At 40.3% G+C, this 72,089-nt stretch overlaps 1 protein-coding gene and 3 pseudogenes across 2 annotated transcripts; 3 read left to right on the top strand and 1 right to left on the bottom strand.

Moving 5' to 3' along the window:
* The window catches only part of LOC100469794, a 61,710-nt pseudogene extending 60,811 nt beyond the window's left edge, over window positions 1–899 (top strand).
* An 18,650-nt stretch (window positions 900–19,549) lies between these two features.
* LOC100470051 (calcium-binding mitochondrial carrier protein SCaMC-1) lies at window positions 19,550–68,889 on the top strand. 2 transcript variants are annotated; one of them, XM_011237265.3, is made up of 10 exons: window positions 19,550–19,924; window positions 34,824–34,950; window positions 38,484–38,571; window positions 51,273–51,384; window positions 53,524–53,682; window positions 56,203–56,355; window positions 60,194–60,301; window positions 61,760–61,927; window positions 65,727–65,877; window positions 68,369–68,889. In XM_011237265.3, the coding sequence occupies exons 1-10, from the start codon at window positions 19,742–19,744 to the stop codon at window positions 68,554–68,556; spliced, it is 1,437 nt and encodes a 478-aa protein (XP_011235567.2). In that variant the 5' UTR covers window positions 19,550–19,741; the 3' UTR covers window positions 68,557–68,889. The 2 variants fall into 2 exon arrangements, with proteins under 2 accessions (XP_011235567.2, XP_034509893.1); XM_034654002.1 differs by lacking the exons at window positions 19,550–19,924; window positions 34,824–34,950 and adding an exon at window positions 33,587–33,641.
* Window positions 42,050–43,035, bottom strand: LOC109491247 (annotated as a pseudogene).
* Window positions 42,638–47,531, top strand: LOC105242047 (annotated as a pseudogene).
* Window positions 68,890–72,089: the final 3,200 nt, after the last annotated feature.

The raw sequence follows: 72,089 nt of genomic DNA, 5'->3' as shown, positions 1-72,089 counted from the left end.
TACGTTTATTGAATTGAGTGAGCAGCGAACTTTATTCTACTTAGACTTGCATAGTGGTTAAAAGATATTTACTACTATTTTCTCTGCCAGCTGTTGAAGACCCTGGGATAATGATTTTGCTGGGATGTAGTACATTGCTCACACGTGTGCTCAGATAGCCACCTTCCCTCTGACCGTTATCAGAACTCGCATGCAGGTTCAAGGTGAGTTTTTTTTAATGAAGTAATAAATTAAAAAAGTGATTAAAAATAACTTGAATGAAGTATTAATAAAAATTAAGTTAAAAACAGTTTAGAGTAACTAGGTTGTTATTTAAAACAATTAGAGTAGAAATTAATGATTTTAAAAAACAGAAAAACTGGAGAATTGATAAATCAAAAGCAGACTCTGATTTTTAAGGCACACATCTTGAATTTATTGTGTAATTCTCATTAATCATTGGACTATCTTAACGTACAAAGATTAAATATTGAATTACACTGATTTTTTTTCAATTTATAGCATTGGAAGAAAAAGGAACAACAACTTCTATGGTTCATCTCATTCAAGAGATATATGACAATGAAGGAAAACGGGGCTTTTTCAGGGGTCTCACCCCAAACATCATAAAGGTGCTTCCCGCAGTATGCATCAGCTGTATAGTTTATGAAATAGTGGGGCAACATTTGGGATTAATTTAGAAGTGAAATAGCAAGTTGTTGTCATTACCAAAATCACTTAATTTAAGATAATACCTGGCTTGTAAAGAGAAATTTATCTTTTCCTAAAAGGCAAGATGTCTCAAATAATTGTTAAAACAATTTTTCTTTACCTGTTACAAAATTTATAAATTAAATAATCATTTTAGTAAAGTTCTTTAATAATTTAAGATCCTTAATATCCACAAAATTCCATTTATATTTCCCACTACTCTCCCTTGAATCTTAACTTGAAAATTCTTTTTATTGAGTTTGGATATACCATGGTGACATTATAAAACATTTGGTCAATTGTAGCCACTTGTGTTAACCTTTTTCTATTTAAATAATTTTTTTGAAAAGCTGAGCTTGACAATATTTTATACACTAAAACGAAAATCACTGCGTTTAAAAATCGATATTACAGCAAATGATCACAGTTTCTCTTTTTTAAGCAAAATGGAATGTTGGTTTCAGAATTTCTTCACAGTTCCTTCTATCAGATTGTGGGTGGAATAATGTTAGCATGATAACCTGTTTTTTTCTCTGGGTACTTTATTTGTAAATATAAACATTGTTGGTTCATTTTTATTCTTGATATTTTTGGCTGTTATAAGGAAGTAAGTATTGAGAACAGATCAGCACTGGACACATTTTTTTAAATCTTATTGAAAAACATTTGAGAGGAAGAATTTTAAAGATTAAATCCATTATTTCATACTTGTCAAAGCAATTCTTATTTCAGCTTATGAATTGATTGAGTTAGCCCTTGGAAATCCTAAATATTTCTCTGCACTTTTATGAAAAAATGAATCCTGTTCTCTGCTGGAATTAAATGAGAGTGTAGTAAGGTGATGATAATGGGCTGGGTTGGCCACAACAGGCTTCAAATGAAGAACTGCCTCGCTAAATTGACTCAAGTCCAGGCTTTGAGTCTATATTAGAGAGAGAGAACAGGCAGGGGGATAGGGAGAAGCAGACTCCCCCTGAACGGGGAGTCCTGATGTGGGGCTTGAAACCCAGAACCTTGGTATCATGACCTGAGCCAAAGGCAGATGCTTAACCGACCGAGCCACCCAGGTGCCCCATGAACGGTGATACAAATTAGTGAAATTCTGTCTCATGGTTCTGGAGGGTTAGCAGCATGTTACACAATATAACTAAGAGGTTTGGATAGGTTAAGGAGTGGGTTATAGAAAACGCTTAGTAAAATGAATTAAAAATAAAGAAGGACCATAAGAGAAGTGATGATCTGGAGACACTTTATCATTAATTGCCATTGAAATTTGGAAAGCCAGTTAATCTTTGAGTCTCAGTTTCCATATTTCTCAAGTGGGGACAATAATATCACCTTTTTTAAGCCTTATTGACCAGATTGTTTTCAGAACCAAATGAGATAAGGGATACAAAACTATTTCATAATATATGAACAGCCATTATAAGCCTTAGTTTATTAATCCATTCAGTATGGAGAGAATACATGTGGACTTTTGTAGGATATGCTTAAACTTCAAAAATTGGCAACTGGTTGGTTATGATCCGGATCACTTAAGTAACACGCAAAGGTGATCTCTGCCTGGTGTGCTATTGTTCTGCAAGGAAGGGGAGCCAACTGTTTCCAGGGAAGAATTGTACTGGAGTTGGAACACTTTGAGGGTCCCAGCTTCATAAGGACTACTCTGCAGGCAGAGTATTCAAGCCTGACCTTTTAGTCTTTCAGCTTCTGCAGGGTTCTTTCCACCTATGGTCTAAGTCATGGGCTTAGGGGCCCTGTGTCTCTCCTGTTTCTTCTCATGAATCAAAAGAGCAGTCAGTTTGGACAGAGAGGCTAAATTATTCCAGAGACTGAGGGAAATAAATTGTTAGTCTGAGTTCACTTATCACAAGTAAATAAGTTTTGACTCTAAATAGAGTAAACCTGTTTTTGTTTTGTTTTGTTTTGGTAATCTTTGCTTCTTTGTAAACTATAAGGTAATTGCAATTTATTGTAACCTCACTGGGTTTTTTACATATTTTGTCTCATTTAATTCTCTAAAAAATTCTAGAAAATAGGTCACCACTGTTTTACAAATCAGGCAGACTCAGAGAGATAAGTAATTTATCCAAGGTAACACAGTTAGTAATTCAAATTGAGTTCTGTTGATACAAAATGAATGCTCTTTCCACAATAGTATAATGATCTTACATAAATCCTGGGGTAATGTCTCAGTGTCTTAGAATAGTACTACATGACACAGAATGAGGTTAGGGAGATTATCATTTGTTCCAAGACAAATTTTTGTATATAGAAATTCCTCTGGAAGTCTATGTAGTTTGAAGAAAGTCTAGGAGTTTGAAGTTCAAATCTTGCCAAGTTAGCAGGGTTTGGATAAACTCCTTGGATTTCTGATCAAAACCCCAGAAGAGTTATGCCTTTAGAGTAAGTCTAGGACTTAGGAATAAGGGCTAAAATAAACCTGCCCTAACAAAACCTAAGTCTAACCCCATAGGATCAAGGTGATCTGCCAAAAATTTAAAAATCCTTATCAGAATCAAACTAAAAAAATTTTTTGTGGCTATAGAAAAATCCAGAATTGCATCAATGTATTATCAGTAATGACCAGTATACCAAAAAGCAAAACAAAACAAAAAAAACTGCAGGTGAAGAAGTAGGAAAGGATCACTCATAATTAAGAGAAAAACCTCTTTATAGAAACAGACTCACAGATAATCTAAATGTTGGAATTAGCGGAGAAGGACAGCTACTATAAATAGGTTAAAGGATTAAGGAAAAACTGGACAGGATGGGTCACAGATGGGGAATTTTGGCAGAAAAATGATAACTGTAAAAGAACTAAATGGAAATTATAGCCCTGAAAAATATCTGAAAAAAAAAAAATGAACTGGATGCAGTGAACAGCAAATCAGAGATGACTGAAGAAAGAGCTAATGAACTTAAAGAATGATCAATAGCTATGATCAACTTCGAAGAACAGAAAAAATATTGGGGGACAAATGAGCTTCAGTGATCTGTGACATGATATTGAAATATCTAACATGCATGAACTAAGAACCTAGAAGAAGAGGAGAGAGAGAAAATAGGATGTAAAAAATATTTGAAGGAATAATGGTCAAAAATATCCCCAACTTGGTGAAAGACAGAGGTAGAGTGAAGGTCAGTGAACACATAAAAGCAAAACCACCAAAAAACAAAGATAAAGAAATCTTGAAAGCATTCAGAAAACTCTTTATCGATTTAATACCACATTCAAATTAAAACTGCAAACTTGTTTAAAATTTTCTTTTGTTGCTTTCTTGAGTTATGTCATTCCCCACTTCTCATTTTCATGTTATCTAGTCATAACCTCCTATTGTTTGCTATCTCTTCCATTTTTCTATGTCTGTATTACATCTTCTTTCACAGTGCAATTGCTCCATTTTATTTTTTCTTTTTAAAAAATATATGTAGGAATATTAGCTTATAATTTTCATCTGCCTGCAGTAGGAATTTGTGTGTGCAGGGAGTTTTTATATATAGGAAGATTGGTACTCCCGTTTTTTCCTTATACTACCTTAGTCTAGATGCTGAGCATATTCATTTTTGTTAATCATAGTTGAATGAGATGGAAATTTCTGGATTAGAATTAGAAGTTCCAGCGGAGTTGGTTGGGAAGCCAGGATAGTTTTCCAAGCTCCATAGCTCAGGGAAACAATTTAAAATAGCTACCTTTGTATGGTCATATCTCCTGTAACCCTCAGAACCCAGTCTAATTTAGGGCCCCTGGACATCCACAGATTCTATCTAGGTTGCCATTACTAAGAAACAACAGTCACCTTCCAAGATGATGCACTTACTTTTAGAAGTTTGTGGGAACTTTGTGAAATCTGCCCCCTTCAGGGTTCTATCTTCCAGCATTTTCTGGGCATTTTCTTCTCTTTGCCTTTCTCCACTGGTGTCCTGTCAAACTTCAGTTTTACTCATAATGGTTTCTTTTCCGCATGGGGTCCTCTCCTTACAGAAGGCAACATCTGTGGAAATCTCTGAGATCTCCCACTACCGGGCCCTCTGCTCTTGTCTAAGACATGTATCACAAACTCCTATGCAGGTTTCTTAGTGCTCTTACCTTTGGTAGTGCTCATGCCCAATTTTGAGTTTTCAGATTTTCCCAGTCTCCTATTTTCACTGAAATGTAGTTTGAGGGAATCTTCTTTCCTTCTCCTGTTTGTCTGGTTTCTAGAAAAAGTAGCATGACTCAAACTTCAGTTTCTACCTCATTCCAATGGAACCCAAGTAAGACAAAATATATCCAACTGAATATTTAGATACTTGTCTTTGTAATTGAGATTTTGAAAGAGCTAAATAAGCATATCTGTATACACACATACACACACACACAATTACAACAGAGTGACAACAACAGATGCAGAATAACACAGGAGTGTTGGTTTGGCAGCTCAAATACCACCAAGCAGTGGTACCATCAGTGACATTATTTTCCAAAATGGTAAACATTTCTTGGTAGCATTCTGAGCAAAGGAAATGTAATTTCCCCTTGATTTGCATGAGACTTCTTGAAATATTTCATGAAAATTAAAACAATGCAAAATAGATAACAAACAGGTTTTACTTGCATACATGGTATTATGACAATCAATAGTGTCCCCACAAATCTGTAAGACTAAAGGCAAAAGGAACTGCACATGAGTACTATACTCTAGTTAGAAAAGTTGCTTCCCATAAGGGTACAGGTTAACAAATCTGAAACCACTATACATGTGTACTGGAATTTAACAAGAAACCCATATCTCTGGAGTTTATTATCAATATTACTATCATCAATATTATTAATATAATTAATATCATCATTTTTACAATTATGAATTAGGCAGCAAATCAAATTACCTAGTGAAAATATTTCACACAAACCCCATGGCAAGTGAAACAGTGTCCTTATTCTAAGTGCCTATTCCTAAAAAGTGTGTGCATTCCACCTTACCTTCAATTTTTCTAAGTGAGCAAAGAAGTAAGACATCAGAGCTTAAAGTATGGGACTAGCTCAGTTGGTTCTCAATGAGAATAGTACCATGTCCTAGGGAGCAATTTGGAAATTCGTGGGGGCATTTTTAAAACAATTTTTAAATAAAAAATTTAACTTTAGAATAATTTTAGACTTGAAGTAAAGTTAACTTTCAATAAAGGACATAACAACTAGGCAGAAGACCAAAAAGGAAATAAAACACTTGAACAACACCATACACGAACTAGACCTAATATACATAGAATACTCTACCTAACAAGAGGAGACTATACCTTCTTCTTAAGTGCACAGCCAACATTCTCCAGGATAGACATACACGGATCACAAAACAATCTCAATAAATTTAAAAGAAATAAAATCATACATAGTATGGTTCTCTGATCTAAGCGCAGTGAAACTCCGTCGTTAATATCCCAGACTATCCTGAATAATTTTGAAGAACAACGAAGTTTGAGGATTCATACTTCTTGATTTTAAGACTGATCTAAAGCTACAATAACAAGACAGGGTGGTATTGGCATAAGGATAGACACTGAGATTTATGAATTAAATTGAAGAGCCCAGGAATAGACCGATGTATATGTGGTCAATTGAATTTTGAAAGTGCCAAGGTAATCCAAAGGGGGAAAAGATAGTCTTTTCAACAAATGGCTGAGACAACTGGATATCCACATGGAACAATATGAACTTCAGTCTTCCTACCTGACACAGTACAGAAAAAGTTAGCCAAAATAGATCATACCTTTTTTTTTTTTAAGGTTTATTTATTTATTTGAGAGAATGAGAGAGAGAGCAAGTGAGCATGGGCCGGGGAGAGACAGAGGGAGAGAATCTTCAAGCAGACTCACCATTGAGCGTGATGCCCAACTTGGGGCTCGATCTCACCACCCTGTGATCATGACCTGAGCCGAAACCTGGCTTAACTGACTGAGCCACCCAGGGACCCCTGAAATAGATCATACCTTAATGTAAAAGTGGAAGCACTAGTATTCAAAGTATTGCATATTAAAGTAAGACGTCATCTTCACCTCTCATATTGAGAAAGTTTATAATATTCTAATAACCAGTACTTGCATTTTTTAATTAAGTAAAGCACTCTCATATACTACCTATGGAAGTGGGGATTAATCCAAACTTATGGGAAGGCAATTTGAAATTTAATACTTATTAAAAAAGATGTATCTACTGGAATGTTTATATTTTCCATTGTTTATTATAGCAAAGAATTGTAATCAATATGTTTAACACAAAATACTAGCTTAAATTTAACACAGTACAATATATTTTTTAAAAGATTTTATTTTTATTTATTTGAGAGAAAGAGAGAGTGAGAGAGACCCTGAGCAGGGGGGAGAGGGAAAAGCAGACCCCCTGCTGAGAGGGGACCCCCCCCCTCCCCCGCTGCCGACTTGTGGCTTGATCCCAGGACCTTCGGATCATGACCTGAGCCAAAGGCAGATGCTTAACCGACTGCACCACCCAGGTGCTCCTTAACACAGTACAATACTAAGCAGTTTTTTGAAATGTTGATGTTGATATAAGAGAATATTAACAACATGGGAAAATGTTTATACTAAATCAATTAGGAAAAGCAGTACTCAAAATATTATGTATAATTTGAGATTATTTTATTCAAGAAGAAATATGCAATGAGGCAGACATATAAAGAAGAGTTGGTGAGGTGGGAGAGAGAGAGGTTACTATATCTAAATTAAATTTCTGGACAATGAGCTCATGAGTATTTTGTTCTTTGTGATTTTCTGTTTTTCCTACAATAAATATGTATCAGTTTTGTAATCAGAAATGAAATTACAAAGATCATTTAAAAATAGTGGAAGAAATTATAAAGGAGAGAATTTTTTTTTAAAGATTTTATTTTTTTAAGTAATCTCTGCATCTAGTGTGAGGCTCAAACCTACAACCTTGAGGTCAAGAGTTGCACACTCCACCAACTGAGCCAGGCAGGTTCCCCTAAAGGTGAGAATTTTAAGGTGGCTGAAAAAATTCTAATGTAACACATTTGACTGATGATGCTCCCTTGTTTTTAAGATTAAATGCCTTAAACATCATTTAAATGTAATAAAAATGTAAGAAAAAAATAAGCATATTTCATTGATTGATTCATTTATTTATTATTTTAATTTTTTTTAGAGGGGGTAGGGCAGAAGGAGAGGGAGAGAGAATCTTAGGCAGGCTTCACACCCAGTAGAAAGCCTGATGCAGGGCTTGAGCTCATGACCCTGAGATCATGACCTGAGCTGAAATCCAGAGTTGGACACTTAACCAACTCAGCCACCCAGGTGCCCCTAATCCGTTTTTTCAAAACTTAGTAATTTTATAATAGTTGATTCTTAGTCATCATGTCTATCTTATAAACAACCTCTGTTCTCTGAAGAAGAGGATGGTAATAAGTCAAGGCAAGCTGAAGGGTTCATAATGTATATTTACTCGCTCTGTCAGGCTACAAAAGGCTACCAGGAAGCCTGTGCAGGATGTTGTGTGGGCAGCAGGAAGTTCTTCTGAGATTTAACAAATAAATTTGGCTACAGAAAATTCAAACAGGTGTACATCGTGGCCAGCCTGACTCCATTCATTCATGTGCACTCGGGATTACTGCAGCCAAGTCATACCTAGATTGGTAATGATTTGTATCATCCAAATACATGTTTTTAATTTAATGATAAAGTGAAAAAGAATGGTCTCCATTTTCTACTTTCAGTTTTTATTGGTTGTAGTGTTAGATTTTTAGACCAGTAAACTTATTTTTTAAGCAAGCATTTCTGGTTTGAATTTTTTTAGGGAAGACATAATGGCTTTTAGTGCTGTAGTATATCCCAAACAATTTATGATGATGATGTATGATCCCAAACAAAATATGATTGCCTCCAATATAATTCTTCTGTCTGCAGAAGTAGAGACAATAAGGCATTGCTCCTCTCCTCCAACAACAATATTTTGGAATTACTGAAGTGCTTTATAGTGTATTATCTCATGATTCTTCCACTACCCCTCGGAGAAAGGCAGAGCAGGTATTATTAATCCAGTCTTGTCGGCAAAGAAACTGGAGCTCAGAGATTTTAGGTAAGTTTGCTGGAAGTCAAAAATGTCTAAGAACATGGGAATTAAGGTGGTGTTTAGAAAGGACATGGTTCTTGGGGCCAGATATATATGAATATGAATCCTGACCGTCATTTGGGAAAGTTACTCAATCTTGCTGACAGTTTTCACATAAGTAAAAAAGGGGTATTAATCCCTGCTTTGGAGGATTGTTATGAGACTTAAATGAGAATAATATATGTAGATGATCTAGAATTTAGGACATTTCTCTAACAGCTGTCTCCATTCATTCCTCTTAAATATCTCTATATTCACTGACACCCTTGCAGCTGACTATTTTAAGTATGAAGCATAACTTATGGGATGGAATTACTAAGCCATTTTTAAACTGTGTTTCCCAGAGTCACTTTAACTTTATTTTGTGTGGGGCTGGTTCTTCCCATGCTCTAGATAAAATTTAGGGCAAGTTCCACAACTTTTCTGATGGCTTTCAGTTAACAAAATGTTCTTCAATAAGGTAATTAATATGTTTGGTGCAGTGTGGTTGTCACAACTTCAGTCCTGATTTTAAGGTAAATGACTTCTCCCTCTACCTTTGCTCAGGTGTGCTGTGATCAGAGGGCTGTGATGACCAGGCTGGGCCTGTTTGGTTTCTTCTCTCTGTTCCCCTTCTAGGATTCTTCTTTCTCTAGCTCCTGAGCCCCATCAGAGTCACCACAGAAGAGAAAGGAGAGGAAAGGGCCAGGAGGCGGGTTCTTCCGTGACTAACATACTGATAGGAGCTGCACTGAGTTCTCTGCCCTGATGTCTTTCTCTAAGGGGGAGACTCCCCACCCCACCCAGTCACTAGGAAACTCTCTTCTGCAGCTTCTTGTTGGGTGTCGTGCACTCTCCCTGGCTGGTCACTTCTGTTTCCTTCTTCCGTCTCTACACAACTGATGGTGCCTCCACCTTTCTTTCCTGCTGAAGTGCATCTCTGAATTCAGACGGCCCTTCGGCCCTTTTACACAGGACCCGAGACAACATGGACGTTTGCTGTGGCAGCGCCTTGTACAGCCCACATCTGGTACAGCAGAAACAGTCACGCATTCTTTGTTTCAACAGACTGTGTACTGGCCTAAGGCAGCAGCTTCTCTTTCACTTTATTGGTGAGAACATTTAGCAAACATTGTGTAACCACAATCAGGTACCCAGTCCACTGTGTCCAGCACAGTCCACCAGGCCTCAAAACGCAGACTTATGTCAAATTTCCAGGTAGTCCCCCTGAATCTCCTTGCTCTAAGCTGGAGGTGAGGGGTGCAGACCCCTTCCCCTAGGTGGAAGGTGGGGGTGGGTAGGGAAGATATCCTCTTCTAGGGGGCTTCAAGGTCACAAAACAGACTTTCCACCACCATTTCCTTGGAAAATTCTGCATTATGCTCTTGCATATCATTTTGGAATAGGTTATCTGCTGTCTTGATATCTTAATCTAAACTTTTATTTAACTGCCTGTTATTTCTGCATTATTTTATATAAAATTTGTGTTCCTTACACTGCTTATGAATTTAGTTTTTGTTAAGTGAATCTCATCTTGCCATTGACTTTGATAATAATTTCCGAGATGCTTTATTGTTTTTATCTGACTTTTCAAGTGGNTGGGGGTGGGTAGGGAGGGGGGCTCAGTGCTACAGCAGCTCTCTCTAGATATCCTCTTCTAGGGGGCTTCAAGGTCACAAAACAGACTTTCCACCACCATTTCCTTGGAAAATTCTGCATTATGCTCTTGCATATCATTTTGGAATAGGTTATCTGCTGTCTTGATATCTTAATCTAAACTTTTATTTAACTGCCTGTTATTTCTGCATTATTTTATATAAAATTTGTGTTCCTTACACTGCTTATGAATTTAGTTTTTGTTAAGTGAATCTCATCTTGCCATTGACTTTGATAATAATTTCCGAGATGCTTTATTGTTTTTATCTGACTTTTCAAGTGGCACTAACTTTTGGACATTTGTCAAATAATCTGATATACTGAAACCCAAGTTGAGTTTAATAAAGAAAATCTATCTGTACATCTATATCCTCTTCCAGAAAATGCCTTTCTCCCCTTTCCTTTTATCTGGACTCACTGGGAACTGCAGCGCATTCACAGAATCCTGGGCCCGTGGATTGTTCCAGTCATGAGCACCTAACCTCACGAGGAGTCCTTCATGAAGACTTGGAGAACTTAGTACCGGGAAGAGTGTTGAGAAAGGCTCTCTCTGGTGCCTGAGGTAGTATGACATAAAACTGAGAGCTTTCTACCACGCCTAGAAAACTGCGCTGCGGGAGAAGATGGAAGCAGGAGCACGGATGGGAGCAGAGATGTGAGAGACAGCCTTGAGGCTATTCTAGTTCATGGCTCTTGTTTCACCCGAGTTCCAGACGCAGTCCTTCTCTTTTTGCATAAGTTAAATCAAATTGGATTTCTGGCCTTTTGGCTCTTCAAACGCTATCTCCTGATAGCCCACTAAGACTTCTTTAAAATTTTTTTAAAACAAAATAAAAAAATTAAATTTTAATATGACTACAAATTTACTGCATGCACACACATGAATATAGTGCCTTATACAGAGTCAACGTCTAGAAGACGTTGAAGCTGTGTAGACATTTAAAGGGAGGGTTAACTAAAATCAACAACAGTAGCAAGAATCAGTATTATAACAACTTTAAAAAATGGCACACTTTGACAACAGAAGGTTTCAAGGGTTACAAAAAGAACTTTGGGGCGTCTGGGTGGCTCAGTCGGTTAAGCACCTGCCTTCGGCTCAGGTCATGATCTCAGGGTCGTAGGATGGAGCCCTGCATCTGGCTCCCTGCTCAGCGGGGAGCCTGCTTCTCCCTCTCCCTCTGCCTGCAGCTCTGCCTGCTTGTGTTCTCTCTCTCTCTCTTTCTCTCTCTGTGAAACAAATAAATAAAATCTTAAAAAAAAAAAAAGAGCTAACCATCTCATGGCCTTTTTTGGAGCACAAAGTTACATTATTTACTTCAGGGCTTAAATAGATGACTGAGTCACTGAGCAATCATTCACAGGGATTATAAAGTTCCTGATTCCAGAAGAAACTTTGATTCTGTTATTGATGGAAATGTGCTGATGCGATGCATTGTTTTTGCAATATATAAAATAACTTTCAAAGATAAATATATTACACTTCTTCTGTTGATTTACTTGAGTTTTGTTAGATTGCACCATGAATGAATATGGACAGAATATTTTTTTAAGTGGAAAAAAGTATGCTGTTATACCCCAGTTTTAAATAATATTTTAGTCTGTATCTTTTGTTTAGTGTAGTTTAGGGATCTGTAACTATATTGATGACTTAAAAATAAAGACCCACTTAGCATCTTTCTTTTGATCCCCTCCTGTCTGCACTCTTCTCCCGGCTTCTATTTGGCCCCAACCGCCCTTCATCTTTAGGTTACAGCACCCTCTAGTGAGTTGTTAGCAACATTATGTTGTGGTCGTTTCCCCAGTCGTGGCTGCTTTTCCTTCAGAAGAATAACACTTTGAAAATGTGCTGAAGAGATGAACTTTCTGCAAATTGAATTGCTCTCAAACTCTTTGGTACTTATTACAAAGATACAGGTACAGCGACATTACTACAAAGAAACAAGTGATGGTAAGTTTGAAGACATAAGTGGACAAACTTTAATGTAAAAGATATTCAAAATTTGAATATATGCAGCAAAAAGGCATGAAAGAAAAAAACAGCAAAAACTTCTGTTTTAAAAATGAGTGATTAACACAATAGCCAAACTGTAGAAAGTGCCGAGATGTCCATCAACAGACGAATGGATAAAGATGTGGTTCATATATACAATGGAATATTACTCAGCCATCAGAAAGGATGATTACCCACCATTTACATCAACATGGGTGGAACTGGAGGGGATTATGCTAAGTGAAATAAGTCAATCGGAGAAAGACAATTATATGGTTTCACTCATATGTGGAATATAAGAAACTGCACAGAGGATTATAGGGGAGGGAGGGAAAACTGAGTGGAAAGAAATCAGAGGGATAAAAACCGTGAGAGACTCTTAACTATAGGAAACAAACTGAGGGTTGCTGGAGGGGAGGGGAGTGGGAGGAGGGGGTAACTGGATGTTGGGCATTAAGGAGGGCATGTGATGTGATGAGCGCTGGGTGTTAAACGCAACTGATGAATTACTGAACTCTATGTCTGAAACTAATGATGTGTTATATGTTGGCTAATTGAATCTAAATTTAAAAAATGAGTGATGAACATCTTAAAATGGGAAAAATGTGCATTGTAAATTTCTCTCTGCACAACATAATTAAAAAATGAATGTTTTCTTGTTTTATACTTTCTTGTTTTTTTCTTGTTTTATAGATTCTTAATTTTATTGTTATTTTTACTTGTTTTATAGATTTTTTTTTAAAGATTTTATTTATTTATGTGACAGACAGCCAGCGAGAGAGGGAATACAGCAGGGGGAGTGGGAGAGGAAGAAGCAGGCTCCCAGCGGAGGAGCCCGATGTGGGACTCGATCCCGAAACGCCGGGATCACGCCCTGAGCCGAAGGCAGACGCTTAAGGACTGCGCTACCCAGGCGCCCGTTTTATAGATTCTTAATTTTATTGTTATTTATACAACCCGACCTTTTTCTAGCTATAGAACCCTGGAGGTATGATTCAGTTATTTTCTTGTTTTATAGATCCTTAATTTTATTGTTATTTATACAACCCAAACTTCTTCTAGCTACAGAACCCTGGAGGTATGATTAAGTTATTTTCTGTCTCCTTTGACTAAATTGTATGCTCCGTGAGAACAAAAACCCCTTTATATTTCTATATCCAAAAATATTTAAACCATGCATTCACACTGATACCACTAATTCAAATGCAACACTCTAGAGTTCTTTCTAGCTTTCCCCTTTGCATATTTGTAACTCATTTCTCTGACAGCAAGAAGCCTGGCTCTCTTTATCCTCACTATATTTATTTATATGCTCAAGCCCCGTGGATGTAACCAGCCTCCCAACCCATTAGACTGCTGCCCGCTCAGCCATTTTTTTTTCTCTGAGCTTTGACCCATGGTGGGCAGCTTTCCTCAAGACTGCCTAATGGCTTTTGACTGGAGATGAAGGAAGGAAGGGAGAATGGAAGGGAGAGAGGGGAGAGAGATGGATGTGAACTTTACAAGCAAAAATGTAAGTATAGACTATTGATTCAATTTTCATGATTATTGATTCTTCAATAAATGTGCAAACTTTTTTTCATTTTAAATCTATCAGCCTTCAGAAAAATTTATGTAAATTTTCACAAACAAGACATTTTTAAAAATTTTTTATTTATTTATTTTTTTAATGATTTTTTATTATATTATGTTAGTCACCATACAGTACATCCCTGGTTTCCGATGTAAAGTTCGATGATTCATTAGTTGCGTATAACACCCAGTGCACCATGCAATACGTGCCCTCCTTACCACCCATCACCGGTCTATCCCATTCCCCCACCCCCCTCCCCTCTGAGGCCCTCAGTTTGTTTCTCATAGTCCATAGTCTCTCATGTTTCATTCCCCCTTCTGATTACCCCCCCTTTCTTTATCCCTTTCTTCCCCTACCGATCATCCTAGTTCTTATGTTCCATAGATGAGAGAAATCATATGATAATTGTCTTTCTCTGCTTGACTTATTTCACTTAGCATTATCTCCTCCAGTGCCGTCCATGTTGCAGCAAATGTTGAGAATTCGTTCTTTCTGATAGCTGAGTAATATTCCATTGTATATATGGACCACAGCTTCTTAATCCAGTCATCTGTTGAAGGGCATCTCGGCTCCTTCCATGATTTGGCTATTGTGGACAATGCAGCTATGAACATTGGGGTGCATATGGCCCTTCTCTTTACTACGTCTGTATCTTTGGGGTAAACACCCAGTAGTGCAATGGCTGGGTCATAGGGTAGTTCAATTTTTAACTTTTTAAGGGACCTCCACACTGTTTTCCAGAGTGGCTGTACCAACTTGCATTCCCACCAACAATGTAGGAGGGATCCCCTTTCTCCACATCCTCTCCAACAATTGTTGTTTCTTGCCTTGTCTATCTTTGCCATTCTAACTGGCGTAAGGTGGTATCTCAGTGTGGTTTTGATTTGAATTTCCCTGATGGCTAATGATTTTGAACATTTTTTCATGTGTCTGTTAGCCATTTGTATGTCTTCATTGGAAAAGTGTCTGTTCATATCTTCTGCCCATTTTATGATTTGTTTATTTGTTTCTCGTGTATTGAGTTTGAGAAGTTCTTTGTAGATCTTGGATACCAGTCCTTTATCTGTGGTGTCCTTTGCAAATATATTCTCCCATTCCGTGGGCTGTCTCTTAGTTTTTTTGACTGTTTCCTTGGCTGTGCAGAAGCTCTTTATCCTGATAAAGTCCCATAAGTTCATTTTATCTTTTATTTCTCTTGCCTTTGGAGATGTGTCGTGAAAAAGGTTGCTCTGGCCGATGTCATAGAAGTTGTTGCCTATGTTCTCCTCTAGAATTTTGATGGATTCCTGTCTCACATTGAGGTCTTTCATCCATTTGGAGTTTATTTTTGTGTATGGTGTGAGAGAGTGGTCAAGTTTCATTCTTTTGCATGTAGCTGTCCAATTTTCCCAGCACCATTTATTGAAGAGACTGTCTTTTTTCCACCGGATGTTTTTTCCTGCTTTATCAAAGATTAGTTGCCCAAAGAGCCGAGGGTCCATTTCTGGGTTCTCTATTCTGTTCCATTGGTCGATGTGTCTGTTTTTGTGCCAGTACCATGCTGTCTTTGTGATCACAGCTTTGTAGTACAGCTCGAAATCCGGCATTGTGATGCCCCCAGCTTTGTTTTTCCTTTTCAACAGTTCCTTGGAGATTCGGGGCCTTTTCTGGTTCCATACAAATTTAAGGACTATTTGTTCCAGTTCTTTGAAAAATGTCCTCGGTATTTTGATCGGGATAGCATTGAAAGTGTAGATTGCTCTGGGTAGCATGGACATTTTAACTATGTTAATTCTTCCAATCCATGAGCATGGAATATTTTTCCATCTTTTTATGTCTTCCTCAATGTCTTTCAAGAGTGATTTATAGTTTCTAGAATATAGGTCCTTTATGCCTCTGGTTAAGTTAATCCAAGGTAACGTATGTTTTTTTTTTTTTTTTAAGATTTTATTTAGTTGAGCTCAAGAGAGAGAGCCTGAGCAGTGGGGAAGAGGCAGAGGGAGAGGGAGAAACAGACTCCCCGCTGAGCAGAGGCTCAATGCCAGGTCTCTGGGATCAAGACCAGAGCTGCAGGCAGACGCTGAACCGAACCGACTAAGCCACCCAGGTGCCCCAACTGAAGACATTTTAACACAGTCTTTGACATAATTATTTCCAAAGTGGTAAGGCATGTGGTTTTGAAGCATTTTGAACTTGACACAACTGTTTTGGGATGGGAAGTATTTACATGATTTAGTAATCATGACAAACTTTCAATAATTAAGTGACATAATTATGACTGAGTTGTCTGCACTTACTTTTTGGGGGGTTAAGGGTAGTGGATAGGCTGAGCAAGAGACAGAATTCACCTTGTTATCTGGGATTCTGTCTCCTAAATGACTTAGAAAATCTGGGGAGAATATTCACTTCACTTAATGTGATAGAATCAAAACTTAAAGTGATTATTGTCTTTCTAAAGACTACTAGGCTATTGAAGTTTAAAATTCATTGTATGATAAAACTATCTGGTGATGGTGATGGCTTTATATTGAGTCAATCAAATTCTCTTACATAGCCCCCTTTGTAACTGCTTTAAATTTGAGACAGCAGTGACCAGGATTTTGTCCTTGCAGAAAGGCTGAGACTTTGGTCTTCTTAGCACCACACAATAACTACATGGTCCAGTAGATTAAAAAAAAGGTAAACTTGTTTAGTAGCTAAAACTATGAATATCTAGAATGACTATTCAAGTGGATTCTTTCTAAGGACAAGGTATTCAAAATAGGTGCTGAAAGAGGTCTTAGAGGACCAAAACAGATGAAAGTGATAAAGTTTGAAGGTTGTCCCAATGGAAGACGGTAGTACTTAAAAGAGCTAGATGTTGGGAAAAATAGATGGAAGCTGAACTGGGCTGAACCCTCAACTTCTGTCCTGACCACAGAAATGAATTGGGTTAAGGAAATCTGAGTGAGTTCAGGGATTCTCCTCTTGACCTCTGCAGGAACCACTGGTCTTTGGGAATTATTAACATAGAAATGAGTAGGGATGCCCTCTCTCATGCAGATGTTTGTGTCTATATAAAGTTTTATTCTCTCATGAAGGTAAGTTTCTATTGTTGATTTTACTTTTATTCTGTATGGTAACAGTGTTTTCTTAATCCGTTGTGGACAGATACTATTGTAAAAATACAGTAAAAATGATTTACTGGAAAAGTGAAATTAAGAAGACAATCCATGAACTATTACTAGATTCAACAAACAAAAGTGCTCCATCAAAACTGCTATAAAGTTTCTAAATGCTTCTAAGAGGAAGCTAAAAGTAGTCCATCAAAACTGCTATAAAGTTTCTAAATGCTTCTAAATCTTTGATTTTTGCTTGTTGTGAACAGGTAACAGCTTGCAGTCTGGCACTAGTGGGCAAACCACAGTTCGAGGGTATTACTTTTTATTAGCAGAGCTCTCAAACTTTAATGTATGAAAGGATCACCTGGGGCTCTCGCAAAGGACAACCCTGGGGTGGTCCTGAGACCATTTCCTCAAAAGCTCCCAAGTAATATTGTTGCTGCTGGTCTGTACCTATAGTTTTATGTAACACCTCATAAACTGTTTTGATTTTCACAGTGATATTTTGAACTAAGAATTGTTATTCTATTTTATTCATGCTTAAGTCAGGTACTAATTAAAGTCAGACTTATTGAGGTATAATTTCCACAGAGTAAAATTAAACCTTTTTTAGTTTATGGTAGTATGCATTTTAACGAACTCATAGTTGTCTGACCACCACCATAATCAAAACCTAAACAGTCCCCATCACCCGCCAAAGCTCCCTTATGCTCTTACATAGTCAACACCTCCCACCCCGCAGCCCCTGGCAACCCCGGTCTGTTTTCTGTCCCTGTAGTTTTGCCTTTTCCAGAATGTCATGTAGTGTATTGTATAGTAGTTTATTCCTTTTTATCACTGAGTAGTGTTCCACTGTATGAATGCAACACAGATTGCTTATCCATTCGCCCATTTAAGGATGTTTTGCTTGTTCTTGGGTTTTGGTGATCATGAATAGAACTGCTATAATCTTTCTTGTACAAGTTTTTGTGTGAACATAAGTTTTCTCAGTCAAAATTTTGACTGATTACTACCAAAGAAACCCACACACACAAAAAAACCCATTCAAGTCTGGGATGATTATTTCAAGCAGCCTCTCCGAGTACAGAGTATCCACAGTGGAGGTTAAAAGAGGGTTTTAAGGACAGATATAAAATTTGATGACGTTGGAAGGCTTTTCCAAGGAGGAGGATTAATCTTAAAAGTGGAAATTGGAAGTAATATAAAGAAATAAATTGGTCTCACACTGTTTTAACGGAACAGTCCTCAATTTACAAACTCTAGATTCACATATGCCTTAAATATATAAATATAAACGGTATGAAGGGAAGTAAACTCTGGGTTTGAGTTTCTGGGTTTTGTTGGAAGAACTAGTGTTTGTTCAGTGATTCAGAGGATGTGAGGAGAGCCTTACAAGTACCCAGTTGTATCTCCTGTAGACAAAGGAATGCAACGACAGTTTCTATTAAGCAGCTGTGAATGAACAGAGAATTATTACAGTTAACGATATCTCATTTGATTGGCACTTGTGTTAAGACCTTTCACATACAATATACAACCCTGTTATGAAGCAGATATTCATACTCTCAATTCACTGATAAGAGGTTACTCAGGGAGGCTATGCCGCATTTCCAAGTTTACAGAGTGGGAGGATTAGGACCCTGGCATTTTCGACTTCCAATGACCCTGGTCTTATTCCATGTTATGAAGTAAGCCCTAAGCTTGTAACTGCATCTGTCCTGGGAGACAGGGGCCTGAGGTTTTGCTGCCAAGTGCTGTTGGCAGACGCTCCCTGTGATTTATCGGGGGCAGATCATACTAAGCTGTAAAGCAAAGTAGTCCCTCTTTACCACCTCCTACCTGGATGAACCTTGATCTTTTCTGCCAAAGAGCCTTGAGTTTCTCTTTCTTTTACCCCCGGTTTTACTGAGGTATAATTGACAGGTAATATTGTATTAGTTTTAGGTGTTCCTTTGTTTTTTAAATTGCTCTCAGATTTAAGGCCTCTGCTTCTTAAAGCAGAATTCCCAACCCAGGTGTGCAAGCACTCAACTTCCTCATTTTTGTCGATAGAAAGCAGGCCCAGAGATGTGTAGCATCCGTGGAGCCTCACGAAAAAGTCCGAGATCTGTGCCGCCGACACGTCCCAATTTCCGTGCCCAAGGGACTGACTACCTGTTGGCAGGCTGCAAAGACTCCAAGCTGTTCGGGAAGGGGGCTTGAAGTTGAGTGACCCGAGCTTCGAACTGCCCTTTCCCCCCTCCCCAACACTCATTCACCACTTGCAAAACCCCAAGGCCTCTGGGGGGCTTGCTCCTCGACCCTGCACCTCTGACAGCTCCACCGGGGACGAGCAGAGTTCATTCCCCGGGTCCCACCGCTCCTCCCGGGACCCACCCGCATCCCTTTCACTTCCTGCAGGTTCCAGGCCGCGCCAGGCCCGCCCCTCCACGCCTCTCGCGGAGGCCGGCGCCGGGCGAGCTCCTCCCCGAGCAGCAGCGCGAGCGGCCACTCCCTGCGCGCCACCCGGGCGGGATCGGGGTCTCTGCTCCCGCGCCCTGCACGCCGCGGGCCCCTCGAAGCCAGGCGGCGGCCGTCGCGCGGGTCCTCGTCGCGACCGGCAGTCCCCGTCCCCGTGACTCCCCTGGGCTGGGCCGCCCGGGGCCTCCGGGACCATGCTACGCTGGCTGCGGGGCTTCGTGCTGCCCGCGGCGGCCTGCCAGGACGCGGAGCCGCCGACGCGCTACGAGACCCTCTTCCAGAGGCTGGACCACAACAAGGACGGCGTGGTGGACATCCGCGAGCTGCAGGAGGGGCTCAAGAGCCTGGGCATCCCCCTGGGCCAGGACGCCGAGGAGGTGGGTCCTGCGGGGCGCGGCCGGAGGGGCCGGGAGGGCTGCGGAGATTCTGGGCGCGGGCGGCAGGAAGGCGGAACTGTGGCTTCCAGCCCGCGAATGGGTTCCGAAGCTCGGGAATGGGGCGCGGGGCCAGTTTCCGCGGGGCCGATGCGCGTCAACACCTGAAAGCCTACTGGTATTTTTCCGAATACCAGCGAACGCTGTGGCCCACTGTAACAATTTAAAACGCTGTTCCATAGTACTTCTGGTCTGAATGCATCCCGGGTTCTTCACCTGCCTTTTTGCAAAATTTGATCAAGATTTTTTTTTTTTTAGCTCTCAGCTTTACAAGCATTTAATCGAGGTTTTGTTTGGCTTCCCCCCCCCCGCAACGTTCTGTAAAAAGGCTCACATTTTGCATCTCTTAGAAGCTGCTTTGTTACACCAGCTAGTTTTGTCTAGTGTTTCAGAACTTTTGAAAACCAATCATGTTTCCTCCAACTTCCTGTTGAGGAGAGGCAACGTTCCATTGTTTAAGACCTTCTTAATGTCCTAAGTGCATAAATTGATCTAAAGGGTTGGCCGGTCGCTGAGCAGTTTCAACTTCTCTGAGTCATTTTAATTGTGTCTCTGAAGTTCAGCCCCTTTAGCAGGGTGGAGATACTTGGAACCTTGCCAACCACTCTGAAACATAAGAGGACACTGGCATTCTCTATCCCAAGAAGGAAGGTGATTAGACTCTAAGACCCAACAACTGTTTCACAGTTATATTTTAAGCTACTCGTTCAATGTCTTTAGTAGGTCCCTTTATTTTATTTACTATTTTTTATTCAGTCAGATTGAGTAAGTTACAATTTTTAAAAAACTGTCTATTTTCTCCAAGGTTCATAATATTCACTTACGATTTTTTAAAAGTTCTGACTATATGTGTAGTTATATGCTCTATTTCATTTCTGATATCGAGCTCCACCACCCACACTTCAATCTTGCCAAAGATTTGTCTATTTTACTTATACTTTGAAAGAACCAACTTTTGGTACTTTTTTGCTGATGGTCTCTTTTTAAAATTTTCTCATTAATTTCTGTGTATTTCCTTCTTTCTTTGGGCTTACTCATTTGCTCTTTTTCTAAGTTTTTTAGTTGAATGTTTGATTACTTAATTTTGAGCTACAATATCCCTTTAATCGCTTCTTTTTTTTTTTTTCCCTTTAAATTCAACTAGCCAACATATAGTACATCATTAGTTTTTGGTGTAGGCTTCAATGATTCAATAGTTGCATACAATGTCCAGTGCTTTTCACATCACGTGCCCCTTCTTTAATTCCCATCACTCAGTTACCCCATCCCCCACCTACCTCCCCCCTTTAATCACTTCTTTAGCTGCATCCCACAAGTTTGTGTTTTTGTTTAGTTCCAAGTATTTTCTAATTTCCAATGTGATTTCATCTTTGACCCATGAATTATTTAAATGTGTGCTTTAAATTTCCAAAAACATGATTTTTCAGTTGGTTCTTTGAAAATATGAATAAAATAGATAAGCCTCTGGCAAGGTTGATTAAGAAAATACGAACTCAAAATCAGGAATAAAAAATGTGTTTAATTTTCCAAAATTTCTATATGAACAAATTATAAAGTAAATTGTATGAAATCATGTGTATGCAAACATACAATAGTATGGCATGTATTTATCACTGTCATATATAGGTATTTTATACAGAAGCATAAAATGTATTTTATACATACAAATATACATATATAATGTCACTCCTTGTGCTTATGCTAGATATTAACTAATCCCAGCACTCTTTTTTGACTGGTATCTTCTTCAGTAAAAGGTTAGTAATGGTTATTTATGGATGGTAGGAGCTACTTTTTTACTTTTTTCTTCACAATTTTTGCATTTCAATTTTTAAAAATAATTGTATATTATTATGATTAGGGGGACAAAGAGGTTTTTTTTCATTTTTGTTTTGTTTTTATAAATATCACCTCCTCTGAGGCGAGTCGTTCCGGACCACCCTCTGTGAAAGAGTTGATCACACCCTACTATGTGTAGGTCCTTGGTCTCACATGTCACTACTATTATAATTTTCAAAAGTGTCATTTTTAGTTATTGACTGTGCCCTCTACTAGGACCAAGCATCTCAAAGATGAGGGTCATGTCTTAGTCATCTAAGCACAGTAATACAAAAAGATTTAGGGCTGTGATTTGAAACAGCCTAAATAAGCCAGTGGCTCGTTTGAGAGAATTACAGGAAAAAAAAAGAGAAAAAATTTAATTGTGAAGCAGTTGTTAGTGCTTCTATTTCCAGCATGTGTAAGACAAGATGACCAAAAATCCTCCTATTGCAAGATATGAAGAAATACTGGGTAAAATAAGATAAATATTTTTTTATGAAGACTTTTTTTTTCTTTAAGAGCAATTTTAAGTTTAGTTGAGAGGAAGGTACAGAGATTTCCTATGTACCACCTGCCCTTGCATATCACATGCACAGTCTCTCCCATTGTCAACATCACTCAACTGAATGGTACCTTTCTTTAACCGAGGGTGAACCTACATTGACATATCATTATCACCCAAAGCTCATAGTTCACCTGAGGATTCACTCGTGATGCTGCATATTCTCTGGGTTTGGACAAATGTGTAATGACATGTATCCATCATTATAGTATCATACAGAAGATTTTTCATCGCCCTAAAAATCCTGTGTTCTGCCTATTCATCCCTGCCCCCCACTGCTTATCTTTTTATTGGCTCCACAGTGTTGCCAGATAAACATCTTTTTATATGCATAATAAGAAAAAGCCAATCAAACTGCCTGGGTTTAAATCTTGGTTCTGCTACTCACTAGTTTACTTTGGACAATTTTTTTCCCCTCTTTCTTTTTTTAATTGAAGCATAGTTGTTGCATTACGTTAGTTTCAGGTGTACAACACAGTGATTCGATGACTCTAGGTTCTGCTGTGCTCCCCACAGGTGTGGCTCCCATCTGTCACCATACAACACGATTACAGTGCCATCGACTATACTCCCTATGCTGGGCCTTTTATCCCGGCGACTTAGTCCTTCCATAGCTGGAAGCCTGGACCCCCTCCTCCCCTTCTCCCTTTTTGCCCATCCCCCACCCCTGTCTGGACAAGTTTCTTAATCTCTTTAGCCCCAGTTTCCTCATCAGTGACAGAGGCAACACTAGTACCTACCTCAGAGGGTTATTGTGAAGAATAAATGAATTCAAATATGTAAAATATTTAGAAAAATGCCTGGAATCTAATAAACAGTCAATTAGCCATTAGCCTGCAAATTATTACTTATGTTACTACAGTCACTATGGAAAGAGGGACGTCAAAAACTTTATGATTGAGGATTTGCCAACTTTTGTTTATAATTCTGTTCTCCCTTTTATATTTAAAAATATATAAATACAGTGGACTATGCTGCTGGTGTATTCAAATTGAGCATTTTGGTACCCTCCTGGTGACATGATCCTTTTATCAGTAGACCTTCTTGCCTACCCTTCCAGCATGTTTTTCAAATTCCCAAATTTTTACCAGAGTGTTGCCCTCCAACAGTCATTTCCTAGGTCTCCACTGGGAAATTGTCAGCACTGGGCTCCCACTTTGTGCAAGACATTCTTCTTGCCCCATTGGTGAGTGAGCCAGTTTCCAGATCCCACGTTACCACCTCTTGTGTTGGACCACTCTTGGTACTGTCAGTCAGTTCTGAGGGGCACAAACCAAGATGGGATTGGGGTGCAAAAGATGTATTGGGAGAAATGCCTGTGAAGGGTAAGGGAGAGGAAAAAAGAAGTCAGTTGAAGTCTTAAGACTGTGACACAAATTTAACTTACCCTGTTAGAAGAGTTCAAGAAGGAATGATTTGGGAAGAACCTCAGACCAAAGCGTATTTCTTAGAAAGTGTCAGCTAAGCCAGTTAGTGGAGTCCTTTGTTGTTGGCTGCCCGGTGCTGGCTACCCTGGTGGCCAGGCGCTGTGAGTGCCGCAGGGCCTGTGCGAAGGTGTGGCAGGCAGGCTGTCATTCAGCTCTGCTCCCACTGGCAGGTTCTCTGAAAGGGCGATCTGAGCTAGCCACCAGAGCCCGCTGCACAGATCTGCTCTCCGTATCAGCTTGGGGAGCGCTTCCTCATTGTTCTCTGCCTCTCTTTCTCTGGGAGGTCAGAGGGACAAACTACAGTCTCCTCTGCTTCAGTTAGTCACCGCTGGTACTTGTAATTTCCCTTTTTGACTGTCGGCTTTAAATTCCACTCATACTCCGCTGTGATCTCTGCAGGTCCTCGTGACTCCTGGTGGTGTGCCCCACGCCTTCATTTGTGAGGGGTCTGCGCTTCTCAAGCTAGTGTGCTGCGTGTGCCTGTTCATAGCGATAATGGGTAGTGGAGTAGCAGGCAGTGTGTGGTGTCCCCATGGGTCATCCGAGTTCCCTATCTAGTCCTCTCTGCCTCCGTCGTGGGAAAGCAGCCCTATGTCTTGCTGACCAGGGTCGTGTATACCCCCTAAGACGCTGACTTCTTTTCTTGTCCGTCAGTCCCTGGACACAAGGGACCGAAGTGTCCAGGTGGCCGTTGTAGCTTGTAGTTCATTGGGACCCTTGCTGTATTCCCTGGCAAGACTATGCCCTGTTTGGGGCCCAGAGTTGTGGGAGTGGGAAGCAGAAAGTCTCCCAGTGGGTCAGTGGGAGCACTAGTGAGTGGGACCACTAGTGAGTGGGACCACTCCTGCTTTCACCTCTCGGTTCTTGGGCTCATGTATTCATCCTCTTGGCGGCCCGGAGCCCTACAGAGGTCTCTCGTTTAGTGCATATACTGCATCCTGAAGGCCGGCAACTCATTTTTGCCAAATATTGTCTCCTTGGAGGTGCTTCAGTTATGGTTTCTGTAGGCCATTCTAGCATCCTGGGAGGATGGCTGCTTCTGGATGGTGTGGTGTATGATATGGCCAATGGATCTCTTGGTCATGGGCCCAGATTCCCTGGATAGATGCTATGTCATGTGGGGATTTCATGCCTGTGGGTCAGGTGTTCTGTAAGCCCTTTGTGGCAGGAAAGGGAAACCCCTACCTGAAAGAGGTACCTGTTCCGGTGGGGATGAGCCAGTGCCCCTTTCTGAATAGGAGGCCTCAATATCACTGACTTTTCACCTAGTGACTTGTTGGACTTCTTTTTTTTGTTTTGTTTTTTGTTTTTTATATTTTTAATTGTAATAAAATACAACATACAATTTACTGTGTTAACGATTTTTTGAGTGTACCGTACAGGGTATTAAGTATGTTTATGTTGTGCAGCCCTCACCACCATCCATCTCCCAAACTTCTCATCTTGCAAAACGGAAACCCTCTACCATTAAGCAGTAACTCCCCATTCCCCCAGCGGCTGACAACCACCATTCTGCTTTCTGTCTTAAGTGGAATCATACAATGTTTATCTTTTTATGACTACTTACTTTTTTAATTTAGGAAATTTATTAAATGTTCTTATTTTAATTCTTTCTTTCTTTGTCTTGATTGTAAATTTAATTGCTTTTAATGTGTCTGAAATTGAGTTTTTGAATATTGTATGTTACCTTGATTTTTACTAGGTTTCTTTTTTTAAATTTTTTTAAATTTTTTTAAATTTTAATTTTTTTTTTATTATATTATGTTAGTCTTCTTGAAGAATAGTGTCATATCAGGGGCAGACAGGGGCCAGGTCATGAAAGACAATTTGGGCCTGATGAGTGGTTTGGATTTTATATGAGTAATGGGAGCCCTGGGAAGTTTTAAGTAAGAAAGAGACACAGGCTGACTTAAGTTTTAGGAAGAGCACTCTGGGGGGTGTGTGGGAAATGGATCGAAGAAGAGAGGGTGTTGAGGCAAGCCTGGGAAACAGTAGCCAACCGAATACTTGGAATGAGGATTACATGGTCATTCTTTATGGGGGAAGATATCAGAAGCGTAGGTCGAGGGTTTGCGTAACGCCAAGGATTGGGGAGATTATCTACTTGAGTATCTAGAAGTGAGAACTATGAGATGATTCTTCAAGGGAAGGCTTCAAGATAATAGTTTGCATCTAAGACAGATACCCAGCTTAAAGCGAAATCCTTCTAGATTTTCACCTGATTTTATCTCCTTTACACGTTTCCAAGCTTTTGTAATGAATTTAGCATTTAGAAGAGAGCAAATTTCCGTTTAAGTTCCTTTAGACCTTAAATGGAAAGAATAGGGAAAATAAAAGTAGAGTAGAAAATAGGCATAAGGGATACAATAGCTAGCTATTACTAAGTGTTCTAGGACTACCCAGGAAAGAGAAAAGACTTCAAAGCAAGTTCTGCTTTTCAGAGTATTTTCTATTTCGTATTCATCCTCCTCCTCCTTAAGGTTGGTTTTTTGTCAAAGGCCACATTAGAACATTCTCAAAGACAGTCCCAATGTTTGGACATCATTTGAGGTACTCTAAGGAATAGGTTTTAGAACATTAAAGAATAGAGGAAATAATCTGAATTTTAATTTACTCAAATGGAAATCGTGAGGAAAATAAACTGATGAAGAGTCAGCAGTTTTAGCCGGAAGTATGCTTATTTTGTTTCAGTTTAGGCTTGGAAGAATTTGGAACAGTGAAGGGCCAAAAAAACCAATAAAAACTCCCAAAACAAAAAATTTCCCAGATGTAGAATTAAGGCAGTAAAAAGAAAAAAGTGGATCTTGCTCAGTAGGATTTTACAGATATTTTTTCTTACTTCTCCAATCTTGGCATCATTTTTGTGGCACCTCTTTTATTATGTGGAGGAGAAAGGGGGACAGGTTTTGTAGATATCCTGTATCTGAGTTCAGAACTGGCTGATCTGACAAATGTGTTCAGTTAGCCTGGTAAATTACAGGCAGTATTAAAACTAAGTTGTTTGCTGTATCCTCATGTGCACAAAAACTGTAACTTTCTTAGGAGAGAGTTATCATCATAAGGGGCCTAGGACTCTTTTTTTTTTTTTTGAGGTTTTTTTTTGGTAAAGATTTTTTTATTAATTTGACAGAGACACAGCGAGAGAGGGAACAAGCAGAGGGAGAGGGAGAAGAAGGCCTCCTGCTGAGCAGGGAGCCCAACATGGGGCTTGATCCCAGGACCCTGAGATCATGACCTGAGCTGAAGGCAGATGCTTAATGACTAAGCCACCCAGGCGCCCCAGGGGCCTAGGACTCTTAAAACAGAGAGGATTGCTGAGAGTAAGAAGGAAAGCATCCTGGCCAATGTGTTCTATACTTGGTGTGACTATGTAGCTTTGGTCAAGTCATTCAACCTTTGGTTTACTTTCCTTATTCTCAATGCAGGTATCTTCCATGACTCCTGGACAGAGCTTTTATCAAGATCCTATGTGACTGGGTATAAAAGTTGATGTAAAAAAGCCTTTAAAATGTGATGTCACAGGCACTAGATGACAGGCTCATAGAAGACCCTCTGTCTCCACAGGTATTGAGTGTATGCTGAACGATTAGGCAGTGTCTGACAGGTGGTCGGACTGGACAGCCTGATTTAAGGGCTCTTCCCACTCTGGCATTCTACGATTGTTTTGATTCTCTGTCTTTAAATTTTCTATTGACAACTACAGATGGAACAGGGTCACATACAAAAACAGTAGCTTAGCAAATGTGTATTGCTTTGAATGGAATTTCTTTTCAGGGTTTCACTCCATAACATAATTCCTCTGTTAACAGGAGGGATTTATTTCATTGGCATTTTCATTGCTAGGAACTTTATTACTAAAGGAAATGTGATAGAGAAGTCAGAGAGGTACATTTTAAGGCATCACAGCAGGGAGATTATGGTACAAGAAAAACAATGAATTCCAGTTACATTTATGTCAAATGTTCTAAAATATATAACATCTGTACCCTTTGTGTTTTCTCCTTATATTCTAAAATCTGATGTTACCCTTCTCTGAGGCTCTTTATTTTGGAAAGAGTGAAAAAAATGGAAGAATTCTTTCGTAAGGCATAAAATACCCTTTTCACCTTGGTAGCAGTCTGTTAGTCTCCTTCCCAAATCCTAACATTCTGTTTCCCTGACCGTGGACATTTGTCTCTTTCTTTTCTTTTCTCTGCTTGGCATTGTTCTCGCTTCCTCTTTTCTGCCTGGCCAGTTATTACCCATTTGTTTAAAGCTTCAGCTCACCTGCATAATTTTACCCTAGCACAGTCAGACTTATTATGTTTTTTATCAATATTCCAGTTAAGATGTTTAGAAATAAGCTCCCACTAGGGAACATACTGTAACGGTGCTGCTTGACTCCTTTTGATCACTCTGAGTTAAAAGATACTATCTTTATAAGGGTCACATAGAGTACACTGAGAAGTCTATGTCGGACAGGATCTATGAAAGGAACAAGAGGATTTGTTGAGAAAGTTTGATGCCTCACTCTGAAATGTAGACCATTGTATGTACTTCATTCACTGGTGCGGTGTGTGCAGTGGTTATTATTATGAGCTGTGGACTCAGACCAGGGTTCAGATGTTTTCACCATTTGCTACACTTGCGACCTCGAGTGAGCTATGTCATGCTTGGAAACCTCAAATGTAAACTAGGAATGATAAGAGCTACACAGTAAGTAGTACAAATATTAAATTCATTCAGTTAATGTTTTTGAATAGTGCCAGAGACTGTATCACCAATGAACTGGGGATATAAGAGTGAACAAGACAGACAGCGTCCCTCAACTGTGTCCTGACAACTCTCTGTATAGGAGGACTGTTTGTGTTGGTGGGGGTAATTATAAGCAAATAAGGAACAGGATAATTTTTAAAAGTGGAAGGAATTGTTACATACAACAAAAATAGTTGCCCTTTTATTAGATGAGACTATCAACTCTGTTTTGCTCCCTCCTATCACTTGTGTAAAATTCTGTCAGTCTGTTTCCCTTATTACTTGGGCCATGACTTCGGTCTTTTGTCCTCGGACCCCTGGACTCATGGGTCTACCTGGATGTCTGTCTTCGATGACTCTGGCTCCGTGCCCTGTCTGCAGGGCACAGGGCCCCTGTGGATTGTACAATTCTCTTGTGTGGGAGAACTCATTCTTGATTGGGCCACAGCATGTCTTGTGAAACGGCATTAGATGTCTGCCACTGCTCAAACGCCCCGGGGGGGAAGCGTTCATTGCAAAGCCTACGGTGGTACTTAGAACTGACTGTGGTGCAACCTCCCTCTAAAGGCAGACCTGTGGGCATGTCACGGACGTGTGACAGGCCTCTGTATGTTGTCAGTGCTTGACAGGATGAGTGAGTAGAGCAAGAGCTAACGGATAATGGCCCGATTAAATTTTCTCTGTGAATTTTTTTTTTAAAGATTTTATTTATTTATTCGACAGAGATGGAGACAGCCAGCGAGAAAGGGAACACAAGCAGGGGGAGTGGGAGAGGAAGAAGCAGGCTCATAGCAGAGGAGCCTGATGTAGGGCTCGATCCCAAAATGCCGGGATCACGCCCTGAGCCGAAGGCAGACGCCCAACCGCTGTGCCACCCAGGCGCCCCTCTCTGTGAATTTTTAAAGAAGAATCTATTTTCTTGGAGCAGTTTTAGGTTCACAGCAAGAGGAAGAGGAAGTTATAGAGATTGCCAGAGACTCCCTGCGCCCACACATGAACAGCCTCCCCCATTGTCTACATCCCCCACCAGAGCTGTACATTTGTTACAGTTGATAAACCTACACTGACACATCATTATCACCCCAAGTCCATAGTTTACCCTAGGATTCACTTTTGGTGGTGTTCCCTGGGTTTGGACAAATGTATAATGACATGTATGCATCTTTATAGTATCCTACAGAGTATTTTCAGTGCCCTAAAAAAATCCCCTGTGCTCTGCCTATTCTCCCCCAACCCCTGGCAACCACTGATCTTTTTAATGTGTTCATAATTTTGCAGAATTTTCCAGAATGTCATGTGGCTAGAATCATATAGTATGTAGCCTTCTCAGATTAGCTTCTTTCACACTTAGTAATATGTAATATGCATTTAAGGTTCCTCTGTCTTTTCATGGCTTAATGCTTCGACTCTTTGTAGCACTGAATGATATTCCATTGTCTGGATGGACCACAGTTCACTTATCCATCACCTACTGAAGGCCATCTTGGTTGTTTCCAAGCTTTGGCAATTATGAATAAAGCTGCTCTGAACACCTGTTTGCAGGATTTTGTGTGGACCTAAGTTTTCAGCTCTTTTGGGTGGATGCCAAGGAGCATGGTTGCTGGATTATAAGGGAAGAGTGTATTTAGTTTCGTAAGAAGCTGCCAAACTGTCTCCCCAAGTGGCTGCACCATTATTGCATTCCCACGAGCAATGAGTGAGAGTTCCTGTTGTTCCACGTGAATTTTAGTATTCAGCTTTTTAAAGAGTACTCCATATTTAGGAAAATAAATTACAGAAAAAAGTGGATTTTTTACGGTGAAACTACACCTACACATTTTCAGTGGAGCTGGTGAGGGACCATCAGTACACGTATAGGGAGGCCGGAGCCCTCAGTGGCTCTGAAGAGTGGGATTAAGAAGCCGCAGACATTGTTGATGAACACCTCCTGACTTTTCTGCACGATCCCAGCTGACTTAACTTCTGCCCATTTTTGAGATTATCCTCCTGAGTGTGCTGCCAGCACCTGTACGGGGAGAGGTGGGAGCCTGGTGGTAAGAGTGGCCTTGCTGTAGAACCACTGCCCATGCTGGGTGAAGATAAGGAACTGGGGGTGGGAGTTGGGGGTGGGCAGAATCGCAGAAGGAAAGGCCCTAGCGGGCAGATTTTCATTAGGTCCCCAATTCCTAATCTCCACACAATTAAGTGCTTCAACCTTAGAAGAACGCTTCGAAGAAGGTATGAGGAAATAACTTTAAAAAATGTTGGACTTCACCGCCCGTCAATATGGCCCCACACCCCACGTCCCAACATCCTCCCACCCACTTTTCTCTAAAAAGAAGCTCTACCTTTAGAGACAGCCCTGTGCAGAGGTCTTCCCCGAAGTTCTGGGGGAAGAACATGAGTTATCCCTTCGAGGCTCCTCCTGGAGTGGGGTGAGAGCCTGGGCGTCTCATGCGCTGGGGCAGGAGCGCAGCAGCCCAAGGCCTCCGTGTCTGGGTCAGGCCCCCAGTCGTCATCGCAGCGGAGGCTCCGGCCAGTGCGGCCAGGTGCTCGGGCGCCCGGAGGCACCTCGCGCCTCTGCGCCGGAGCCGTTGCGATGGGCCTTCCCCTTCCTGCGCTTGATCTCGCGGAAGGAGCCTGGTGGGTGAGGGGGCACACTGCTATCGTAGGTCTCTAACTGGATGTGTGGTGGGCAGGATCGCCTTCCTCCCTCTCACCTCCCTCTGGGAGACTCCCGGGGGGCCACAGTGTGGACCGCCCCTGCGCTGGCGACATCCCAAATGGATGCCCTCTATGAAGAACTCTTTCGGTACCTGGACCGTAATGAAGGTGGGACCCTGGATATCCTTGAGCTTCAGGAAGGCCTGCGGATATAGGGGTCATTGAATTCCTGGAGGAAGGGCAGGTGGGCCTCAGTGGGGCTGTGGTCAGAGAGATGTGGGAGCTGGGAGCCCCAGAGATGCCTTGGGCGGGGAGAGGGGAAGCCAAATTGACACCTTACCCAGCTTCACCTGGGACCCACTATAGCTTTCATGTTAATTACCGTTTTACCGTTTTAAGACTGACAACACAGCTAACACTTTTCTCAAGCATTTTTCTTAATTCCCCTGGCTCTCATAAAACTTCCAAATTCAAATTGCTGTCAAGATGTTGGCTACCACCTTGTTGGGGGGGGGGAATCACCTTTTTCAGTGTACTCACCTGTTATTAGTAGCCTGGATGGGCATCTAGGCCAATGATGCTCCCTCCCCACTTTGGGGAATTGGGATAATCACTGTATGTGTGTTTGGGAGTGGGGTGGTAGTTGGAAGTGATCTAACATTACCTTTTGGTTTCTGTTCCTGGAAGGAGGGCTTTCAGTCTGTTGGCTTGTACCCTGAGGGTCTCGCCAGTTCTGACCTTTCCTCCTAGCATGCTATCATTAGCACCCTTTTAAAGACTGAGCTCAGGCATCATTTCCTCTGGGAATCCCTTGTTTTCCCAAGCGCCTAGACTACAGATTACATCTCAGCCTGTAATGCCTGATACATATGTCTATCACTCTATGTCCAAGTTATTTTCTGTTTGGAAATTATTATTGAATATAATTACTTTCCAATTATATTTGCTCTTTGGATGTTTACACCAGTAGACTGGGTGGGAGATTCGGGAGAGCGAGGACTGTTGAATTCATTTCAGATCATTGGTACTTTGTGCTCAGAAATCTCTTGACTGAGTTCTGTCAGGTTAAGAGCCCTGTGAGCTTGAGAGCCTTTACTTTCATCGTCGTTCAGTGATTTAACAGCTGTATTTGGGGCACATTCTATAGGCCAAGCATTGCAGCTCAGTTTTCTCATTTGTGGCATCAGAGGCCTAGACTGGGTATTGGCCGTGGACCAGGCCAATCCAAAATGTTATCTCTGTAAAGTTCACTTGGTTTTTGTAGTTCCTAAAATGAAAATGGACGGGTTTTTTTTTTTTTAATTTTTTGAAGTTTTTTCTTTTTAAAACTTAATATCCTTTATGCTTATTATTTATTAATTTTTAAAAAATATTTATTTGAGAGAGACAGAGAGAGTGAGCAGAGGGAGAGGGAGGCAAGCAGACTGCCCCACTGAGCAGGGAGCCCGATGTGGCGTTAGATCCTAGGACCCTGAGATCATGACCTGAGCTGAAAACAAGAGACGCTTAACTGACTGAGCGACCCAGGCGCCCCCCCCTTTATGCTTATTTAAATGTCCTTTATTCTTGTGCTTAGATTTCCAAGTGTGACTTGTATTTGTTTATTTGATACAAACTAAGCTTTTATAAGAAATTCTGGCTTATGCCATAAGCAACTTCAGTTCTTTGAAACACATTTCTTATCAGAACAATTTTTTGCAAATCTGTCTTTTGGTTTTTAAGATATGGTGTGAGCCATATCAAGGGTTTGTATACCCAGTGGTGACTGAGGGCTCACATATTAAAACCAAGGAAGAGTTAACTCATCAACCACACAGAACCTTGTATTTCAGGGGAATACTGATGTGGCTTTTCCTCAGGTGATGGTGACATCTTTAGAGGGTTCTGATGTGAGTTTTCTCCCACATGTCTCCAGCTTCCCTAATAGAAAATTCATTTATATAAATTAAGAATTCATCAGTTAAAAAAAAAAGAAATGGTACTTACATTATGTAATGATAAGAAAGAAAAGATACAACTTTTTTATTCTGATACTAGGTTTTTTTGAATGACGTTTTATTTGGCTTTTTACTGTGGAGGGTGAGAGACTGAATATACAAGTATGGGGAATGGTTTGCTCGTATTTATTTATTTATTTTTTATTTTTATTTTTTTTTTAAGATTTTATTTATTTATTTGACAGAGATAGAGACAGCCAGCGAGAGAGGGAACACAGGCAAGGGGAGTGGGAGAGGAAGAAGCAGGCTCCCAGGAGAGGAGCCTGATGTGGGGCTCGATCCCATAACGCTGGGATCACGCCCTGAGCCGAAGGCAGACACTTAACCGCTGTGCCACCCAGGCGCCCCTGCTCATATTTAAAATTGAACTTTGACCCACAACTTAGAGCAAACCGCTCAGGAAACCAACCCCTTTTCTGGTTGCCAAATGCCAAAAATGGAATTGGCATTTAAGAGTTTGGACAAAAATAATGATGGGGTGTCTTTATTTATAGCAGAGAACCAACTTGCTATAAATCAGACTTACAGGAGGCCAGATTGCTATCTCTAGAGACAGTCCAGGAAGCAAAATAACTTCTGTAATAATCAGCCCCAAATGGTCAGAGATTGTTTGATACCTGACAGCTGCCCTAATTTTTGTTCCCACTTCCAGCTCATTTGATTGGTCTTCATTTATTTCTACAGAGGAATACAAGAGAAAATTCAAAGGGGAAACCCTAGTCTTTCATATTATTGTAAGTTGGAGTCCTTATTTACCATAAGAAGGGTTAAAAAATCAAGCTGTTCAAAGATAGGGCCAGGGATGTCTTTTTAATTTAATTTAATTTAATTTAATTTAATTTAATTATTTGTCAGAGAGAAAGCCAGTACAAGCAGGGGGAGCAGCAGGCAGAGGGAGCAGCAGGGGGAGGGAGAAGCAGGCTTGCTGCTGAGTAAGGAGCCCAATGCTGAATAGGTCCCAGGACCCTGGGATCATGACCTGAGCCGAAGGCAGACGCTTAACCGACTGAGCCACCCAGGCGTCCCTCAGGGATGTCTTTTAACTTGTAGTGTCCAAAATGATAGTTGTTCCCTGATATTTCCATTGACCAAAATATAAACTTCTTAAATGAAACTTTAGTACATAAATGGGGCCCCAGAATGCTGTGCTGTGTTCTTTTGGATTATGCACATCTTGGTATATGCTGAGTAATCAGGATGTAATTTTCAGATGAACATGATCCTTGATGTAATTTGTAAAAGTAATTAAACAACAGTAATTATTTTTCAGTGACAATATAAATGTATTTGCTTTTTTTGAGAGAGAACGTGCGTGGGTGGGGGGAGGGGAGAGTAGCAGAGGGAGAGGCAGAGAGAATCTTGAATAGGCTCCCTGGCCATTGCTGAGCCCCATATGGGGCTTGATCTCATGGCCCTGTGATCATGACCTGAGCCGGAGTCAGGAGTCCCAGGCTTAACTGACTGAGCCACCCAGGCATCTCAGGAAAAATACTGTTTTAGACATCTAAGTCTCACACTAGGTGAAGTGTGTGTTTTTTATCTTGAGTTTATAAAATGCCTGTCTTATAGGAAAACAGCCAATCGGCTCGAAGTGTAAGTATGTCCAAATAATTGAGTAGTTTTAGCCTATTTAAAAAAATCTCTTTTCTTTTTTATAGAAAATCTTTACTACTGGTGATATCAACAAAGATGGGAAGCTGGATTTTGAAGAATTTATGAAGTACCTTAAAGACCATGAGAAAAAAATGAAATTGGCTTTTAAGAGTTTGGACAAAAATAATGATGGTGTGTATTTTGTGTTCATCACCAGCTATGAAGAAGCGCTTCTCATATCTCCCAAAGTGTAAAACAATGTGTGTTTAGTCTCTCTTTTTTGGAAAATAATTATTAGTAGTTTTAGTACTTGTTTTTTGTAGTACTGTGATTTTTCTGCAGAATTTATGTTTTTAGTGAAGAAAACTTATGCATAGCTTTGTCTACTGAATTAAAAACTGTGAATAGGGCTGTGTGTATATGTTCACTATAGAATATTGTGCTGATTTGACTTCAGGTTATAGGTTAAAAATAATAATTGGGTTTCCTTGATCTCTGGGCAAGAGATATTTATTTTTGTCCATGTATAGGCATAATGTTATATATTCTAAAATTTAAAAAACTTTCAGATTATCTTAGATTTAATAATCTTTTTGAAAGAACTACTTTAGGGCAACTACTCTCTGATCATGAAAATTGGGAGGAAAAAATAGCTATTTCAATATGTATCTTTTTTTTTTTTTTTTTTAGATTAAGTAAACTCTACCCCCAATGTGGGGCTTGAAGTTACCACCCTGAAATCAAGAGTCACATGCTCTACTAAGTGAGCCAGTCAGGCACCCCTAAATATGTATCTTCTGATTAGGATTATGGTTTCATTCTTTAGATTAATAGTTTAGAGTCCCAGTGTGTAGAGCAAAAAACAAGTGCCACAGTAGGAGAAAGGGAGCAGTCATGAAACCCTTATCACTAGAGGTAGCCTTTGATAGGAAGAGGGAATTTATTTTAAAAAATTATAATGCATACAAAAATGTAATTAAAAGATAAACTTTATAAAAAAACTAAAATGCATCCTCAAGCTCCTCCTTATATATGAATAGTCAGGGCCATTCCATTCGCAGTTGTAACTACTCATCTCTGGTATCATAGTGCAAAAGAAGCCATAAACAATATGTACTTGAATAAACACGGCCGTGTTCCAATAAAACTTTATTTACAAAAGCAGGCAACAGGCCTTATTTGGCTGATAGGTCATAATTTGTTGGCCCCTTGTTTATACTGAATATTAACTTTAGTTGGGTATAAAGCAAATTTCTTCACACAGCTAACCCCTTTGAATGGATTTGATGATGGTTCCAGTCTGTGACACTCATCCAGGAAGTTGAGTTTATAGTGGGAAGTAGTGCTATTTGAACATTTGTTACCTCCTAGAAGCCTTGCACTACATGCCTCCAAGTCTAGCCTTAGTCCCATCTTGTAGAAAAATGCAGTTCTTACAACCAGCTTTACTTCTCTGCAAACTTTCATCCCATCCTGCGCCCACTACAGTTCAGTCACATGGGTAGGACGGTCTGTGTAGCGTGAAGGCAGGCAGTAGCTGGGAGATAGAGCTAGGGTCATCTGCCAGCTAAGCAGGGGTGAATCATCCCGGTACCTAAGTTGTGCCCATATCAGTTGTCCATTTCAGAATACTTTATATGCACCAGAGGAAATAATTGAAGGTGAAATTTTGTGATACATTTATAGTAAATGAAAACAGTTTTTACTTAATTTATCTTGTTTGTAGATTTTCCAACAGTTTCGTTTCGTTTCTTTTCTCTTTTCTTTTCTTTTCTTTTCTTTTCTTTTCTTTTCTTTTCTTTTCTTTTCTTTTCTTTTCTTTTCTTTTCTTTTCTTAAAAGATTTTATTTATTTATTCGACAGAGATAGAGACAGCCAGCGAGAGAGGGAACACAAGCAGGGGGAGTGGGAGAGGAAGAAGCAGGCTCATAGTGGAGGAGCCTGATGTGGGGCTCGATCCCACAACGCCGGGATCATGCCCTGAGCCGAAGGCAGATGCTTAACCACTGTGCCACTCAGGCGCCCCCCAACAGTTTCTCATTATAAGTTTGTTTTTGTGTATCAGACTTCTTCAAGCAAAGCATAAACAGTCTCTCATTATTTGTGGATTGTGTATTTGAGAATTTGCCTACTTGCTAAAATTTAACCCCAAAAGTAACTCCAAAATCCGTGCTTGCGGCATTTTGGCCGTCCTTCGTGGACTTGACTTCATTTGCTTGGCAAGCACATTTCTCGCTGAGATAGAAGAAAACGATGCTCTGCTTTCTTGTTAGAGCTCTCATACTGTAATTAGGTGTCCTTCTGCAGTCTACTGAGTGCCATGTTTCTTGCATTTTTCTGCTTTTTGTTGGAGATTTTGCTGTTCTCCGTGGCTCCCAAGCATAGTGCTGAAGTGCCATCTGGCATTGCTAAATGCAAGAAGGTACACTTCATTCAGGCATGAGTTGTAATATTATTGGCCATGAGTTCAATGTTATAGAATCAACACTATAATATGGTATTATATAGTATATATACACACATATAACAACGTTTTATACCGACAAGGTTTTATATTGATTGGTCAATGAATATGTTGTGACCAGAGGCTCAAGGAACCTAACCCTGTATTCCGCATAAGAACAATGGTTCAATGATTCAGGGTTCCTAGTCACCTTGTAGAATATAGCTACCAAGAATGATGAGAATTGACTATATTTCTTTAAGAGTGCAGTTATAACGGAGAATATTTAGAATGGCATTTAAGGAATTTCATTGCCAACAAAGAGATCCCTCTAACTGTTTTTTACACTGTGCAGATTCTCATGTTTCTCTTTTCGTCTCCCCAGGAAAATTCTTTCCAAATCCTGGGATTTCTTCAGAGTCCTTCTCCTAAATGAAGTCTTTGCTTTCACCACTCACAGTTATCTTTGTCCTCCTCTTTTCCTGGAGAACTTCGCCATTAGTACTCTTTGGTATCAGACCCTCTCGTGCTTTGTTTGGTTTCCTCCTGTTTCATGCATTTTGGTCTTGGGGTCGAGAGTCTGTGAGCTGCTTGAGGGAAACGCAGTATTTATCGCTCCCGTTTATTGCTTCTATTTTCTCTTTCTTCCTCTCCTCTGATTCCTCTCATTCTATCTGCAAACACGGTCAAATTTCTCCAATAATAATAATCTGCCCTCTTCCATTGTCCTGCCATCCCCACTTTATTTTTACTGCCAGATTTCTCAAAAGAGTAGTCCCCACTCTTTGGCTTCTTTTAGTCATTTTCTACTTCCTTTTAACCCCATGCAACACATCTTTACAAGTATGAAAATTGCCTGGTCATTTATTAAAATGTAGAAATGCATACGTGTGAAATTAATAGATCCTAGCCTGGTGGAATTTACTTTGAAGTCAGAGTGTCTTGATTTGAATCTCAGTCCCACTGCTGCTTAATGTTTTGTACTTGGTGAGGCTACGTAAGCTGTCAGTCCCTTCTTCTTTAGATGCAATACCTTTACTTACCGATGAGATTTCACGATTTCTGAATGAAATAGCGTCTGTGTGCTTGTTTAGTGTATTTGTTAAACTTGAGTTGGTGTTTGCAATATGTATTTAAGCAAATCTGTAACTCACCCAGAGTCATAATTTTGCCTTAATGAGTCCATGGTTTTCCCTTACAAAATGAGAGATTTGAAATTCATGATTTCTAAGATCCTTATCCAGTCTGAGTCTGAGTTTATGCTCTTTTTAATTTTTTAAAGGAGTGATTGAGGCTTCCGAAATTGTCCAGTCTCTCCAGATACTAGGTCTAACTATTTCTGAACAGCAAGCAGAGTTGATTCTTCAAAGGTAAGCTCTTTATCTTACTGGCAGTTGTGGGGTTTCTTTGACATTAAATTTCGTATCTTGTATTAGAGATCTTCATTTTAAGTATAGCTTAAAACTCTCTCTACACCTTAACCATTCCTCATTATGTGTGTTCAGGATCTTCCTTTGTCTTCATGTTTTGTATGTATGTATTTAAGGTGTAGGAGTGGGAAGTGTAAGCTCAGACTGGATTCTCTCTTGCAAGGAAGGCCCCTGGGGCAGTGGAATGGCGGTAAGGTGTTAAATCCCTGGAGAAGGAGCCTAAGCATTTTCGTGCTGCCATTTTTCCCCTTTGGTTTCTAAGGTGATAATGGAACTCATTGTTCCAAGATAAGCTGTTTAGCAGATTCATCACATTATTTAACCTACATGTCACTGGATAAGTGGGAAATTCCAAAGATTCACAAAGAAACGCCGATTTAAACTCTCAGAAAATGGAAATGCCAGTTTGAACATTACTGCCCAGGGTAATCAGTTCAGCTGCTTGGTGAGTCAGACCTTTACAGCCTTAATGTTTTATTTCACAGGATAGAGCAATAATCTCTGAAGTCTCAGTGCCCTTGAAGACTCTTCTGTTACAAACACACCGTAGGGACTAATTAATTCTTTGGTGATAACAAAAAACAGAAAAGGGTGCTTATATTATATTCCTGTGAATTCTTTCAGTCTTTGACATTATCTAAAAAGTTTCTGCTAAATGGCTTTATTGTTGAATTTATCTCCTTTTTTATCTGTACCAGTAGCATTTTCCTCCTTTCTGTCTGTTCCGAATTTCTTTTAAAAGCAGCCGCTCAGCAGGAGGGCATGATGTTGCTGTTGTTAACATTGGACAAGGAAGGCTTTCCTGACGAAATGAAAAACTAAAAAAACGGAAAGGGGTGAACCGGATTTTGACAGTGGGGAATGGGGCATGTAATATTCTGTTCCCAAAGTCACGTTCTTCCAGGGAAATGAAGGTTTTTCTCTGGTTCTTAGGCCAGAAATTATATTCCTCTGTTCTTTTTGATAGCTTTAGGAATAATGCACATTATAAGCCCAAGTTCCAGAATAGACCATGGGTTGCAAAGGGATGGATATTTAGAAGTGGCTAAATAAAATTATGGAAGCAACCCAAATGTCCATTGATAGATTAATGGATAAAGAAGATGTGATACACACACACACACACACACACACACAACGGAATATTACTCAGCCATAAAAAGAACAAAATCTTGCCATTTGCAACAACATGGATGAAACTAGAGGTATAATGTTAAGTGAAATAAGTCAGAGAAAGACAAATACCATATGATTTCACTCATAGGTAGAGTTTAAGAAACAAAACACGTGAATAAAGGGGAAAAAAAGTGATAAACCAAAAAGTAGGCTCTTAACTATAGAGAACAAACTGATAAGTGGGTAGGGGGATGGGAGAAATAAGTGATGGGGATTAAAGAGTACACTTGTCTTCATGAGCACCGGGTACGGAATTGTGGGATCACTATATTGTACACCTGAAACTAATATAACACTGTATGTACATTATACTGGCATTAAAAATAAATAAAAGTGGCTAGATAATTGTATATGTAAATATTTTAGGGCAGCTTTATTGATATATGATTCATATACCATGAAATTTGGTCTTTTAAAGTGTATATAGTTCAGTGGCTTTTAATATATTCACGGGGTTGTGTAACTATCACCACTACCTAATTTTGGAGCATATTCATCACCCCAAAAAGTAACTCTGTACCCGTTAACAGTCATTCCTTCATCCTTCTCTGCAAGCCCCCAGCAACCACCGATCTACGTTTGGTCTCTCTGGATTTGTCTGTTCTGGACATTTCACAAAAAATTGGAATCATACAATATGTGGCCTTTTGTGTCTGGCTTTTTCACTTAGCGTGATATCTTCAAAGTTCATGCATGTTGTAGCTTGTATTAGTACTTCATTCCATTCTTAGACCAAGTCCCGTTCCGCTGTAAGGATATATCACACTTTGTTTATCTTTATCAGTAGATAGGCATTTGGGTTGTTACCATTTCTGGGCTATTATGAATAAGTCATGTACAGGTTTTTGTGTGAACATGTTTTCAGTTCTCTTGGGGATACACCTAGAGGTGGAATGGCTAGATTATAAGATAACTCGATGTTTAACGTTTTGAAGAACTGCCAGACTGTTTTTGAAAGTGACTGCATCATTTTACAGTTCCAACAGCCATGTATGAGGGTTTTAGTTTCTCCACATCCTCCCAGCACTTGTTATTTGCTGTCTTTTGGTTTTTACCATCCATGTGGGTATAATGTGGTATCTTGTTATTGTTTTGATTTGTATTTCCCTGATGGCTAATAAATTGTATATTCTTTTGCCCTTTTGGGCCATTATTATTATTATTATTATCATCATCATCATCATCATTTGTGCTTCCTCAGCAAAAATACTAGAATAACTAGAATATGTTTAAACCGGAACCTCAGTTTTCCTTTCTCTATGTGTCTCCTTCACTACTCACACAGAAAACACTTCACTTCTGACTCCTCTGGTCACCGAAGTATGGGTAGTCTCCCCCCCCCACCCCCGCCAACAGCAGGCAATTATCTGTGACATTAGCTTGGGTACCCTACAATTTTAACTTAATTCTAACACTCTCTGCCTGGAAGTAGTGTCAGATCCCATAGGTTAAGGGCTCAGTCCCACAAGACTCTTCCCCAGTTCAGATGCCAATCACCAGTAGTAGGTCCCCATGTTACCCTCAGTTTCTGTCCGACTTGGCTACACATTGGAGGTTCCCAAGACCTCCTTCCTCATTTGATTTGATTGATTTGCTCGAGTGGCTTACAGCACTCGGGGAAATATTTACTTACATTTTCCAGTTTCTTGAAGGATAAGATGAAGGGTACAGATGAACAGACAGATGAAGAGACACGTAAGGTGAGGTCTGGGAGGATCCCAAGCATAGGAGCTTCTGTGTCTGTGGAGTTGGGGTGTGTTACCCTCCTGGTAGGGATGTGTTCACCAACCTGAAAGTTCTCTGAACCCTATACTTTGGGGGATTTTATGGGGTTTCTTCACATAGGAGCATTTCTTCACATAGGTACTGTAAGCCTCTTTCTCCTCTCTGGAGAAATTAGAGTGGGGGGGGGTTGAATATTCTTTTTTTTTTAAGACACGTTTATTCAGTGTCACGATCAGACTGTTAGATTTAGCAATCAACAGCATGGGTGCAAAAAAAAAATCTACATTAAAACCCTTTGTTTGAATGCTTTACCCTTTCCACAGAACAGAAACTAAAATAACCTGTTATACAGTTAGTCACAAATACAGTCCTCAGGTTTTTTGTCCATACACATGAGTATTATCTAAAACATGTCTTCTTTGTAGCAGCTAGGCCGTACCACCATGGTGCTTGGCCAGGTTCACAAATCTGCTGTAACCTGTAGCTTCCCTGTCACTTCTCTGGCTCTCCTCTCCTGCTAAGCTTTGTTTCCTGGCAGTGATGAAAACCTCCTGCCACTGCCATAGCTACCGCTATTGCTGGGAGCTCCATAGCCACCTTGGTTTTGTGGTTTGGCAAAGCGTTGGCCTCCATCACCATAGGGGCCAGAGCTGCTGCCTCCAAAATTTCCTCCTTTCATGGGTCCAAAATTTGAGGATTGATTGTTTTAATTGCCAGAATCATTATAGCTTCCGCCACCTCCAAAGTTGCTTCCATCATTACCAAATCTGTTATAGCCATCCCCACTGCCACCATATCCACCACCACCTCCACTGCCACCAAAGCCACCTCACCCACTGAAGTTCCTTCCACGGCCAAAGTTGTCATTCCACCAAAACTACCTCCACAAGCACCAGCAGAGTTTCCAGAACCACTTAGACCTCTTTGGCTGGAGGAGGCACTGACCATCTCTTGCTTAGATAGGGCTTGCCTTACTTCACAGCTGTGGCCGTTCACAGTATGGGATTTTTGAATGACAGTCTTGCCTACAGAGTCGTGGTCATCAAATGTTTCAAAAGCAAAGCCTCTCTTTCTGCCACTGCCTCGGTCAGTCATGATCTTGATCACTTCGATTTTCCCATACTGTTCAAGATAATCTCTTACATGATGTTCTTCAGTGTCTTCTTTGATGCCACCAACAAAAATCTTTCTCACAGTGTAAGTGGGCACCAGGTCTTTGAGAATCTTCCCTTGAGACAGCCCTCTTTGGTTCCACAACTCTTCCATCCACCTTGTGTGGCCTTGCATTCATGGCTGCATCCACTTCCTCCACAGTGGCATACGTGACAAACCCAAAGCCTCTGGAGCGCTTGGTGTTTGGATCTCTCATTACCACACAGTCCGCAAGCGTTCCCTGTTGCTCAAAATGGCTCCTCAGACTCTCGTCGGTGTATCAAAGCTCAAACCTCTGATGAAGAGCTTCCACAGCTGATCAGGCTCTTTGGGAATCTCTGACTCAGACATGATGGTGGTGGGAGGGGAGACTTTAATGATGCTTATCTGGCGGTGGGGGACTGAACATTCTAAGCTTCTAATCATGGTTTGGCATATCCGGTGTCCAGCCCCCATCCACCAGTCCCCGACAGCCACCTCATTAGAACAAAAGCTCCCAGTGCTCTTATCACTTAGGAATTTACAAGGGTTTTAGGAGCTCTGTGTCAGGAACGGGGGGCAGAGACTAATACATATATATTTTCTGTTACATCACAAGGTTTTAAAAGGCAGAGTGTGGTTAAGGTTTTCAGCAGTGGAAACCATGGACCTTCCCTTGAGTACTCAGCTGTCAGTGTGGCTCATATACTTCCAGGTATCAGCTTCTTTTCTGCCATTTCACTGTCTCTTAGTGTCCCAAACCTGAAGTTCGTGAGAGAGAAATCTGAAAAGTGCTGCTTGAAGCAGCTTTGGCTAGGTTGTCAGAGTATGAGATAGGAGTTACTCAGTTGAAACTTAGACTCTTTCAGTCTTTCATCGCCCACAGTGATTATTCCAGATGTTTACCATGTTGTTCCTGCCTGCCACTCTCTTAGTGACTATCCATTCTGTGTTGCTTCAAAGGGCAAGTTCAGCTAGGCGTGGGTGAAATCTGTTGATGATTCTCTCACCATGTTTCTTTCAGTTCTTTGAATTTTCTAAGAGTTGTTTCCAACTTTGGAGCCCTTGCAATTCTTACTGCTTAAGGGACTAAACCCCTCCCATCCCCTATCCTTTGTTAGCCTTCAGTTTGCACCTCAGAGAGAGCTGTGCTGTCTCAGCTTACAGCGGTTTTCTTTATTTGTGCAACTCGTTTCTCTGCTCTGTGGCTTTTACAGGTGGTAACCGTGAGCTTCTTTCTATAGCTTCATGGTTAGAAATATAGTTTCTGAAGTTAGAACGCCTGGTTTGAAATACTTAATTCTACTCTACTGACCAGGCCTGTGACCTAGGACAAAATACTTAGCCTCTCTCTGTGTATAAAATGGAGACAATAGAAAGTATATAGGATTGTTTGCAGGATTAAATAAATTTACTTGTGAAGTGCTCAGAACAATGCCTAGCAAAGGCTCAATGGCTATTAGCTATTACTTGCTATTGTTCAGTGCCTGTTTTTCCTACTACAGTAAGCTTTGAGCGTCCAGACCACTCCTGTCTTGTTAACTGTTACATACTCAGCACCTTGTAATCGTGTGCCCTCAGAAAATATTGAAGCATGTGTTCAAGAATGAGTAGAAATTACCCTAGTGAAAAAGGGTGGGAGGCAGGACATTCTAGGTAGAGGGAAAGACACGTTCAGACATGGAAACACGTGAAGGGCACATTCGGGGAATGGGTCAGGCAGTGTTTCTCAGAATGGTCTCTAGACCACTGGTGGTCGGTCTGTCTCTTAGCTAGTGGTCCATGAGCTGTTTGAGTGGTCCATCAGAGATAGCCATGAATGTAATAATAATGACCAATTTGTGGGATTTTAAGAAAAAGGACAGCTGAAATAGTAGACAAGAAGAGTGAGTCAGGAGAGAATAATTTGTTTCAAACTGTCCTAAGATTCTTATTCAGGAGAGGGAGGTGAAATAATAAATTTAGATTTTGTTGTTATGTGTACATGGCAAAATTTTGGGGTAAGCCACTGAGAGTCTAGGAATTGAGTGTATAACTTCTAAACCAGTGAGGGGAAAAATGGAATAAGAAAATCAACAAGCATGAAATTCAAGCAATCCAACAAAGTAAAGAAAGGAGGAAAACAATTCAAAGAAAAAAATGAGATGAATAGAAAGCAGAAGATAAGATAGGAGAAGTAAGTTTAAGTATAATAAACCCCACCAAAATGTTCCCTGAAATAATGTTAGGTACTCTTTTCCTTTTACCTCCATTCCCAAATGGGGCAAGTTAAATAAAGTTATTATCTTTTCAGGGGATGTGGAGTGGGAGAAGAGTAAGTTAGGAAGTTATTGCCTCTGGTTAGTCAGGATTTTCTCAGTTTAGCATACCATCTGGTGGGGACAAAGAATTTCATATTTTCATAGTATTGTGACAAAATATACACATTGAAAAATATTAACAATAAAAAAGATATTATTAACCTCACAGTGGCATGAAACTATATTACATTTTTTTATGATCCCTACTCATAGCGGACTTTTAATGAAAATAAACATTAACGTAAGATTTGCTAGAACACAGAGATTGTCAGATGAAAGAAAAAGGAAAACAAAATCCTACAAACTAAAAGCAGGCCGAGGTAGCTAATTAATATCAGATAAAATTATAAGGTAAAAAACATTAGTGGGAAGTAAAGTGTCACCACATTTAAAATTCACATGAAGACATAAAATTTTTAAGCTGATTGATAGAATGTCAGGGGTAAATTGACAAATCCTTTATAGTAGTGAGAAATTTTAACATACATCTTCCTACATTTGTTAGATCAAGCCGAGAAAATATTTAAGACAGAAGAGAAATAAGTACCTTGTACCAAAAAATCAGAAGAAAATTTTTTTCTCATGTATATATAGCATGTATAAAAATTGATTTTATAGTAGGCCATAAAGCCAGGCTCAACACATTTCAAAGAATTGGTATCACAAAGACCATTTTCTTTGAACATGTATATTAATTTAGAAGTGAATAGTGGAAATAAGTTCTAAAAATACCATTGGTTATCTGATATACACATCTCAATAATTTTTGGGTCAAAGAGGGATCATAATAGACATCCAAGGATCCTTTGACATGAAAGAATATCACGAAAACTTTTGAGTTACAGCTAAAGTGGTACTTAGAGGAAATTTAATAGCTTTGAAGCTCGTGTTAGAGAACAATTAAGGAGTGCATGGGCTGTCAGCCAGAGCCATGAATGAGACCAAGATTATCTACCACCTGGATGGGCAGGAGACATGGTACCTGTGATGTGTGTCACCTTGGCAGATGTGAAGGGCATTCTGCAGCGACCCAGCTGTATGTTGTTCTTCAAGTCTATGGACCACAGTTTTGGAGTGGTGAAGAAGGAGATGTGGGATGACAATGCCTAGCTGAGGTTGGTGTCCACTGTAGGCTGCACGCAGAGCCCACTCACTTCTGTGCCGACAACTTATCGGAATTACCACTGCCCATGGAGCACACAGGAGGCATTGGGGGCTCCTGGCCCTGTCCTTCCACCCTTGTGCTGGTGGGGACAGCCAGGAAAACCTGGACAGTGACACAGAGACAGACTTTGTATCCATGCAGCACCAGTGGCCATGTAGGAGGGACAGCCCAGATCACACAGTCCAGCTAAATGGAACTGCAAAGGTGGAGCAGTGCTGGGAGCCAGGGGGCTGTGATAGCTCGGCCACCTTTATGAGCAGCGAGTTGGAGACCACCAACTTCTTCGATCTGGATGAGGATGACTGCGTCCACAGGTTCAGCAGCTCCACAGAGCAGAGCATTCTCTCACACCTGATGAGAAGACAAGCAGCGTTGGAAGGAGGAGGTTTCACGGCCTGAGTGGTCCTGGTCCTTCAGCAGCATTATGGACTCCACCATGTCACTCAACATCATGGTCACTCTCATGGAAAAGTACAACTTTCTGGGCATCTTCACTGTGGGTCAAGCCAACAACTGTGACAATGGAGACATCTAAATTGTTTCTGTCATGAAGGCTGGGGCCATGACTGCTGATGGAGGCATAGATCTAGGAGATGCACTGTTACAGGCAAGCTAGATGAGCTGTGAGAACATGAGTAATGACAACGCGGTATGGGTTTTGCGTGAGACTGTGCACAGACTGGGGCTGTCACCCTGACTGTAGCCAAGGGCCTGAGACCCGAGTCCACATGGCTGCTTCACACTGCCCAGGAGTGAGCCCATCCGGCCCACTGACCCTGCATCCTGGGTCACCCACGCTGTAGCCGTGACCAGCACCTTCCCTGCCTGTGTCATGAGCCCCTTCCTGAGCACCATCACCTCCACTGGCTCTTCCATCACCAGCTCCATCCACGACACAGAGTGCCTGGACGATTTACACCTGTCCATCCACAGTGACATGGCCGCCATCGTCAAAACCATGGCATCCTCTGAATCTGTGTTGGAGGTCTGTGGCCGCATGTGGCTCCAGATTGCCATCCCCAGTGCTTTCATTGGCTTGGATGTGATGGACTTGCTGTACCACACTGTCAACAAGGTCACCTTCTCTGAGCAGTGCTCCTACATCTTTGGTGACCTCTGTGGCAACATGGCCAATGTGTCCCTCCATGATTATGATGGCTCCCGTGGTGCCTCTGACCAGAACACATGGGCCCCTTTGTCACACCCAGTGGCCGCCCCTTGGTCCATGGCTTTCCCTTACCAGTACCTGCTGCCCCCGCTCCCCTACAGCTTGTACCCAGGCTTCCCAGAGCTATGGCAGGTGCAGTGCCTGTAGTCAGTACAGTGGAGGCAGCTGGAGCGGTGGCTCCAACTATAGTAGTGGCGGCCGGGGGAGGGAGAAGGACTGAAGGTCGGGGACTTGAAATTGGGCAGCAACAGTGGGACCACACATCCCGCCGTAGCCTGTGGGGCTGCGGGAGCCAGTGCCCAGCAAGCACAGCCACCACAGCCACCACTCAATGACCAGCAGCCTTTGCAGCCACTGCATGCATCCAGGCTAGAGCCTACCGTGGTGTGCCTTCTTTTTGTGGTCTCCCATGCGGATGCCTCCACCGCCTGTGGCCATGGGGCCCCCAGGAGTCCCTCCAGGCCAAGACCTGGCCTACGTGGCCCCCAAACTGACCAACAGCAGACAGTCCTTCCCTGTAGTCATGGGACACCCCAGTGAGTTCTTTGTGGATGTGATGTGAACTGGGCCCCTCCCCCACCTCCATCCCACTCCCACTCCAGGGCCAGCGATGTTCCTCTCTCCATCCGTCTGTCTTTTTTAGTTTGTCTGATACCTGAAAGGGAAATGAGCAAAAATAAATTGAAAAGAAAAGAAAAGAATTAAGGCTGAAAATTAATGTGCTAATTTAAAGGGAGAAACCAGAATAATCTCAAAGAAGGTAGAAAGAAGGAGATAAATAAGGAAACAGTGGGAATAGAATGCAGAGATACCGTAATAGGATCAGCAAAGCCAAACATTGGTTATTGGAAAAGACAAACTTCTGGAGAGATTGATGAAGAAAAAAAAGAAATGAGATGGAAATTAATAATAATAAATGGAAATAAATAATAAATAAATGTTTGACTGCAAATAGACACGTCAGAAATTTTTCAAAGATAATATCACAAATAATCTTAAGCCAATACATTTGAAAACATGAAACAGAAGAATTTCTAGACAGATACAATTTACCAAAACTAAATCAAGAAGAAATAGCCAACAGTACCTAAACATGTTACATCAGTGATTAAAAACTTTCCCATAAAGAAAAATTTAGCTCCAGATGATTCTCAAAAGCTATCAAAGAACAGGTCTACATATACATGGAGAGTGTAGAAATACAGTATACACTCCATTCTGTGAGTCCACGATAATCATAACAGCAAAGACAGACAACTAATGAGAGGAGGAAATTATAGGCCGACATAATTTATGACACAGATGTAAATATTTTACTTTTTTCATATATATATATATGAAAAACACATTTTTTACACACATTTTACAGATTTATTTATTTATTTGAGAGAAAGGGAGTATGTGTGAGTGGGGGAGGGACAGGGAGAGAGTTCGCTGAGTGCAGAGCCTGATGCTGGGCTCCATCTCAGGACCCATGAGATCATGACCTGAGCTGAAACCAAGTCTGATGCCCAACCAACTTAGCCACTCAGGTGCCCCTGTATGTAAATATTTTAGAGAAAATATTAGTGATCTTCTAGCTATATAGAAAAAAGTTAGCTTTATATAGAAAGCATAATGTACCACAATCAATGCTTTTATAAGAGCGACTTAAAACATTTTGTTAGATTACGAAGTACAGAAAAGATGTACCCTTTCTCCAAATTGCTAATGATTCAATGCCACTGAAAAAAAAGTATATATTTTTTTCAGAAACTTGTCACACTAAGTCTCAAATTAATATCAAAGAGCAAAGGCCCAAGAATAACCTAGACATTCTTGAAGAGCCATGGGAAGCAGGGGACCTGCTTTATCAGATGTCAAGTGTTGTTATTAAGCTATAGTTAAGACAGTGGTAGTGGTACACGTATAGACAAGTTGACAAATGGAACATAATATCCTGGAAATAGACCCATCCATATTTGGGATTTGTCACACAAGAGAAGTGGCTTTGCAGATGACTTTGTAGAAAAGAATAGACTATGCAGTACGGGGTGCTGGTACATCTGGTTATCCATGCAGACACAAAGGAAGCTGGGTGCCTACCTCACACCATACACAAAAATCAACCTAAATGTGAAAGTTAAACTATAATACTTGTAGGGTAAGAAAAGGAATTGTCTTCACCTCAGTGTAGGGAAAGATTTATTGTAAAAAAAAAAAAAAAGGCAGTAGCATAAATGAAAAGATTGATAAATTCAGCTATATTAAAATTAAGAGCATCTATTCACAGATACCATAAACAAAGTGAAAAGACAAAGAGAAGGTATTTGCTAATTTATAACTTGAAGTATTAGAATCAACTATATAAAGAACTGTACATATAAAAGAAAAAGATACCCGACCCATTAAAAAAATGGGCAAAAGACACAAACAGGCATTTCACACAAGGGGAGACATGAATTGCAAGTGAATATGATAAGAGATGTTCAACCTCATGAACAATTGGAAGAGAAATGCAATTTAAACCTACAGTGAGACTGTTTTATTTAAGAAGTTTGTCAGTGTTCTGTGGCTTTAAGCTATGGAATTTAGAATTCATCTATTCATTCAGTAAATATTCTCTTCTGTCAGGCACTGTTCTAAACACTTGGGTGTTCCCAGTGATCAAAATCAACAAAAATCCTTGCTCTGTGGAAGATATTCATGAATGCGTATATGGGAGATTGAGGGGTAGGGTCAGATGATAAACAATTGCATTAAAATAGAAAATAGTGATAAAAAAAGAGTTCTAAATATTGCAACCCAGAATAATATTATAGACATAGGAGTAGCTAGGGCTCTCATGTGAAATGTTAATACCCATGTGCTAAGACAAATTAAAGTTTGTGTAATTTCACATATGTAGATCAAAATTAAAATTTGCACCAGAAAATATGATAATACCTGAAAATTGCGTTTGATTTGACTGCCATCTTTAGGTATCATTTTCATATGAATTATTGATAAATACAAGGTTTGGAGGAGACACCCAGACTTTTTTTCAGGGACAGTCATTAATTCAACAAATAAGTGAACACCTTTTTTGCACCAGCTGCTTTAGGTCCTGGGTATAGATAGTGAGCAAAACAATCAAAATCCTGCTACAGTTCAGAGTGGATCTTGAAACAAACTGAGAGCTTCAGAGGGGAGGGGGGAATGGGATAGACTGGTGATGGGTATTAAGGAGGGCACGTACTGCATGGTGCACTGGATGTTATACGCAAGTAATGAATCATGGAACTTTACATCAAAAACTAGGGATGTACTGTATGGTGACTAACATAAAAAATATTATTAAATTAAAAAAACTGGTCAAATAACACATTGCCAAGGAACTTGTAAATCAAGCCAAAAGTTAATGAAAAATATCTAAGGTTAGAGTATATTAATGTTAAATGTTAAAGATGAGGTACCATGATTTCTTAAGACTCGAAAGGCCCAGTCACCAAGTTAGATTGATTGATTGATTGATTGATTGATTGATTGATTTTTACAGTTACTGCTCATTTTCTTGGCTTTGAGGAGGTTGGAGAAGGAAATTGATAGAATATTTTGAGTATATTCCAAAATCACATCCAAATGTTAGAACGTTAAGAAATATCTTCCTGAGCTAATGCAAGAAAAAATGGGTCATAAATCCATTTATTACTACCTCTCAGTATTTAACCTTCCAGCTTTAGTGTTTGATAGCTCATTGATTAGTTTGACACAGTGCCAAAAGTAGTCTTTAGTGAGATCTCTCTGTGGCTTTGGGGTCCTTCTTCACCTAAATGATTAAAACTATCTAACAGAACATCAAAAGCTGGCTGCCATTTCCAACAACCTATTATTGTGAATTGGGATCTTTTAAGAAGAATATTGAGTTGGAGAAGAAATTATCATTCTGCAAAATGGCCAATAATGTTTTACTTACAAGTTTTATTTTGTTTTTTAATTAGCTTCTTTTTATTTTCAGTATTGATGCTGATGGGACAATGACAGTAGACTGGAATGAATGGAGGGACTATTTCTTATTTAATCCTGTCACAGACATTGAGGAAATTATCCGTTTCTGGAAACATTCTACTGTAAGTATGCTATACGTATTACGTTATACTTGTTTATAAGCCACGGTTATCTATTACATGAGAACACTCTGTAATGCTTACGGGCCCGGGTGCCCAATTCCCAGTAGCTCCTTAATATGTAGAGTTCTGCTTATTCTATTAGGTGTATATTCAGAATATCATTAAAAAACCCAAACCCTGAGGCTGCATAAACATTGCAACTGTGGTATCCATTTTTGCCATTCTCAATACTAGGAGGGGATATTGCCTTCCAAAAATCTTATGAAGATGAGTGGGCCAGCTTTTATTGCATTTAAGTATTTTGCCAAAAGAAGCGTGAAAGTCATAGGTTTTTACTTTTTATAGATATACATTGCTTAAATAATCTCAGCACCTCATGATTGCTGAGATTCTATTTTCTTGGCCATTAATGGGCCAGGGATGATTTCTGAAACTTTCACTTGTTTTGTCAACTGTCTAGATTTATCTCTGGGATAAGATACTTACAATAATAATCATGGAAGGTTAAAACACCTTTGGCTCTTTTGTTTAGCAATTCACACCTATATGTATTTATCAAAACTTTCAAATTTTAGTGAGATTTCATTAATATTCTGCTAACATATATTGGTGTAAATGAAGGTCAGTTTATTGTGCAATCTGCTCCTGAAACCAATGGGAGCTCTTGGAGGGAATTTTATTTTTCCTAGTGGGCTTGTCTGCTATGCTTATTCATGGATTTCAGTAAGTTTCAAATGTAATAAATGAAGCCTAGAGTCACACTGCTGCTAGTAACAATGCCTAAACTTGGAGCATTATAAAATTATGGTGATTAATGCCTCTTCTATGAGTATTGAATAATATACTATGCTAAGTGAAATAAGTCAAGCAGAGAAAGACAATTATATGGTTTCACTCATTTATGGAACATAAGAAATAGCAGGAAGATTGGTAGGAGAAGGAAGGGAAGAATGAAGGAGGGTTAAACAGAAGGGGGAATGAACCACAAGAGACTGTGGACTCTGGGAAACAAACTGAGGGCTTAAGAGGGGCGGTGGGGTGGAGGACTGGGATAGGCCAGTGATGGGTATTAAGGAGGGCACGTATTGCATGGTGCACTGGGTGTTATACGCAAGTAATGAATCATGGAACACTTCATCAAACACTAAGGATATACTGTATGGTGACTAACATAACATAATAAAAAAATTATTATAAAAAAATAAAAATAAAAAAATAAAATCACCTTTTTTGTACCAAAAAAAAAAAGAATAATATACTATATTAGGAGTTCAGTTGCCTAGATACATTTTCTACTTATGTAAATTTATATTTATATAATCAGACTCTTACTGTACTTTTGGAGATAGTTGTTAACAATATTCATTTTATTGATAGTAAAATGAAGAAAGAGGGGGTTATTACCCCTACATTCCTACCTATAAAATCTTTTACGGCAGAATCATTTAGATAATAAAGTTATAAAAATACTGTCATTTTAGACTCCATCTTAAGCTATATTTGTAATCTATGGTAATGTTTAGAGAGTAGATTAAAGGAAGGATTATTTTTGAACAGTACCCCCTGTTGGCTAAATTTTTTAAAGAACCTGTTGGATGTTTTAAATGACAAGGCATAAAAATATTTATAGGCAATCTACATAGGAGGTGAGTTTTGGGGTGTTCACATATACAGCTTCAATTTAATTTTTATTTACATGTCTAAAGCATGTATCATGGTATAAAGAATAACATGGATAGAATTTTGAGATTAAGGGAGTATCTTTGAAGAATTGACAAACGAATTTCTTTCTGTAGCTAAGAAGGATTCCCATCTGATAAAAGGCTGACCTTTCATTCTGACTTAGACCAAGAGGAGGAAAGTTACTCTGAATCTATTAAGAAGGAAAGTTGTAATTGTTAGTTTTGTAAATTTGTAGTTACCGTGCACTTTCATTTCTTGTGAACTGATGCTGAACTTCGTTTAGTGTGACTAGGCCATTCAGAATCATCTGTATGCTCACATTGGTGTAGTATACTTTCTAAGGAATGGAGTTGATCTTCACTGTAAAGTAACACGTGAGTCTTCTCTCCAGCGCACCTTCTGGAGTGATCTATCTTTAACGGAGGGAGCATGGGGATCTTTTTTCCATCTTAACAGGGCATTGACATAGGAGATAGTCTAACTATTCCGGACGAGTTCACGGAAGATGAAAAGAAGTCTGGACAGTGGTGGAGGCAGCTCTTGGCAGGAGGTATCGCGGGCGCCGTCTCTCGAACAAGCACTGCCCCTTTGGACCGTCTGAAAGTCATGATGCAGGTGAGCCTGTGATCTTGAGTCTCAGTGTCGCCCACGTACTCTAAAACGATGAGAAATGTGCCACTTTGAGAAGGAAGTTTAAAAATTTCTCCATAATCTTCTTTCATACCTTTAAAAAATAGGTATGAAATCCCTGTTGTTACTAACCCTGAATTCAGTCCCTATGAATATTTCACCAGACCTTAAATTGTGGGTCCTTGTGTGTGATGGACTTTTAATCTCTAGCATTCCATGACTTTTCCAATGTTTAATGAGAAAAAAAGTCTCTAGCCATTATTGTAGGAAATAGTAATGTTTTCCTTCTGTTTTATGTACTTTCTCAAAAGTGAGATATTTCCAAAGTTTAGAATCTTCGAACAGGGATATAATTTTTAAAATTATTCTAAAGATGAGGTTAGCAGAAAAGACCTGGATTTATAGACTGACTGCTATTTACTAGCCATGTGGGCCTGGCTGGTCAGAGTGGAAAGCAGGAGAGAAAGGAAAGGAATTGATATTTTCTCGGTGTTCATTATGGTAACCCAGTTAATCCTCATGGCAACCCAGTGAGGTGGGTATTTCATCCTCACATTATCTGTGGAGAAGTAAGTAACTTTTCCTTTACAACAGTTAGATGAGGCGTGGAGTATATTTGGCTCTAGAACTTGTGGTCTCACACTGCATGGAACCCCCGAGGTCTCATTTTCCTTCATCCTGCCGTGAGTGGGGATTAAGAATATCTAACAAGGCTGGTTGTAAGAATTAAAGGATGTAAAGTATGTGAAAATGCCAGATACACTGGAATACCCCACCGCAATATAGTAGTTGCTTAAAAAATAGTTTTGAAAGTTGTGTTGTCATACTTATGGTCAACACTTTTTATACTTGTCCTTAGATTTATGTATAAAAAGGATTTCTGACAATATTTTAAGCTAGCATCCATTCAGAAAGTACCTAAATCTCAAAATATATTTAGAGGTAAAAATAGTGCTTTAAGGAAAAAGGAGAAGGAATTGGTGCTTGCGTTTTTCTTTAGGAATGATAGCACACTGACTTTGAGAAGCTTGAATAAGCATTCCTATTTTCCTTTGTCATTGTTTATTGTGAAGTTTATTTAAAATAAAACGGATATCTCTGGACTCTATTTCTTACAAGTTCTGTGGGGTGAGTGGGTGAGGTTTCTCAGACCTGCCTTCAGGTTCAGTAATTCAGTCGGGCTCGTAGAACACAGTAGAAGCTTTAATACTCCTGGTTGTGGTTTATTACGGGGCAAAGATACAGATGAAAATCAGCCAAAGAAAGAAGCATATCAGGACAAGTCTGGGAAAGTGCCAGATGTAGAGTTTTAGTTGTCTTCTACCCGTAGGGTCACGCTGTGTTACTTTCCTGGCATTGAGGTGTGTCAGTGGGCACAGTGCTGTAAACCGACCGAGAAAGTTCACCTCAGTCTTTGATGTCCAGAGTCTTTTTTTTTTTTTAATTCTCAGGTTTTAGCTACATACTTATTTTATTTTTCAAAAGATTTTATTTAGTTGTCAGAGAGAGAGAGAGCCCAAGCAGGGGGAGTGGCAGGCAGAGCCTGCTGGGGGGAGCCTGCTTCTCTCCACTGGGCAGGGAGCCCGATGTGGGACTCGATCTCAGGACCCTGAGATCATGACCTGAGCTGAAGGTGGACGCCCAGGCGACTGAGTCACCCAGGCGTCCCTCCAGAGTTTTTATTGTGGATTCAACCACACATTGCCCACGTGGCTGACCTTTAGTCTTCAGCCCCTAACATCTTGTTTTTCTATTTTTTTACAGTAGCCACTCATTTTGTGTGAGCCAAAACAGTCAGAAGAGAGCTGATTTCTTTACTTATTTTTGGCTTATTGGATTTAATCGTTTTTACATGGAAGCAATTATAAGGTCTTGTGTATTTAAACAGCGATCACATTTGTAGTCTAAACCAAGTATTTATGGGGTGAGGCATTCATGTTGCCATGAATTTATTGCCTAGAGAGGCTTTGAGATAAGCCATAGAAAGTATAATTTTTATTTTCGGTGCCAGGCTATGTGCATTCCAGTGTCTGTGGCTCTGATATACATAATACAAAATTGTTCTCAGACCCATTTATAGTTCATATTGGTATTACTTCTTTGGTTGGGGGGAGAGATGGTATATTACCTGCAGTATATTTTAAAAAGTTTTCTTAAACTGAACTTGTTTGCATTCCAAGGGGTATTCCATAGCCTAATACATAATTTGGTTCATGTTATCTTATGAATGTTGTTCATAATAATTTTAATTTAGATCATGTCCTCTCTGTCTGCTTTCCCATGCTGAGGATTTTTCTTAGTTTTAGATTTAGAGTCAAGGCTCTAAAATGGTGCTAGTAATTCTTCCTATCATTCTACGTTATCTGAACTTTCTATATTCTATTTTAAAATACATCTTCTTGCAGTAATAAATAGTGTTGAAATAGGGTGGTTTGTACGGTTACTTTAGAAATAGTAACAGTAACATGCCACCAATGTTTTATATCCTTTTGCTTTTATTTTTAGGTCCATGGTTCAAAATCAGGCAAAATGAACATCTATGATGGCTTTCGACAGATGGTGAAAGAAGGAGGTATCCGCTCCCTTTGGAGAGGAAATGGTACAAATGTCATTAAAATTGCTCCCGAGACAGCTGTTAAGTTCTGGGCATATGAACAGGTAATTGTTGTCACCTGTGGAATTTCTTAACAAAGAGGAGTTCATAAACTGATTCAATAGCCATGAAAATAGAGTGGTTTTGGGTTCTTGTTTTCCTGTGTAATAATTTTCCGCTTATACGCCAGGAGGAATTTCTCTTCCAGGAGATTAGAACTACATGAACTCAGATTCTCTATGACCAAACTTTAGAATTCTTAATTTCATATTATTTATTTTAAAAGACTTCTGTATTCTTTTCATAGTAGCACTTAAAGGAAATACAGCATTTTTGCTTATTCATTTTGAATCCAGAGGAGAAGCTGCAGGCTAACCTAAGTTTTATGAAAGCATCCCAGTCTAACGCCTGGAAGGAAAACTTTTAAGTTGTAGTCCTTTGTGCAATTTGACATTGCTATAAAGTTGAACCGAATTTAGAGCGAAAGCTCCTTGAAGGCAGGGGCTTGGCTGCTTCTCCTTGGACTCCAGCTCTTGGAGCCTGGCGTGTGATAAGTGCTCAGTAAGTGTTTGTTGAATGAATGTCAGATAGTGGCAAACGTCCTACAAGACTTGACTCTGGAGTTGTTTCCTCCAGGAAACCTTCTTCACTGTCACAGTTCCTTTGGTCTCCCTCTGTTGTAGCACTTTCACACTAAATTCTGATTATCTCAGTACTTCTCTCTCTCCTTAACAAGACTGTGAGCTTCCTTAGGCAACATTTGTTTTCAGGTTTGTCTTCCCAGCACCTTGCCCAGTGCTAGTGAGTCCTTACTGAATGAGTGTAAACACGGAAGTGCCTGAGCTGGAGTGTGAGGCCCAGCCTGCCTGAATCTCAGGTCCATTAAGGTGAAGGGAGAGATGTGTATTTCGAGCAGAAGCAGCAGTGTGTGGACAGAAATGCAGGCACAGGAGAGCATCGATCACTAAGGAAATTGAAGGTGGTTCATTTGGCTCCGGTGTAGTGGAGTGTGTTTCTGGGAAGAGAATGATGAAAGCAGGCTGGACGGGTAGGCAGAAGCCAAGTGTAATAGGAGCCTTGATTTTATCCTGAAGAGGGTGAGGGGCCTATTGAAGCATCTTCAGTAGAGAAGCAAAATGAGTATATTTACATTTAAGAAAGATGAACCTGGAAAAAATGGAGACTATTTTAGAGGAGAGTGAGGCCAGACTGGAGGCAGGGAGACTATTTAAGGAAATATTTCTATCATCCAGGTAAGAAATGATGAGCACCAGGAGAAGGTGGTGGCTGGACAAACTGGAGAAGAAGGAAATGAACTGAAAAATATTTTGGAATTAGAATCAATGGGATTCACTGAGTGGTTATGGAAGTGAGAAAGAAAGAGGAATCAAGGATGATACTCTGGGTCCTAATTTGGGCAACTGCGTACATGGAGAATACAATAAGAGGAATAGATTTTGGGGTACAGTGATGGGTTCCGTTTTGGACATGCTGAGTTTGAGGCATCACTGCCACACGAATAGGTAGCTGTTCAGTGGGACTTTGATCTCTGATGGAGAGGGGGTTTCTGAGTTGAAGTCATTGGAATGGATCACTGAGGAAGACGTGTAGAATGGAAGAATTCCAGGAATGTGCCCAGTGGGGAGAAGAAGAAGCCCCTTGGAGAGGAGACTGAGAAGCAGTAGCCAGAGGGACAGAGGGAATGCAGAGACTGAGGGCCTAGACGTGAGAGGATGAAAAAGGATTTATCAATCCAGAGACAGGAGAGGTTGGTATAAGTGTCCAGAGAAGTGAAGAGATGTGAAACCATTCTGAAATGAGTGAACGTAAACTAGGGGTGACAGAAATTGAACAGTGTAGACACATTTTTGGGGACTTACTTGAATGAAGGGAAGGAGAAAAAAATGAGGAGAGTGATAGATAAGAAAGATGGTGGGCAGTGATAGATAAGAAAGATGGTGGGCATTGCTGAAGGAAGCATGTCGACACAAGGAAGAGTATAGAAGGGAGAGGCTGGTGAACCCAGCAGGCGCTCACAGGAAGTATGTGTGCAGTGGAAGGGCTGGGGAGGCATGGATGCCATCCGGAGGCCCTGGGAAGGATTGGCTTTGGTGGCATGGAGGACTCTTCTTATGTCACTTTGGGAAGAAAGAAGATGTATGTGGCCGTGGATAATTCAGTGGAGGGTGGGCAGGAATATTCTTGCTTGGTGGCCTCTGTTCTTCCTTGAGTTCCCAAGAAAAGGACATTTCCCGAGAGTGAAGGAGGAAGTGGTATTGGAAGCTGGAAGAGAATAGAAATATTGAAGTAGGTATTATAACAAATGGAAGAGAAAAGGATAGACAAAAGAATTTCAGGGTAACCTCCTGCTTCTCTCTGTTGATTTATCCACTTCTCCTTCGGGTCGGTGGTTAATTACCTCTGTAGACTCACTTCACCTTTCTAAAACAAGGAATCTGGTTTGCCTGGTTTATGACCAGTCTGTGTTTGCGCAGAGCCTTTCTTTCTAAGTTGTAGGAAGAGAATGGTAATAGTAATAACATTTACTGAATATTCTCCATGGGCTCAGCACTATGCTGTATTATATTTATTTTCTTATTTAATCCTTTCAGCAACCTTGTGAGAATAGGTACCGTTATCGCAGATGAGGAAACACATTCACGAACTTGCTGAGGGCCACACGTTCCTGGGGTTCCAGCCCAGGTCTCACGACTCCACAGCCGTGATATTAACATCCTGGTCTGTGGATATTTTTATTGCATTGGGGTCAGATTTTACCCTTGGCCCGATCGGCTGTGTTGGTTCCTTAGTACTGGTGGGCCACGTGGGCTCTGGGGTTGACGTGGTAGTGTAATTATATGTGTTATTTTATGTGTTACCTATAGAAATGTCTTTCTCAGTTCTGTTAATATTTGTTCCTTATTTTATTTATACTGGTGAAAATAAACTCATCTTAAAAGAAGAAAAACTAGGGTTGCCTAGGTGGCTCAGTCAGTTAAGTGTCTGCCTTCGGCTCAGGTCATGGTTTCAGGGTCCTGGGATCGAGCCCCGCATCAGGCTCCCTGCTCAGTGGGGAGCCTCCTTCTCTCTCTGCCTGCTGCTCCCCTTGCTTGTGCTCTCTCTCCTTTTCTCTCTCTCTCTCGATCTCTGTCAAATAAAAAAATAAAATCTTTTTAAAAAAACTATGAGGAAAACATCCAAAAATTGTGAATACTTTATCAACCCTCTATTTTCTGGGAAAGAATGCTATTACTGTGTTTTCACAGAAGAGTAACTGGGTCCCATCTGTGGAACATCTGTGTTCTGTGGAAATCTAACTTGAAAAGCACTGTCTAGTAAACTGAATGTTTTAGCATCTGAGCTTTGCTTCTTTTCTAGGTATTGTTAATGCCATGTATGCATTTGGAAAAACATCATCATATTATCAATTAATTGATTACTGGGAATTGATTTGTATTTTGGTATTTACTTAGCTCGGGCTGCCATAACAAAATACCGTATTAGTTGTTTAAACAACAGACATTGCTCTCTCACAGTCCTGGAGCTGGGGGATCCAAGACCAAGGCGCTGGCCAATTTGGTTTCTGGTGAGGGCTCTCTTCCTCACTTATACATGGCTACCCGCTTGCTCTGTGCTCATATGGCCTTTCTTTAGATGTGAATAGGAAGAGAAAGAGGTGAAGGGAGTGGAGAAGAGAGAACTCTCTAGTGTCTCTTTCAAGGACACTAATCCTTTCGAGCCCCCGCCCCCATGACCTCATCTAATCCTGCTTATCTCCTAGAGGCACCATCTCCAAATATCATCACAGGGGTACAGCTTCAACCTAAGAATTTGTTGGGAGGGGGGACATGACTCAGTCTGTAACAGGTATTAATATACATTTTTTTAAATGTATTTATACAGTACAAGAAGATGCTTACTGAGGAAGGACAGAAAGTAGGAACCTTTGAGAGATTTATCTCTGGTTCCCTGGCCGGAGCAACTGCGCAGACTATTATCTATCCCATGGAGGTAAGCTCCATCGGGAAGCCTGACTGTGTGGGTGGTGTCCGTTTCATTATCGATAGCTGGGTAACAGGTTATCCCCAGATTAGCAGTTTAACACAGGTATTTATTATCTCGTGGTCTGTGGCTCAGGAGTCCGGGAGTCGCTTAGTGGGGTGCCCCTGGCTCAGGGTTCCTCTGAGCCTCGAGTCAAGGTGTGGGTCAGACCTGCAGCCACTGCCAGGTTCAACTGGGGAGCAGGTCTGCTTCCAGGCTCGCTCACACGTTTGCTGCTGGGCCTCCCTGGCTGTTAGAGCTGGAGCTGTCAGTTCCTTATCTCAGGGGCCTCTCCATTGGCTGTCTGAGTACCCCCGCAACATGATAGCTGTTTTCCCCAAGTCGGTGGTATGGAAGAGACAGATAATTGTTAGCCAGCACTCAAGATGGAAGCTGCAATCTTCTGTCATTTCTGCTGTATTCTGTTGGCCACACAGACCACCCGTGGGAGAGCATGGGAGGGGACCACACACGGTGTGAACACCAGGCAGCAGGGTTAGTTGGGGGCCTTCTTGGAGGCTGGCTGCCACAATGTTGAAAGAATTATAACACCCATTCCTCTCCGAAGAGGTTCTGTACCATAAATTTTATAGTAGATTTGATCAGGTGATGGTAGTGCTCACTACACATCCCACCATTGGAGCATGCGATTGGTGGACCATGTGCCTGGGGAGTTCTTTGGACAGCCCTTGAGCTAAGAATGGTTTTATACATTTAAAAAAGTTGGTTAAAGAGATTAGAAAAATATGCAACAGACCTGAGATTTTAGGCCTGCAAAGACTGAACTATTTACCATGTCACCTTTGCAGGAAAAGTTTGCTAACTCTTGCTTAGAGTGAAAATGATATTATAGATGAGGTTATCTTTATTGATATGACAAAGGGTTTTTCAACAACTCATAAGATCTAAGCAAAATACACTCTTAATCTTCACCTTTATGGTATGCATATTAATATAGCTTTCCTTACAAGTATTTTAATATGGTTGTTCATATTATTCCTCACACGCCTCAAAAAATATCCTAACCAAATACATGGTCTTCCACTTATATCCTCCATCTCAGTTAATAGCATCACCTTCCTGCCTCCCTGCTGCCCCCCTCCTGTGTTCCAAGCTAGAAACACTGGGGTCGTCCCATACGCTACCGTTTCCCTCACCCTCCATATCTAATTGGTCACCAGTCAGTTTTAAGACATCTGTGAATTATTTTCTTTTCTCCGCCCTCATTCAGATCCTCTTTACAATAAATAGGTCTTCTTGGCTCTGGTGTTAGCCCTTCAGTAGACGTTATATGTGAGAGATAACACATCAACAAATTGAGAGAAAATATGTGCTAGCTAGTTATTCTCTGTAAAATTACTTCGTTGAACTCCATGATGACAGAATTAATATAAATGATAATATTCTGTGATATTCTTTTATAACTAGGTTATGAAAACCAGGCTGGCTGTAGGCAAAACTGGACAGTATTCTGGAATATTTGATTGTGCCAAGAAGATTTTGAAACATGAAGGCGTGGGAGCTTTTTACAAAGGCTATGTTCCCAACTTATTAGGCATCATACCTTATGCAGGTATAGATCTTGCTGTGTACGAGGTAAGTCTGTAGCAATCTTTTGAATCTGAAAATGTAGTTAAGTAGTTCTTATTGTTAGAATTTGACTTTATATAAAGAAGCACATATATACTAGGAAATAGTTTGTGACTAAAAGTAGATTCAGGGGTGCGTTATTTGATCACTTTTTTTCAAGTACCTTGAATATGAGACCCCATATGCCTGTAGTCACCTTTGTATCAGATTTTCCCTGTGTATTATTTATTTATTTATTTTAAAGATTTTATTTATTTATTCAACAGAGATAGAGACAGCCAGCGAGAGAGGGAACACAAGCAGGGGGAGTGGGAGAGGAAGAAGCAGGCTCATAGCGGAGGAGGCTGACGTGGGGCTCGATCCCATAACGCTGGGATCACGCCCTGAGCCGAAGGCAGAAGCTTAACCGCTGTGCCACCCAGGCGCCCCTCCCTGTGCATTATTTTAATTAATGAAGAGCGCGAACTCACGTTATAGACTATAATCATTATAGAATTATAATGTAATATATAATCGTTCAGCTTAGAAGATGGTACTAGGGGTTGTTTTGAGGGAAGAGGAAGTAAGCAAAAGGCATATTTTCTTTGATTTGTTAAAATGTGCTGTCATAAAGCCGAGAGACTGATGTGGATGGTACAGATTCATCCCTGGCACTGAAAAGACAGCTTAGACCACAAATCTTGGATCAACTGTTCCATTTAAACCATTTAATAACTTCCGAATCTGACAAACAGTCTCGGTTTTTGCCTTGAAAACACTGAAGTTCTGGGCGGGGAGAGAGATAAGCCAGCGGGCTAACGCCCTGAGCGGGGAGTTGTGCTGCGATGGGAGTAAGCCTGTAGCAGAGGGGGGAGGTGGAGTGGGGAATGCAGGTTTTCTTAGAAGACATACCTTTTTTTCTAAACAGCTTTCTTAGGATATAATTTACACACTGTACATTTCATTCATTTAAAGTGTACAATTCAGTGGCCTTTGGAATTTAATTTAAAAATTGTAGTAAAATGTATGTAACATAATATTTGCTATTTTAACCATTTTAAGGGTACAGTTCAACACTAGATAGCTTCTGCTTCTGTGTTTTTTTTTCCTAATAATGACCATCCTGATAGATGTGAGGCAATGTTGCATTATGCTTTTTTTTTGCCTTTCTCTGATAATATGTGAGGTTGAGCATCTTTTCATAAGCTTTTTGTCCATTTGTATATCTTTTTTGGAGAAATGTCAAAATTTTTTGCCAATTTATTTTGCTGAAGTATAGTTGAGACACAATGTTACATTAGTTTCAGGTGTACAAGATAGTGATTCAACAACTCGATATGTTATTGTAAGCTCACCACAGTGTAGCTCCCATCTGTCACCATACAGTGCGATTACAGTGCCGTCGACTATATTCCTTATGCTGTACCTTTCATGCCCGTGACTTATTCCCTCCATGACTGCAAGCCTGTACCTCCCACTCCCCTTCACCCATTTTGCCCATCCGCTCCCTCCTCCACCCCTCTGACAACTATCAGTTTGTTCTCTGTATTTAAGAGTTTCTGCTTTTTTTTTTTGGTTTTTTTGTTCATTTGTTTTATTTTTTAGATTCCACATATAAATGAAATCATGCACGTGTCTTTCTCTGTCAGACTTATTTCACTTAATACCCTCATAATATTCTCTAGGGCCATTCATGTTGTTGCAAATGGCAAGATCTTATTTTTTTATGGCTGAGTAATATTCCATTGTGTGTGTGTATGTGTGTGCGTGTGTGCACACACACTCCTTATCTTCCTTATCCATTCATCTGTCCATGGACATTTAGGTTGCTTCCATGTCTTAGCTATTGTAAATAATGCTGCAGTAAACATAGGGCTATGAATTAGTGTTTTCATTTTCTTTGGGTAAGCACCCAGCAGAATTACTGGATTGTATGGTAGTTCCACTTGTAATTTTTTGAGAAACCTCTGCCCTGTTTTCCACAGTGGCTGCACCAGTTTGCATTTCCACCAATAGTGCATTAGGGTTCCTTTTGTGCCACATTCTTGCCAACACTTGCTGTTTTTTTCTTTTCTCGTGTGTGTGTGCGTGCGCGCACGAGCTGTGGGGGTAGGGGTAGGGGCAGAGGGAGAGGGAGAGAGAAAATCTTAACCAGGTTCCATGCCCAGCATGGAGCCTGATGTAGGGCTCGATCTCACAACCCTGAGATCATGACCTGAGCCAAATCAAGAGTCAGATGCTTAACTGACTGGGCTACCCAGGCACCCCTATTTCATGTCTTTTTGATTCTAGTCATACTAACAGGTGGAAGGTGATATCTCATTGTGGTTTGTGTTTCCCTGATGATTAGTGATATAGAGCATCTTTTCACATATCTGTTGCCTTTGCCCATTTTTAATTGTTTTTTTTTAATTGTTGTTAAGTTATCAAAGTTCTTTTTATATTTTGGGTATTAACTCCTTATCAGATGTGTAGTTTGCAAATATATTCTCCCATTCCATAGATTGCCTTTTCACCCTGCTGATTGTTTCCTTTGCTGCACTGAAGTTTTTAAGTTGGTGAAGTTTCTTTTATCTATTTTTTCTTTTGTTGCCTAGGCTTTTGATGTCCCAAGAAATCATTGCCGAATTCCGTGCCCTGAAGCTTTTATCCTGTGTTTTCTCTTAGAAGTTTTAAAGTATATTAGGTCTTCTGTTTAGGTCTTTAATCCATTTTGAGTTAATTTTTGTACGTCGTGTAAGGTAGAGGTCCAGCTTTATCCTTTCGCACGTGGATATTCAATTTTCCCCACACCATTTGTTACAGAGACTGTTCTTTCTCCAGTGTGTAGTCTTGGCATCCTTGTTGATCATTTGGCCATAGATTCGAGAGTTTATTTATGGACTCTGTTTTGTCCCATCAATCTGTGTATCTGTCTTTAAGGCAGTACTGCGCTGTCTGCTTACTGTTGCTTTGTAGTATCCACTGAAACCAGGGAGTATGAGGCCTCCAGCTGTATTCTTCTTCTCTAAGATTATTTAAGCTCAGTGGGGTCCCTTGAGATTCCATATGAATTTTAGGGTGATTTTCTCTTTTTTTTCAAAAGTTGCCATGGGGATCTGAGCAGAGATTGCATTGAATCCGTAGATTGCTTTAGGTGGTATATTATTCTGCTTGCGCTACCATAACAATAACTTTCCCCACGTTAGCATAGAGTCTTATACTTAAAATATTATATATTTAAAAAGTAGATAAGCATATGTATTTTATACAGTTACTCTCAATCATTGCCTTCTAATGGAAATACAAGTATGTAGGATCATAGGGGGAAAGGCACAGCCTGGGGATCACTTCACTGATTGTGCACCCTTGTTAAACAAAAAATTCCACTGAGACTCATTTTCCTCATTTCTAAAATTGGAAGAATAGCTCCACCTCAGGGAAAGGACTAGATGAAATAACATATGTGTAAAGTACAACATTAGGTGATGCAATCAGTAGAATTATATTGGTTTTATTAATATTCCCTGTAGAAAATGTCCTTGAGATACTGTATTTGGAGTGCTGTTGATCTTCACCTTTGTTGAGAAGAAAATGAGCAACCAGTGCAAACGTCATGTGGTCACGTGTTCTGAATCCTCACTGGCTCTCCCCACCCGCCCCCACTCCCTGCAGAGCTGCTCCCTCCCACAGTGGCTGCTGCTCCTGGGATTGTACCACTTGATCTTGCAGAAATGTGGCCTGTCTCTCATAAGGACACAAGTGGCTAAGAAAATGTTCCTGCTGAGTAAAAGCAGTTGTCGAGTTAGTTGTTCACTGTCTTTCTTCTTTTCTATTTCTCTGGCAGCTCTTGAAGTCCCATTGGCTTGATAATTATGCCAAAGACTCAGTGAACCCTGGAGTCGTGGTGTTGCTGGGATGTGGTGCCTTATCCAGCACCTGTGGCCAGCTGGCCAGCTACCCCTTGGCCTTGGTGAGAACACGCATGCAGGCTCAAGGTGGGTTTTGTTTTGTTTAAAGATTATTTATTTGTTTTAGAGAGAGCACACATGCGGGGGTGGGAGGAGATGGAGAGGGAGAGAGAAACCCAAGCAGACTCCACACTGAGCAGGGAGCCTAACGTGGGGCTCGATCTCATGACCCTAAGATCATGACCTGAGCCGAAACCAAGAGTTGGACACTTAACCGACTGAGCCACCCAGGTGCCTCTTCATGTAATTTTAATACCACAGATACATTGCACTGTCTGTATATCTGTGCTTTATGTATAGACAGAGTGAGATTTTTTTTTTTCCCATGTTGAGAATGCATGTTTTAAGAGTAAGCTTTAGTATCTAGATGGATTTGGGTTTCGATTCTTGCCCCAAACCACTTTGGACTTTCATTTTCTCATCTGTAAATGGGAATGAAAACTGTGCAGCGTTGTAAGAATTAGCAGCAATATATGTGAAGCACCTGGCTTTTGGCAAATTCTTGGGATGTGGTGGCTGGATTTGTTTATTATTGGACCCTACAAATTTTGGACTGTGATCCTCCTCATTGTGACACTGTCCTCTCCCTTGGCTTTTGTTTGTTTGTTTTAGAGAGGGAGAGAGAGAATCCTAAGCAGACTCCACGCCCAGTGGGGAGCCCAACCCGGGGCTTGATTTCACAGCCCTCAGATCATGACCTGAGGCGATATCAAGAGTAGGACGCTTAACAGGCTGAGCCACCCAGGCACCCCTCCCTTCGCTTTGATTACACTGTGTCCTCCTGGATTTTCTGCCAGCTCATTGATTATTCTCTTAAGATTTGCTGGCTTTTATTGCTATTTAAAGTATGTAGCCTATGCCTTTCTTTTCTTTTTGGCTCTTTTGCTGACCGGTCTCACTCATCCACTGTCATTTTTTAAATAGTGCGCCCTGGGTATCTACAGCTCTATTTCCAGTCTGTCCTCCAAGGACCAACCACCTCCCCCACCCCCAACCAAGCCGTCACTCATTAATTAACGAATACTTCCAGAGCTCCAATGGTCAGGTGCTGGCAACTCTGCCAGATGCCAGGGTTAGAGCAGTCCCCACGTCACATGTGGTTCCTGCCATTGTTGAGTGGAGAAGACACACCGTCATCAAGTAAACAACCTCGTTAAACCACCTCCTCCTTGTTAGGGGAGCACAGAGCAAGGAACTCTACCCTTACTTGGGAGCCCCAGGACATTGTCATTCAAGCTCAACCCGGAAAGATGGGTGGAAGTTAGCCGGGCAAAATCGGTGGGGTGGAAAATAAAGAGCATTCTAGTCTGAGGAAAAGTGTATGTGAAGGCACTGATGCAAGAGAAATGGGGACTGTTTGAGGCACTGAAAGATCATGTGGCTGGAGAGAAAAATGCAAAGTAGTAACTAAATATTTCATAGGTATTCTCTCATTTAACCATCACAGCCATCTTTGGGATTGATACTAATATCATCTGCATTTTACAGCTGAGTAACTGGGGCAAAAAGAGATTAAGTAACTTCCTTAAGGTTATACATTTGGTAAGTGTGGAGCTAGACTTCAAACCCAGGCCGTCTGATCGAAAACATCACCTGGCAAGGCCTCCCCTCCCGTCTGCCAACTCCATTTCAGCTCTCCCATGGCCCATAGAGCTGTTGTCTTTAAAGTCACGGTCTGATCATTGTACGCCTGTTCAGAAATCTTTGTGACTCTCCGGTGTCTTCAGAATAAACTCTAAAGTTCTTAGTGGGAATTTCAAAGCTGGTAGTAATGTGGCCCCACTTTATTTCTTCGCCTCCCATCCATTTCCCCACCGCTGCCTTGGCCGCCTCGCGCCACTGAGTCCCCTCCGTGTAATAACCACATGGGCAGCAGCATTGTCCCCTAGCACATGCATGTTCCCGCCCCCATCTTTGTTGTGACAGCAAAACGGACTCTCCCTCCCTCCCTTACTTGCCTCTTGAGGTCATTTGCGCAGCCCAGGGACCCTACGTTTTCCCCAGTTTCCCAAAGTGTTCCCCCTGCTCCCCTTAATTCCCAGGATTGAGCTACTCTCTTTTCAGTGCGTGGTTAATGGGGAGGCGTGGTGGTGGCAACGTGGGGCGGCAGAAAGCACAAGAACTTTGGAGTCAGAAAGATCATCTGCTCTCAGCTCTCCGCCTTACTGGCTAAGTGTGCCAGGCCAAGTTTGTGCATCTTTCTAAGCCTCTAATTCCTCATTTATAAAATGGGTATAATACTTACCTTGCAGGATTGGTGGATAAAGTAATTAACCAGTAGCTAACACATAGTAATCACTCAGCATAACTGTTGTTATCACTGTTATTATAATTATGGAGCTCACTCTAAGGTACCGTGCAAGGGGAATTACGTAAAGGGGTACTTTCCTGGGCCCCTTGCAATAAATATTATCCCTTCATCATATTCTCGAATGTCAGTCGGAATCGTAGTTGTATATGGTAGTAATAACAAGACATGCTTGAATATTAAATTAGCCTGGTTTCTTTTCTTTTCTAGCCATGATAGAAGGAAACAAACAGATGAACATGGTTGGCCTCTTTCGACGGATAATTTCTAAAGAAGGAATCCCAGGACTTTACAGAGGCATCACCCCAAACTTCATGAAGGTGCTCCCCGCGGTGGGCATCAGTTATGTGGTTTATGAAAATATGAAGGAAACTTTAGGAGTATCCCAGAAATGTTGAATTTTTTTGCTTTAGCATGATTATTGAAATTTTCAACAATCTCTGGAGTGACTTTTTCTCCTAGAATTACTAGTCTATAGCAAAAGAAGTCCTATATTTCTCACAAAAAAAGGAAGAGCATATCAATGATTACTTCAAACATTTGGGCTCAATTTTATATATACAGAAATGTCAAAAATCATAGTTTTGATAAGCTCATACAATTTTGAAAAGGCCACAAAAATTGTATTTTTTTCTTTTCTTATTAGTACCTTTCTACACATCTCTGCCCTGAATCCTAAATCTGGAAAATGTATTGCTTGAATTAAATGTGTTTTGCGTGGTAATTATAAATCATTAATCTTTATTTTGGTTGGTTCAAGTTTATGCCAGTTCCTTAATACTTAAATGTCTTTTTCTACAAAACAAAATGATCAGAAAAACTTGAAACTTGAGTTGTTTTATGTATTTTGAATGTCTTTGTAGACTTCTTAAAATTTCCTTTGTAGAGCCATTAATAGAAAATCATTGCATGAAAACATATCTTATAGCAGCCAAGTGAGTACAGGGCTTCTATCCTTATCTTTCTTGAAGCTGAATGAGGATGAACTTAAGTGGCAGAATTCCAGGGCATGTGAATACTCTAGTCCATTTATATTTCTGTATAAGGAGGAGTGATGAAATAATATTTATTTCAGTGGGCCCTTTTCCATTTTCCTTGCACTGTTACTTGGTTCCTGGAATGGCACACTGGTTGTCAGTATATTACTGTTCAATTATCAACACAAGGCAACTTATTTGAAAGCTTCTGTTTAGTCTGTCATCACTTTGAAAAGCACCAGGAAACAGAACCCTCTTACTTGTATCAGCTTCTTCAGAGTGTCTCTCTTGTCTTTGTCCCTCGTTTCCTACTTGAATCAGATTCTGTTTTCATCAGGAAAGCTTCTAGGGAGCGTTCTTGGTCATCTGACATTTCCTAATTACACGATCGTGGGTGAGTGACATTTCCATTTCCCCCACACTGTTGACTTTGTTAGAACCTACAGTTCTCCATGTGGACAGCACAAACCTAGGAAATTAGTGTGTTTTAATAGTAGTAGCTATTATATTATGTATTAGGTACCTATGTTTAAATGAAAGGCCCAGGTTATAAATATACATTCATATGCTCCCTTGCCCCAAGCTTTAGGAACATGTTATGATATAGAAGATTTATAATATTGATAGCATATTTTTCATTTTACTAAACATTTTTGTAGTCAGCCATCTTGTTTTGATTTGTGTGGTTAGGACTTAGTTATTAGTCGAAGTTGTCCTGTAGCTTTTTAATTTAGTTCCTAAACTCACGTTTGATTTCTAGTGATTTCTGTTATAAATTGCCAACATTTTAGTGACAATCCAGTGATGTACTAGGCACTTACTTTATTTGAACCTACCTCTTATATTTTCTGAACCAAAGAGAAATGTTGGAGTTGTGTTTGTGAAACATATTCTGCAATACAGTTTTTAATACATTAGTTATGCCTGATAAATGTCTTGGTATGTTTATAACACCTGTGATAAACCCAGGACTCTATTTTTTCTTCAGGGTTGTTTATACTTTCGAGTAATCCGGAAATGACAATATTAAGGTACATGATTAGCTTTTTCTTTTTTTTACTCGTAAGAATTATGGGGTGAATGACCAGAGTTTCAAGCTACTGAAAAACAGTCATTGTTCATTATGAATTTAAATTGTTTGCTATTTAACATTGTAAGGTATGAATGTGATTTATCCATGCATCTTGTATCTTTTGAAAAAATCATCCTGTGTCTTCCGAAAAGAGCCCAGAGTTGAAGATGTTTATTTCTAGTATTACTGCATATGTACTTTCCATTTATATTAAAAAGCTATATATTTATTTTAAAAATGACTTGTTTCCTCATTTAAAAAAAAATAGGCCACAAAAAAAAAAAAAAAAAGCCGTATCACAAGCTTCTATCCCTGGCAACAGTTCGAATAATCCTTTTCACATTTGACTCCATATAGTCTTTCCAAATATTTTGGCTTTTCCTGAACAGACACAGCAGTTGTCTCTGTCATACATTTTGGCATAAGATGATGTTTTTCCTGATGTCCCAATTCCACGTTTACTAGTTAGGGTCACACCCCCGGGGGTTCACAGTGTCAGGGAGAATTCAAAATCATGGGCTTTCTTGACACAACTTGGTGGAGTATCAGTTTGTCTGGAAGCTGCGGGAAGCAAAGCCAAGGAAGTTTACTGGTAAGTGATTGAACCTTTTTTTTTTTTTTTTTTACAATGCAGATTACAATTCAGTACAAAGTCTGATTTAAAAAAAATAAAAATAATGAAAATAAGACTGCAAAGAAATTTCTGTGTTCTGACTCCAATGCCAGCCAGACTCCAGGAAAAAACATAGCATCAGCCCTCCTCTGTCTGCTGTCCGAACTCTTTGTTAGAAAAACGCTGCTGGATTTATTTCTCAGTCTTGTAACCACACCAAGAGAATAGTCTTCACGCAAACAGGGATCGTATATTATGCTGTTTTGTTCTTTGCGCCGTGCATCAGGACACGTGTATAAAAGTGTGGCCTGCTTTCCCTCTCCCCGGAATGTCACCAGCCCTTTGTTATCATGGAGTTTGTTTTTGTTGTGGTTGAGATGAGTGTCACAGGAGGGTGGATATTTGAGGAGAGGAGCAAGCAGCAGCCCTCTTCTCCCTGCTTTGCCATATTCCCTTGTTGGGAGAAGCATGGAGTGGACTGAGCTCATTTAGATTGCTGTCTGGGAAACAAACTGAGGGCTTTGGAGGGGTGGGGAATGGGATAGGCTGGTGATGGATATTAAGGAGGGCACGTATTGCATGGTCCACTGGGTGTTATACGCAAGTAATGAATCATGGAACTTTACATCAAAAACTAGGGATGTACTGTATGGTGACTAGCATAATAAAAAATATTATTATTATTATTATTTTTTAAAGATTTTATTTATTTATTTGACAGAGATAGAGACAGCCAGCGAGAGAGGGAACACAAGCAGGGGGAATGGGAGAGGAAGAAGCAGGCTCACAGCAGAGGAGCCTGATGTGGGGCTCGATCCCATAATGCCGGGATCACGCCCTGAGCCGAAGGCAGACGCTCAACCGCTGTGCCACCCAGGCGCCCCATAAAAAATATTATTAAAAAAAATTAAAAAAAAAAAAAGATTGCTGTCTGGGAGAGTGTGCCCTGCCATGTTCCATCTGCTTTCTCCCGTGCAGGACAGAGCTGAGCTGAAGTCCGCGCTACCCCAGCCTGGACCCACTGCTGCCCTCCAGCCTCAGTGTCATTGCAGATGCCCGGTCACAGCCCTGTGGCTGATGTTAGACATGGTTTCTTGTTATTTGTGAGTTTTTTTTTTTTTTTTTTTTTTACCAAATGTGCATGTTCCCTGGTTGTCAGTAGGCCCCCTGGCCGTATACTCAGCTGCTCGGCCACAGCCACTGCAACATTGTTTGCTGTGAAAACAGAAGTACCCCAAGCCCGGGCCACTTGGGCATTTATTCCAGAAG

Source organism: Ailuropoda melanoleuca, chromosome 2 (assembly GCF_002007445.2).
Source record: "Ailuropoda melanoleuca isolate Jingjing chromosome 2, ASM200744v2, whole genome shotgun sequence".
Lineage (NCBI taxonomy): Eukaryota > Metazoa > Chordata > Mammalia > Carnivora > Ursidae > Ailuropoda > Ailuropoda melanoleuca.
This window is presented reverse-complemented; position numbering and strand designations above follow the sequence as displayed.

Coding starts and splice junctions, on each gene's coding strand:
- LOC100470051 (XM_011237265.3), top strand. CDS start 19,742: ATGCTACGCTGGCTGCGGGGCTTCGTGCTGCCCGCGGCGGCCTGCCAG. Junction 38,572..51,272: donor GCAGAGTTGATTCTTCAAAG/GTAAGCTCTTTA, acceptor TTTTATTTTCAG/TATTGATGCTGATGGGACAA. Junction 56,356..60,193: donor AGTTCTGGGCATATGAACAG/GTAATTGTTGTC, acceptor GTATTTATACAG/TACAAGAAGATGCTTACTGA.